This window comes from Chelon labrosus (genome assembly GCF_963514085.1).
Source record: "Chelon labrosus genome assembly, chromosome: 10".
NCBI lineage: Eukaryota > Metazoa > Chordata > Actinopteri > Mugiliformes > Mugilidae > Chelon > Chelon labrosus.
In genome coordinates this window covers 1728187-1800275 of record NC_140360.1, presented here as the reverse complement: position 1 = coordinate 1800275, position 72089 = coordinate 1728187, and the positions used below count along the sequence as shown (strand labels likewise).

At 40.4% G+C, this 72089-nt stretch overlaps 1 protein-coding gene across 2 annotated transcripts; it reads left to right on the top strand.

Annotated features, from left to right (window-relative positions):
• The first annotated feature begins 53279 nt into the window (after window positions 1-53279).
• Window positions 53280-71860, top strand: LOC311495008 (deoxyribonuclease gamma-like). Of its 2 annotated transcripts, XM_084554290.1 has the most exons (10): window positions 53280-53381; window positions 61040-61221; window positions 62407-62495; window positions 62886-62897; window positions 66407-66493; window positions 68914-69011; window positions 69122-69234; window positions 70186-70343; window positions 70584-70680; window positions 71223-71860. In XM_084554290.1, the coding sequence occupies exons 2-10, from the start codon at window positions 61048-61050 to the stop codon at window positions 71352-71354; spliced, it is 960 nt and encodes a 319-aa protein (XP_084410416.1). In that variant the 5' UTR covers window positions 53280-53381; window positions 61040-61047; the 3' UTR covers window positions 71355-71860. The 2 variants fall into 2 exon arrangements, with proteins under 2 accessions (XP_084410416.1, XP_084410417.1); XM_084554291.1 differs by lacking the exon at window positions 62886-62897.
• Window positions 71861-72089: the final 229 nt, after the last annotated feature.

Genomic DNA, 72089 nt, shown 5'->3' with positions numbered 1-72089 from the left:
TAGTTACTGTGTTCCTGTTAATGATATAGATTACTTCAAATGACTGAAGTATCAAAAGTATTGATACTTTGATTTGAGGATCGATTTTTGAGCATAAAGATCTGGTATCGGAGGTATCGATCCGCACATCACTAGTGGGTGGAGTCCACCTGACGGTCACATGACTAGAGTCTGTTAATGACCTGATACTAAAATGCAATTAGAGGAAGTTGGTCAGAGGAACCTTGAGACTCCAGTCAAGGTGTGAATGGTGGGGAAATGTTTTGGGGTCAGATTAGAGTGATTGTAAACTGGTGATAAGTGGTATCTCAGTCCAAGAACCCAGATCTGCAACTTTAAACTATGTGCCTTTAGTGTGTGACAGACAAAAGGTATGCAGATATTGTTAGGATGTACTATGGTTTGTCTATCACTTTGTGTTTTTCCTGGTGTTTTCCCTGTCCATATTTATAAACAGTCTATGCTTGGAACAGCAGCCAACTTGAAATGCATTATGGGATAGCTACCTCCTGATGCTTCCTCGTTAAAATGAGCTGGGCAAGAATGCATCCGGGTATTTGGACTGTTCTTTGTCAGATGGTTCTTTGAACTGGAGCAGAACGTGTACAGAAACTGACAAGAACACACATCTTTCTACCACAATAAATAAATAAATGCAGGCAGAGGAATTACACGACGTCACAAACCTTATCTCACATGATTTATTCAAATTCCTACAAAATAGACAATGGGTCAAAGAAAAATCTCCAGAAATGTTTCAAAATAATCCAAATGAAACTACTGGAAGTATATCTCTACGACAGGTGGCTTCATACGGTATCATTAATGGCCAATCAAATCAAATCATACAGAATATTCAGTGATGATAGTGATAAGGACTGGTCCTAATTATCAGAGTAGGAACCGGGTCACTAAATAAATCTTAAAAAATATAAACAGTGAACCTACAAATAAGGATGCTGGTCCTTCTTACTAAGGAGAAGGGGGTTTAACAGTCAGTCTGACTCAAGGTTCAGGTTTACTTCTGGTTCCTAGCATGGGAGGTAGAAACTTCAGCTACCAGGACCCTCTCCTGTTAAACCAGCTCCTAGTCTGGCTTCAGGAGGCAGATTAAGGTTAGGACTATACTATTACGGTGCGAGAAGACAGAGAGACACGCTGAGACACCTGGAGGCAGAAAACATGATAAAAGTCCACGGAGGGAAATAAACACGGGAGAACAGGTGGACTCTGCTTCTGCTGCTGCTGTTGATGTTGGGCAGCTGTCAGGAAGCAGGAAGTAGACTGTGCGCATGCGTGGGTCGGGGCGCTGACGTGTTTATTAACGTTGCGTCTGATTGGACGCTGCAGACACTCGTCAACGCGGCCGCCATATTACTCTGGGGAATAGAGTTTCTTATATTGCCGCCATTTTACTAAGGTCTGACATTATATTATATTATATTATATTATATTATATTATTATGAATAGATTTGATTTATTTAATATATAATAATTCAATTATTCAGCTTGTATTTTTTAATAATAATAAAGTTAAAATTTAATTAAAAGTAATAATAATAATTATAATAACAATAATAATAATAATAATAACAATAATTGATTTAAAATTCATTTCATACATTAGTGAAGCTACAGGACATTCCTTTGGTCTTAAACCTGAAGAAGTCTCATGGACCCACAGTAAACCTAAAGGGCCAAGGCCAGTGTCGGCTATGTTCAGATGATGTAATGACACAGGTCTGTACATTTGCCTTTATTTAAATTACTGTTATTCAAATTTATGTTCCATTAATAAGCTGGCGCCTCTATGGTTTGTTTGGAGAAGCATTTGCATTGTTGCTGTAGCGCCGTCGTCTCTGAGTAAGATGGCCTTGACTTTAAAATATGTAATCATGTCTGTTTTATATCCACAAAGTCTATCCACGATTAAAACGATCACAAATAATTTAATTTCCAGTCATTTACAGCTTGGTAGACCAGTGAAACCAGTCCTGCTATTCTACGTGAAGGTGTTGGTGTTCAGTGTTAGTTTCTAATAACTGAGAGAGATGTTGATTCATCTGGCTTTCTATTGTAGAGGCTGTGGTTTGTTGTATTGTTGAACTGTAGCTTGTTCCAAAATGTCATGCCACCAATTCAACAGCAGCTCAAACTCCATCCTCCACAGTCATCATCAAGTGAATCACCACCTTTCTGACTCTGGTTCAACATCAGCTCAGCATTAGATCAGTCATGAAGGAGGATTTAGATTAGAATGATTTCACTAATGTACCTAATGATCTGGCCAGTGAGTGTATATGTAAATATGGATATTTTAGATGTATTTATGTGATTAATGTGGAATTTGGAAAACTGAAAAAAGAAACTCATCACTGAAACAGCGTTAGTCAAAGTGTTGCTGATAACCTGGTAAGTCAGTCAGTCCTTATGAAAATTAAGAAGCTCATAAAACAACAAACAGACAAAAACACGCGCCTGTAATTTCTATTAATAAACAGGTCAGGGTGTTAATGTGTAACCTCATGATGCATTGAAGCCGCTGCTTGTCTGTTGTCACAGTCAGAAACGAAGAGCAGACAACGATGGAGAAACTTCTTCTGTTCATCTCAGCTGCATCAGGCAAGAGCTTTAATATCACACACTCATTTACAGTTCTTTTAATCTGACATGTTGTGGTATCCAGCACCGTGACAGATTTAAACAGTGTTATTGTGATTGTAAAATACCTTTCTCTTAACGGCTGTAGTCAGTGTTAGTGTAGTGTAGTCAGTTCAGTCGGCCAGCTGCCTACATTACAAAGACAGTTACTGGAAAAGGATTGTTCTTTTTTAACCTTTGACTTATATATATGTTTTTATACGCAGGTCTGTGTGCTGTCTCCTCTACTGTTGGACACAGTTACCACTTTGTTTATGAACTGAAGAACTGGACTGAAGCTCTGAGTTACTGCAGAGATAAATACACTGACCTGGCCTCTATAGACGACATGGATGCGGTGAAGGTCCTGAACGACATGGCAGACTTAAGCAAAATGGTCTACCCCAGCGACAGCCATGTAAGTTCAGTGTTCTTGTCTTAAAATGTATTTGATCATTTTATAAGCCACGTGGAACAAGATTTCACATGAAAATATAAACTTAGACCACAACATTATGACCACTGACAGGAGAAGTTAATAACATTGACCATCTTGTGACAATTAAACATTCTGCTGGGAAACTTCTGGACCTGGCATTCATTGGTGTGGATGTTACTTAGACATGTAGCACCCACCTAGACCAGACCAGACACCCCCACCCCATAGCAATGACACTCCTTGATGGCAGCAGCCATCCCCAGCAAGATGCAGCCTGACACAGACACACACACAACGACACTTTAGGAACAACTAAAAAATCTTGTGAAAGTGGAAACTTGGATGAAGTGTCTTCAAGATACTCTACTAGTCCAGCTGCCCTCTGTTTTTTGGAGTTGGTGGACACCTTAGTTGCTTAGAGGGTCTTTTCCCCAACACCCAAACGTCTAACCTCTGTGTACATGTTCAAACTGTGTTATTTTGCAAGTTACGTCTGATTTTTAGGCTTGTGGGAGTTTTTTCTGATGCACTGTGTGTCCTGGCTCCTTTCTCTCAGAGCCATATATGGTGGTCAAGAGAGCTCAGTGCACTTTAACTTAAAAAAACACGTGCAAATTAGTAGTGTAAAACACGGATCTTTTGAGGAATTCGGATCAGTCCGAGTCACTCACTTGTATGAGCCAGGTTTTGCGAGTCACTTGAGTCACTTGAGTCACTTGACCCAAAATGGCCCAATTGCGAAATAAAGTGTTTCCAGTACATTCACTTGAGACATAAAAAAGCATAGTAAACACCTAATAAAGGATTATCAGTTACCTGTTATTTCCATTTATCAGTTGTGATACATAACCATTGAAAATCATATCAAGTACCTATATAAGCCTAAACCTAAAGCTCAAAATTAAACTGTACAAAAAATAAAAAATAAAAAATGGGTGAGGACAGGGTCACTACTACGAAAAAATATTTTTTTTTCTTATGGTCTAAAATGTATGTGGAGTGGATACTGAGGCTGTTAATCGTTTCTCTGCCGACCGACTGAATGGCTGTTGACTCCCTGCTCTCGGTATGAGTCCCTGCTGGCTGAGTGCAGGTGCAGAGAAGCAAAATGTACGTATGTAAGATGTGTGAATGTTGCCGTTTATTGATTATATATCAATCAAATGTGGTAGGACTCAACTGAGCCGATTCAGTAGGCGTCTAGATTCTAGAGTCTTCTTTGGTGGCCGGTTCAATGAGCCGGATCCCAAATCTTTTTTCCAACACTAGTGCAAATAGACTCACAACACCAGCAAACAAAAACTGCACTGCAAATTCAGAAATGCGATGCAAACTGAAAAACTCACACAACAGAAATGTTTCCAGAGGACCCTGAAAGTGATGGACCTTGTTTGCTCAAAACAAGCCCATCTGTAACTTGTGTTCAATTTAAACTGTTGCAGAGCTTTGGCTAGTTCTCTACAGCAGCAAAACATTTATTACATAAAATACGTTAGTTGATCAAGATAGTGAAACTAAATTTAGATCTTTACTTTAGTTGAGCAGTTTATTTGGATCACTTGATTATACTTTTGTTAAGTAGTTTTGTTACATTCGATGGTTACTATTTATAGTTCCGACTATAAGCTAATTATTGATAATTGTTTAATTACATAACTGCTCCTATTAAAGATACTAAAGCAAACAGAGCACATATTTAGGATTTTGACTCTAAATCTGCAGGGGAGTTAATACTGTCAGCTGCGTTGACACTTTTATTATTTTGGACATGAGTGAAGGGTGCATTTATTACAAGATGATTCTCTCTTTCGGTAACTGGTTCAGCTCATACCCACCTGTGATGCCTCCTCCATGTCAGCCACACTGTCTGTACCAGTACCTGCTTCAACAATAGATGGCTGGTATTACGTCATCTTAATTATATTTGCACTGAACATCCTCATCATCCTCTGAGGTGGCAGTGACATGCGAGAGGTCAGCCAAATTGAGCTGGTCACCATGACGAAGGAGGACATGCACCCACTTCCACCTCTGCTCTTCTTCATTCCTATAACCCCACCCTTAAGCCCACTGAGACTTGTACAAACCTTGTTTGACTACCTGTTTACTTTTACATTTTATAATCTGAAATACAAACATTTTGGGTTTAATGTCTTGTATTTAAGTTCTATTACAGTCAGAAGTTATAGGTCACATTTCAATAAATTCTCTTTGTATTTACACTCCTCCTTAGGTCTTTTGTGCTGACTGCGAATGTTACATTTTACATTAAAATATCACTGTCAAATGAAAGTACAAGCAAATCATAATAACTGATCATTAATCATAATAATTTGTTTATTAATAACAAAAAATATTACTGCTATTCAAGCAATAGTTTCAGAATTTATACCATAATCTTACATTTAGAAAAACATCAACATTAAAGTTAACACATCCGGGCTGTTACAAGGAATCAGTGATGAAGTGAAGACCTTCAGACTGTTCTCTGCACTGAAGAGAAGTCTGTTAGTCCAGCTCTTCATCTCATGTTGAACATCACAGCAGCCTGTCTGGATCACTTGTAAAATAATGTGCGATATCATAATATAACTCTTACCACTGTGCAACAGGGCATCATTTATTTAAGGAAAAAGTCAACATATTATATTACTATATATTAATATTTTATTGTAACAGAACACAGCTCAACACTTCATATCAAACCGAACCAAGTTTGTCATTAACGTTGTCGTAACATTGGTCATATGGAAAAAGTAACATCAACAAGACATAAACGTTTCCTACTTTACGTGGTGGAATAATATTTTCCAACTTCACACAGATTAATAGTGTCATCCCTCTAAATTCTAAAACTTCAATATTACATTTTAACTTCGGTGCCGGTTTGATAACCGTGACAAGCTCCCGTTAGCCTCCTGTTAGCCTCGCTAACACAACCGGAGCTATGCTAACAGGCTAGCTATGTTGGGCACAGACAATTAACATATAAATAATCCTCGAAATTCACTTACCTAATAAAGTGAAGGAAACATTTCTGAGATGTTCTGGTGGGAGTTGCAGCAAAGCAGCCAGATATAATTTGTATTTAAAATAATCAAAATGGACCAAAACCTCAAACACTGCCGAGAAGTAGTCATCAACTCCTCGTGAGGATCAGGGTTTGAGCAAACAAGGTTCATCACTTTTTAGGGTCCTCTGGAAACATTTCCATTTCTGTACTTGCAGAGCATTTTTGAGTTTGCAGTGCGTTTTTGTGTTTGCTGGTGTTGGAAGTCTATTTATTTTCTGAAGTTGCAGAGCGTTGAGCTCTCTCGGCCACTGTAATATCACGACTTTTCTGTGGGATCAGAACACATGTGGCCACCCTTGAGTCTTGGATGGCCCTCTCACCAGTTCTTTGGTTGTCTTCCCAACAACTTCTCTACCCAACCGGCCTTCGGCAGATAGGTCCCTCCATATGAGCTTATGGTTCTGCTCAAGGTGTCTTCCTGTTAAAAGGGAGCGTCTCCTCCACACCGTCGACTTCAGGCAGCTCTGGGGTTTCAGACCGGATGTTGTAAAGCATCTTGAGACAATTTGTATTGTTATTGATGCTATATAAATAAAATTGAATTGAACTGAAGTCTTGATGTCTCAGCGATACTCTGACCAAGTCATCACAACTTGACCCTAAGAGTCTTACACTTGTCCCTTTTCCTGCCGCCAGTTTCATGGTTATAATGTTGAGTATGATAAAAAAGAGACTAAGGATCTTATGGCTAAAAATAATAATTCATGGCAAGACTTGATTAAAAAGATACTTCATGATTTTTCATATGTTGCGATGCCGAGTCATAAAAGAGGAAGTGATAAAAAAAGAGGATAACAGTTCATTTGTCCTAGGTTAAAAATGTTAAAATGATGATTGATCATTTGTTCTGTGTTTTTGAATGAATTGTTCTTTCAGCGAGCCTGGATTGGGTTGTACAATGATGTGAACAGCTGGAGGTGGTCGATGTCAGACGGAGATTTGTACAAACACGATGAGACCTCGTTTAGAAAGTGGGCGTCTAGAGAACCAAACAACCACCAGGGTATTGAACAATGCACAGTTATGAATGCCAGTGGAAAATGGAACGATTCTTCTTGTAACCTGCCCCTTAAAGCAATCTGCTTTGATGACACAGGTAAGAGTTTTAACTAATGCTGAGACAGGATGTAAAGAAGTTCATGCTCTTAACTTTTACTGCTGGTTTTATGAATATATCTGGATTCATGAATATGATATAGTTCTTCACAGTGCTTCACTCTGGTCTGTCTTCAGAGACAAATGTGTCATATGTCTTCATCAACACTACCATGACATGGCCTGAGGCCCAGACCTACTGCAGAACACATCACACAGACCTGGCCAGTGTGAGAAACATCACAGAGAACCAGAAGGTAGCAGCAAAGGTACCTCCTGGAGATGTAGCCTGGATCGGTCTCTTCAGAGACTCCTGGAAGTGGACAGATGGACGTAACTTCTCATTTAGATACTGGAGCAGTAGCTCGAAGGAACCCAATAACTACTTAGAAAATGAGAATTGTGCAGCAGCATACTTTAAAAATGGGGGAAAATGGGCGGACTGGCCCTGTGATGGGAAGAGAGCATTTATTTGCTACAGTGGTAAGCCATGTTTCAGTTAGCCTTTAGCTTTTCATTTACTTTGTGGAGACGAGGCAGCTCTGTTATGAGCTTCCATTAAAAATAACTTCAGTGGTAGTCTGAACACACCATGAGGAAGAAATGCATTGTGTCTATGGCTGCTGAAGAATATAGATAGATGGACAGTCCGTCTGTCTGTCTGTCTGTCTGTCTGTTCATCCATCCATCCATCCATCCATCCACGGGCGGACTGACAGACAACTTTATAACACACACACACACACACACACACACACACACGAACCATAGCAGTAGCAAATTACAGGTAAACAAGCCGACTGTCGCTATATGGATTTATGTTGATTTAATTATTTCCTAAACGAGTGCAAATGACACAGAAGTTATTTGGGTGAGTAAACGACTGTATTTTATGCTAGAAATTAGGTTCAGGTTGTAAAAAACAGTAGATCCTCTTTAACAGTCGGTGGCCATGCTAGCAACTCTTTAAGAGTACATGGGTAAGCTAAATGCTAACATCTGCGTTTTAGTTTCCTAGATGTCATTTATCTGGTACAATGTTTACAAAGTTCATCTTAATCTTAGTTTACCGTGTTATATTGACATATGCTAATAAGCACAAAACATAAAACACATTAGCATGTACTTGGTCAAATTTAACACGTTGATAAAGTTCATGAAAGGCTTTGGTTCAGTAGTGAAGTTATTATTCAGTTGCAGTCTTCTTCAGATGAAACTCCCACCCAGTAAATACAGACGAGATGGAAAATGTTCATTTTATCAGAAGAATGACATTACTACCCAACCAGGAGTGATGTAAGTGATGAAGCCTGTTTGGTTTTCAAAGCTGTTTCAAAGCAGGTGGTGAAAGTGAAGCTGAACTCCTCTGTGGATCTGAGTGACCCGGGTGTGATGGAAGACATGCTGAAACAGGTAAATCAACAACAACACCAGTGTACGTACAAATACTTGTCAACGTTTAGTGACGCTTAAAAGATTTTGCACCCACGCCAGAAGACTATTGGGACAATGTTTAGTGGACAGAAGTAGAATAGTTTGGTTTAAATGAGAGGCGTCATGTTTGGAGATGAAACAACACTGCATTCCATAGAAATGTTGTGGATGGACCTGAAGCAAGCAGTTGATGTGAGGAAACCCACCAACATCTCAGAACTGAAGTGGTTCGGTTCTGAGGAATGGGCTAAAATTCCTCCAAGCTGCTGTAGACCACTGATCAGCATTTACCAGAAACATTTAGTTACAAGGAGGTCACAGCAGATACTGGAAACAAGGAGACACTGACTTAATCACCTCACTGATATGAACTAATGATTAATTCTGGAATAAATAAATACACAAGTATAAAGTTTAAGGACTTGTGTGAAAATATGATGTTTTGAGTCATTTTCAGGCAGAAATGTAGAACATTCTGAAGGCTGCAAAAACCTTTATGTGGAACTGTATATTTTCCAATTGTTCCAGTTACATCTAAATATAGTTTATGGACTGATGCATGACATTTTATATAGAAACATAACGTTGATTAAATCATTTTGATGTCAAAAATGATGCTGTAGATCTTGCAGATGAGGAAAGAATGCAGGATGCAGCTGAGCAAGATGTTTAGTGGAGAGCAGTGTCGTCCTGTTCCTGTGATGTTCAGGAAAATAAAAACTTTTTGTGTCTCAGCTCAAACAGAGGCTGGAGGACCAGGGGGTGAAGGGAGACATCAAACTGAGCTGGAGGAAGCAACCAGATGGAAAGGTCTTCTACAAGGAGGAGGAGGAGACAAAGAACAGGACCTTAAACTGAAGAACGAAGGATGATCTTTAAATGTTAAGATTTGTTTTTGTAACGTTAGAAACTATCCTTCTGTTGAATTTCTAAAATGAATTTAACTGTATATCTTGTGTGTAGACACAGCAATTACTCAAACTCATGTTAATATGCTTTGGATGTTAATGTTGATGGGTGAGGACCGGGTGGATGGACGGATCCACCAAACACTCTGACATTAGCACAGAAGACTGCTTTTCATTTTCCTGCCACATGACACTGATTCTAATCGTCACCTCACCATAACATAATGATGTTAATAATTACCAAGTTATCGGCTTATGAATCGTCCCTTTATAGGTTTGGGTTTGATTAACAGCAGCAGTAAAATCTATATTTAGGTCATGTGTTGGAATTTTGATGCTCAGATATTTGAATGAATCCTTTGTTCAGTGAGTTCATTTGTTTGTTTGATTGGCGTCGGCCCTGGACAATTTCCGACTTCCTGGTTCCTCCTCCCGGTCATCCTTCATCTACAACCATTGATCCAAGTGTTAAATCTGATTGTTAGTTGTTAGTTGCATGTTTCTGGATAAAGTTCTTGAAGCACTTTGGTCTAGATTAGTTATCTTCTGCTTTGTATTGAATGTTTAAGTTTAGTTTTGTTTTCATCAACTGTTCCATGTGTTGAAACACGAGGTTTATGGGTTCTAGTCCCACCAGAGTTTTTATTGAGAACTTAGTTTTGTTTTAGCATAGACCAGTTATATTTAAAGTTTGATCAATTCACCTGTTATTATTCATGTACCTGTTTGGTCTCATTAAACAACCACCATCCAAGTCAAGAACCTGTTTCCACCTGATTCTTTTTAGGTTCCACACCCTTTACCCCTAGTGAGCCGGGGACGGAACACTTCGGTCGCAAATAAGAAAAAGTCTTGATGAAGTCTTGTTGGACTGTTTGAAAGATGATGCTGAAACAGTGAATGAATGAATGAATGAATGAGTGAGTGTTGCCAGAGTTTGGATCTCCTCATGTGTTGATGACATTTAAGATGATTTATCTAGGCCTGGATTCACTTCTTAATTCAAGATTTTTCAGAACTTGGATGAAGAGTCTCTACAGGTCCAGTAGTCCTTGTTATGTTTTTTATTTTATTTATTTATTTATTTTTTTGGTTAAACCATGACCTGGACGACTGAGAACCTTCACACACCAAACATGATATCTGTTCATGGCCAGGCTTATGTAAATAAGATCGTGAAATCTGTATACAGAAGAGCATTCATCTATAGTCTGACACACAACTAGTTTACATAATTCATTGCATGGAGTTTATGAAAGTTCAACAGGTTATTTGTGCAGAAGAATATCTACAGTCACAGACTAAAGACAAACAGGGAACAGACAAAGATGGAGACTGTCAGGGAAATTCTTTTATCAAGAATTGCAGAGTCACCGGAGTCTCGTTCTAAAGTTTCACTTGCAGCAAAGAGTTGACACATGCACTATAGCAAGTACAGAATGGACTGACAATAGTAAGGTTACATTCACTTTTATACAGTAGGTCCTTCCCTAGACACACTTACAGAGAGACAGCCTTGTTAGGTTTCTCCTCTACATCATAGCTGCATCAGGTAAGTGTTTAAGTTACTAATTTATTCATCTGTCTTTTTGTTGTTCTTACAGTGATAAAACCTCTTACACTACTGTACACATTAAAGTAAAAAAATTAAGTTAAAATAAAAGCTTCATGAAAGGCTTTGGTTCAATACTGAAGTTATTATTCAGTTGCAGTCTTCTTCAGATGGAACTCCCACCCAGTAAATACAGACGAGATCTGTATATCACTGGTATGAGAGTCTTATTCTAACTCATCAGCCTGTTTATCATCATCAAGTCTGTGATGGGATCAAATCCTTGTGCTTCTTTTCAGCTCATCGGCCTCTCACTGTTATTCATGATCATTTCTTTGGCGTTTCTAATGACACTGTGTGGTCAGAGCACATGTGGCTCCTGTGACAGACTAGTGTATGAACAACAGATATTGGAAGAGGAGGAAAATGTTCTGGAGACGCTTCTGAGAGAAGAGGCAAACAAAGAGTTGATGGAAAAAATGAGAATAAATGATGGAAAATGGAACAAATGTTTGGATGTTGCTGAACTTCTGATTGACGCTCGACCAACAACTAGAGATCCCAGGGACCAAGGAAGTGAACTACATGGTCTGAAAGCTACAGAAAATATAATTCACAATGTAAAGATCTTCATGTTTTTTATTGTTTTGTATTAAACCTTCATCTGTTCATCTGTTTGGCTAACCGCTAAAAATGGATAAATGGCTAAAACAGATAGATTTGCCCTTCCAGTGAGACCTCAACTGCTACCACCAGTCAGGCTCACAGACATTTCTTTTTCAAGCTGCTACAAGTGCGTGAGAGTAGGGGGTACACGGCTGGAGGTCAAATGTCCGAAGGGGTACTGGCTGTGAAAAGTTTGGGAACCACTGCACTACAGTAACAAGGTAGCTGAGCAGGAAACTTCACCTTAGACCTGCGAAGGTTCTCAGTCATCCAAATCATGGTATATCCAGAAAGCATTTTAAAAAAGGCAACTGAACTTGTAGAGTTTTTTGACAAGATGTTTCATCTGAGTAGCTTCTTCATTTATAAGGGACTAGTGGGAAATTTGAGGTTTAAATAGGAAACTCTGGGTAACCCATCAGAAACTTACTTGTTTGTGTGAACAACCAGTAACCGGGGCAGCTAATTTCCATTAACAGTTAGATACTTACCTGTCATTGAAGGGGGGCTGTTTTGTCCCTGTCCTCTTTCCCTATGAATGGTGCTCTAACGACTCTTATCCGTCAGAGTCTCCAGTCTCAAGGTGTCAATGAGGTTGAAACTTTGTGGGGACAGAAGTTAAAACTGTATAGTAAAGTGATGGTACATCTATAGATAACTCCATGTTATTTATGTTAATGGACACCATTGCACCTTACTATCATTCCTGTGTATATAATACATATTCTTCCGTCTCTATTTCTTGTGCATTTGCTCATATGCTCCAGCTTCCTCTCACCATCCAAAGACATGCTGGTTAGGTTCATTGGTGATTCTAAATTGGCCGTAGGTGTGAGTGTCTCTCTGTGTTAGCCCTGTGATAGACTGGAGACCTGTCCAGGGTGGACCCCGCCTCTCGCCCCAATGACAGCTGGGATAGGCTCCAGCAGACCCCGCGACCCTTCACGGGAACAAGCAGTTACAGAAGATGAATGAATGAATGAATAGATTTTATTCGACTTATTTTATTATTATTCTACTCGTACGAGTACGAGTACGAGTGGTTGTTAAGAGTGCAACTACGCTACTGTGGCCAAGCAATTTCCCTTGTGGATCAATACAGTTTATCTAAGTCTAAGAGCTGAAATAGCTCCATGACTCCGTTTACGCTCTTCCATTGTGTCTAGATTTAGTGATTGACGCATTATGCACTTACCCAGGCGGAAGGAAAAGTATTAAAGTATCAAAAGTATTGATACTATGTTATGACACAGGTCTGTACATTTGCCTTTATTTAAATTACTGTTATTCAAATTTCTGTCCCATTAAAAAGCTGGCGCCTCTATGGTTTGTTTGGAGAAGCTTTTGCATTGTTGCTGTAGCGCCGTCGTCTCTGAGTAAGATGGCCTTGACTTTGAAATATGTAATTATGTCTGTTTTATATCCACAAAGTCTATCCATGATTAAAATGTCCTACTATGTGAAGGTTCTGGTGTTCAGTGTTAGTTTCTAATAACTAAGAGAGATGCTGAGTCAACTGGCTTTCTATTGTAGAGGCTGTGGTTTGTTGTATTGTTGAACTGTAGCTTGTTCCAAAATGTCATGCCACCAATTCAACAGCAGCTCAAACTCCATCCTCCACAGTGATCATCAGGTGAATCACCACCTTTCTGACTCTGGTTCAACATCAGCTCAGCATTAGATCAGTCATGAAGGAGGGTTTAGATTAGGATGATTTGTACCTAATGATCTGGCCAGTGCGTGTATATGTAAATATGAATATTTTAGATGTATTTATGGGATTAATTTTGAATTTGGAAAACTGAAAACAAACTCACCACTGCAACAGCGTTAGTCAAAGGGTTGCTGATAACCTGGTAAGTCAGTCAGTCCTTATGAAAATTAAGAAGCTCATAAAACAACAAACAGGCAAAAACATGCGCCAGTAATTTCTATAAACAAACTGGTCAGGGTGTTAATGTATAACCTCATGATTCATTTAAGCAGCTGCATGTCTGTCATCACAGTCAGAAACGAAGAGCAGACAACGATGGAGAAACTTCTTCTGTTCATCTCAGCTGCATCAGGCAAGAGCTTTAATATCACACACTCATTTACAGTGACAGATTCAAACAGTGTTATTGTGATTGTAAAATACCTTTCCCTTAACGGCTGTAGTCAGTGTTAGTGTAGTGTAGTCAGTTCAGTCGGCCAGCTGCCTACATTACAAAGACAGTTACTGCAAAAGGATTGTTCTTTTTTAACCTTTGACTTATATATATGTTTTTATACGCAGGTCTGTGTGCTGTCTCCTCTACTGCTGGGCACAGTTACCACTTTGTTTATGAACTGAAGAACTGGACTGAAGCTCTGAGTTACTGCAGAGATAAATACACTGACCTGGCCTCTATAGACAACATGGACGAGGTGAAGGTCCTGAACGACATGGCAGACTTAAGCAAAATGGTCTACCCCAGCGACAGCCATGTAAGTTCAGTGTTCTTGTCTTAAAGTGTCTGATCATTTTATAAGCCACGTGGAACAAGATTTCACATGAAAATATAAACTTAGACCACAACATTATAACCACTGACAGGAGAAGTGAATAACATTGACCATCTTGTGACAGTTCAGTGTTCTGCTGGGAAACTTCTGGACCTGGCATTCATTGGTGTGGATGTTACTTAGACATGTAGCACCCACCTAGACCAGACCAGGCACCCCCGCCCCATAGCAATGACACTCCTTGATGGCAGCAGCCATCCCCAGCAAGATGCAGCCTGACACAGACACACACAAAAAAATACTTTAGGAACAACTAAAAAAACTCTTGTAAAAGTAGAAACTTGGATGAAACGTCTTCAAGAAACTCTACTAGTTCAGCTGCCCTCTGTTTTTTGGAGTTGGTGGACACCTTAGTTGCTTAGAGGGTCTTTTCCCCAACACCCAAACGTCTAACCTCTGTGTACATGTACAAACTGTGTTATTTTGTAAGTTACGTCTGATTTTTAGGCTTGTGGGAGTTTTCTTTTCTTTCTTTTCCTGGCTCCTTTCTCTCAGAGCCATATCCTATGGTGGTCAAGAGAGCTCAACGCACTTTAACTTCAGAAAACACATGCAAATTAGTAGTGTAAAACCCGGATACTTTGAGGGATTCGGATCAGTCTGAGTCACTCACTTGTATGAGCAGGGGCGCCGCTAGGGATTTTGGGCCCCATGAAAAGAATCTTTTCAGGGCCCCCCAACACAGTGGCGAATTTTTTTTATGCTATTTTACATACAATTATGCATTTTAATGGTATTTTTGACTATCATTACCATATTTGTGAAAGAAGAACAACATGACAGTTGACATGTACAGTAGGAGAAGAACTGAGCACTCTGAATACAATGGAATTCATTTCGATTCATTTATTTGCTGCAACACTGATTCTTAAATTGGAAATAAACTCTTCCATGAAAAAATAGCAATTATAATCAGTGGAGAGAAAAAAATCTCAGCAAAAACAAAAACACCATCAAAATACAAAATGGCCATATATGATTTCTCATCATTTAAGTAGAACTTATATATGAAAGAATGGCAAATATATAACGTTGCCGACTGAGTCAAGTTTCCTTTTGCAACCTTTCAATCACTGGTCCTTGCTCAACTTTTCTCACCAAAAGCCCAATGCCGAGCCTTCTCACGTGCAAAATCACTTATCAGACAGGGCTGACAGACAGCTGCTGCTGCTGGTGCACTTGACTCTGTTCAGAATGAGGCATCATTTTGACAGAGGGGAGATAAACTATTATTGAATAAGAACAGCTTGATAAATGTTTGACTGGATTGATTATTTAACTAATATAGCAGTAAAATGTAAAAATCCAGAGTTTTCTTGAGCTAACATGGTGAGAAAAGGGAGCTAGCTTATAGACCACAGACAGGGACAAAGTTAATATTCCATAACTTTCCACCACAACTAACAAACCCACCTTTTTTTTTTTTTTGAAATACTGGGTGACATATTGTCGACCCTTCAACTCCTTCTCCTCTCTTAATTTCTTTTCTTTTCTTTTTTGGCTGCCTGATTTTTGAGGCATACTGCCGTCTCCTCCTCCTTGCCCGCTGTGGCCATGTGTGACAAACCGCCGGTGCTCTACCTGCAGCTGATCCAGTCGGACTGAACCATTTTACATAAGTAGACATAAGTCACACAAGTGACTCGCAAAACCCGGCGGGTCACTTGAGTCACTTGAGTCACTTGACCCAAAATGGCCCGATTGCGAAATAAAGTGTTTCCAGTACATTCACATAAAAAAGCATAGCCTAATAAAGGATTATCAGTTACCTGTTATTTCCATTTATCAGTTGTGATACATAGCCACTGAAAATCATATCAAGTATCTATATAAGCCTAAACCTAAAGCTCAAAATTAAACTGTACAAAAAAAACAAAACAGGACAGGGTCACTACTACGAAAAAATACTTTTATTTTCTTATGGTCTAAAATGTGGAGTGGATGCTGAGGCTATAGAGTGCCGAAGTCCCGCCCCTCTACTTCCGGGTTATGGGACCTATCTTTCGAAAAAATATGAACGGCAGTCTATGGAGAGATCATAATTATTTTTTGGTCCCGATCGAATTGTGGCATGAATTTCACATATGATGTATGTGAATTTAAAAGATAATTTTTCACGTCAAGAGATAAATTATTTGACGTAAATAAGCTGAACAACATTAGGTTTTGTATGAGATCGCTCAGTGAACTACATCTCTCGTCTCGAACAATGTACGTCACTAGAGAACTACGGCTGTCTCCTTGTTGAGCTTTACCGTCTTCTTCCAGGACGAAGGCAGAAGCATCAAACGAGGTGAAAATCATTATAAATCGGGTCATGTCGAGAGCTGTAGTTACACGAAGGGAGTTTTGGTCGGTAGAGGGGGCGGGACTTCGGCTCTCTATAGAGAGGTGAAGTCCCGCCCCCTCTACTTCCGGGTTATGGGACCTATCGTTCGAAAAAATATGAACGGCAGTCTATGGCGAAAGATAAATTATTTTCTGGTCCCGATCGACTTGTGCCTTGGATTATACATATGTTGTTTTTCAGAATAAAAAATGATTTTACATGTCAAGAATGTCACAGTTTGTCGCAAGATAGTTCAGTAAAACGCTATGGAAAATACGTAATTAAACGAACTACAAGTCCCGCATGCTGGCGCGTACAGAACCGACCAAAACTCCCTTCGTGTAACTACAGCTCTCGACATGACCCGATTTATAATGACTTTCACCTCGTTTGATGCTTCTGCCTTCGTCCTGGAAGAAGACGGTAAAGCTCAACAAGGAGACAGCCATAGTTCTCAGACGAGAGATGTAGTTCACTAAGCGATCTCATACAAAACCTAATGTTGTTCAGCTTATTTACGTCAAATAATTTATCTCTTGACGTGAAAAATTATCTTTTAAATCCACACACATCATATGTGAAATTCATGCCACAATTCAATCGGGACCAGAAAATAATTATGATCTCGCCATAGACTGCCGTTCATATTTTTTCGAAAGATAGGTCCCATAACCCGGAAGTAGAGGGGCGGGACTTCGGCTCTCTATTAATTCACTCACAACGTCACAACGTTAAGTTTCGTTTCTCTGCCGACCGACTGAATGGCTGTTGACTGCTGGCTGAGTGCAGGTGCAGAGAAGCAAAATGTACGTATGTAAGATGTGTGAATGGTGCCGTTTATTGATTATATATCAATCAAATGTGGTAGGACTCAACTGAGCCGATTCAATAGACGTCTAGATTCATGATTCTTGAGTCTTCTTTGGTGGCCGGTTCAATGAGCCGGATCCCAAATCTTTTTTCCAACACTAGTGCAAATAGACTCACAACACCAAACAAAAAACGCACTGCAAATTCAGAAACGCGATGCAAACTGAAAAACTCACACAACAGAAATGTTTCCAGAGGACCCTGAAAGTGATGGACCTTGTTTGCTCAAAACCATGGATTGCTCAAAACAAACCCATCTGCTAGCAGCCGGCTAACTCGGTGGCCTCACTACTTGCTCCTGGTATGATGCTACTAGTAGCACGTCACGCTACTTGAGGTGAGTTAACCTAAACTATACCACACTCTATATGATAATTTGTTTTATTGAAATTATACTACACAAATTTGTTTAACGTTTTTTTTTAAAAAATGGTAGTGTCGTAACTTGTGTTCAATTTAAACTGTTGCAGAGCTTTGGCTAGTTCTCTACAGCAGCAAAACATTTATTACATAAAATACGTTAGTTGATCAAGATAGTTAAGCAGTTTATTTGGATCACTTGATTATACTATTATTAAGTGGTTCTTAAGTTTTGTTACATTCGATGGTTGCTATTTATAGTTCCTACTATAAGCTAATTATTGATAATTGTTTAATTACATAACTGCTCTTATTAAAGATACTAAAGCAAACAGAGCACATATTTAGGATTTTGACTCTAAATCTGCAGGGGAGTTAATACTGTCAGCTGTGTTGACACTTTTATTATTTTGGACATGAGTGAAGGGTGCATTTATGTTTATTACAAGATGATTCTCTCTTTCGGTAACTGGTTCAGCTCATACCCACCTGTGATGCCTCCTCCATGTCAGCCACACTGTCTGTACCAGTACCTGCTTCAACAATAGATGGCTGGTATTACGTCATCTTAATTATATTTGAAAAATGTCACCTATATTTAAGGTCTTGTTTTCTTTTATCCCACAGATGTGACAGAATACTGTTGTCTTTATATTTTTCATTGCTGTAAGTATTTACACTTGTATTTTCCGCCATACTTACTGTGTGGATCATTGGTGACATGTTTGTCCAGCGTGGTGCCTAGAGAGCTACAGAGACCTTCAGTAGGAGCCTCTGCTGGCTGGACGTATGTGTCTGATGTTTGGCTGGTGTGAACTTTGATGGAAAGCGTTCTCCTCTTCTTTTCCTACTCCCTGTGAGGAAGGGCAGCACTGAACATCCTCATCATCCTCTGAGGTGGCAGTGACATGCGAGAGGTCAGCCAAATTGAGCTGGTCACCATGACGAAGGAGGACATGCACCCACTTCCACCTCTGCTCTTCTTCATTCCTATAACCCCACCCTTAAGCCCACTGAGACTTGTACAAACCTTGTTTGACTACCTGTTTACTTTTACATTTTATAATCTGAAATACAAACATTTTGGGTTTAATGTCTTGTATTTAAGTTCTATTACAGTCAGAAGTTATAAGTCACATTTCAATAAATTCTCTTTGTATTTACACTCCTCCTCAGGTCTTTTGTGCTGACTGCGAATGTTACATTTTACATTAAAATATCACTGTCAAATGAAAGTACAAGCAAATCATAATAACTGATCATTAATCATAATAATTTGTTTATTAATAACAAAAAATATTACTGCTATTCAAGCAATAGTTTCAGAATTTATACCATAATCTTACATTTAGAAAAACATCAATATTAAAGTTAACACATCCGGGCTGTTACAAGGAATCAGTGATGAAGTGAAGACCTTCAGACTGTTCTCTGCACTGAAGAGAAGTCTGTTAGTCCAGCTCTTCATCTCATGTTGAACATCACAGCAGCCTGTCTGGATCACTTGTAAAATAATGTGTGATATCATAATATAACTCTTACCACTGTGCAACAGGGCATCATTTATTTAAGGAAAAAGTCAACATATTATATTACTATATATTAATATTTTATTGTAACAGAACACAGCTCAACACTTCATATCAAACCGAACCAAGTTTGTCATTAACGTTGTCGTAACATTGATCGTATGGAAAAAGTAACATCAACAAGACATAAACGTTTCCTACTTTACTTGGTGGAATAATATTTTCCAACTTCACACAGATTAATAGTGTCATCGCTCTAAATTCTAAAACTTCAATATTACATTTTAACTTCGGTGCCGGTTTGATAACCGTGACAAGCTCCCGTTAGCCTCCTGTTAGCCTCGCTAACACAACCGGAGCTATGCTAACAGGCTAGCTATGTTGGGCACAGACAGTTAACATATTAATAATCCTCGAAATTCACTTACCTAATAAAGTGAAGGAAACATTTCTGAGATGTTCTGGTGGGAGTTGCAGCAAAGCAGCCAGATATAATTTGTATTTAAAATGATCAAAATGGACCAAAACCTCAAACACTGCCGAGAAGTAGTCATCAACTCCTCGTGAGGATCAGGGTTTGAGCAAACAAGGTTCATCACTTTTTAGGGTCCTCTGGAAACATTTCCATTTCTGTACTTGCAGAGCATTTTTGAGTTTGCAGTGCGTTTTTGTATTTGCTGGTGTTGGAAGTCTATTTGTTTTCTGAAGTTGCAGAGCGTTGAGCTCTCTCGGCCACTGTAATATCACGACTTTTCTGTGGGATCAGAACACATGTGGCCACCCTTGAGTCTTGGATGTCCCTCTCACCAGTTCTTTGGTTGTCTTCCCAACAACTTCTCTACCCAACCGGCCTTCGGCAGATAGGTCCCTCCATATGAGCTTTTGGTTCTGCTCAAGGTGTCTTTCTGTTAAAAGGGAGCGTCTCCTCCACACCGTCGACTTCAGGCGGCTCTGGGGTTTCAGACGTTAGGGTTAGCATCTTGAGACAATTTGTATTGTTATTGATGCTATATAAATAAAATTGAATTGAACTGAAGTCTTGATGTCTCAGCGATACTCTGACCAAGTCATCACAACTTGACCCTAAGAGTCTTACACTTGTCCCTTTTCCTGCCGCCAGTTTCATGGTTATAATGTTGAGTATGATAAAAAAGAGACCAAGGATCTTATGGCTAAAAATAATAATTCATGGCAAGACTTGATTAAAAAGATACTTCATGATTTTTCATATGTTGCAATGCCGAGTCATAAAAGAGGAAGTGATAAAAAAAGAGGATAACAGTTCATTTGTCCTAGGTTAAAAATGTCAAAATGATGATTGATCATTTGTTCTGTGTTTTTGAATGAATTGCTCTTTCAGCGAGCCTGGATTGGGTTGTACAATGATGTGAACAGCTGGAGGTGGTCGATGTTGGACGGAGATTTGTACAAACACGATGAGACCACGTTTAGAAATTGGGCATCTGGAGAACCAAACAACAAACGGGGTATTGAACAATGCACAGTTATGAATGCCAATGGAAAATGGAACGATTCTTCTTGTAACCTGCCCCTTAAAGCAATCTGCTTTGATGACACAGGTAAGAGTTTTAACTAATGCTGAGACAGGATGTAAAGAAGTTCATGCTCTTGACTTTTACTGCTGGTTTTATGAATATATCTGGATTCATGAATATGATATAGTTCTTCACAGTGCTTCACTCTGGTCTGTCCTCAGGGACAAATGTGTCATATGTCTTCATCAACACTAACATGAAATGGCCTGAGGCCCAGACCTACTGCAGAACACACCACACAGACCTGGCCAGTGTGAGAAACATCACAGAGAACCAGAAGGTAGCAGCAAAGGTACCTCCTGGAGATGAAGCCTGGATCGGTCTCTTCAGAGACTCCTGGAAGTGGGCAGATGGACGTAACTCCTCATTTAGATACTGGAGCCATAGCTCGAAGGAACCCAATAACAACTTTAAAAATGAGAATTGTGCAGCAGCATACTTTAAAGATGCTGGAAAATGGGAGGACTGGCCCTGTGATTGGAAGAGAGCATTTATTTGCTACAGTGGTAAGCCATGTTTCAGTTAGCCTTAAGCTTTTTATTTACTTTGTTTGTGGAAACGAGGCAGCATTGTGTCTATGGCTGCTAAAGAATATAAACCAAGCATTAAGAGTTGGTGGCCATGCTAGCAACTCTTTAAGAGTACATGGGTAAGCTAAATGCTAACATGTTCATGCTAGTTTCCTAGATGTAATTTATCTGGTACAATGTTTACAAAGTTCACCTTAGTCTGAGTTTACCGTGTTATATTGACATATGCTAATAAGCACAAGACATAAAACACATTAGCATGTACTTGGTCAAATTCAGTACTTTGATAAAGTTCATGAAAGGCTTTGGTTCAGTAGTGTAGTTATTATTCAGTTGCAGTCTTCTTCAGATGAAACTCCCACCCAGTAAATACAGACGAGATGGAAAATGTTCATTTTATCAGAAGAATGACATTACTACCCAACCAGGAGTGATGTAAGTGATGAAGTCTGTTTGGTTTTCAAAGCTGTTTCAAAGCAGGTGGTGAAAGTGAAGCTGAACTCCTCTGTGGATCTGAGTGACCCGGGCGTGATGGAAGACCTGCTGCAACAGGTAAATCAACAACAACACCAGTATACGTACAAATACTTGTCAACGTTTATTTCTCTCTGTTGTTCCGTTAAACTCTCCTGTTGATATGCATTTAAAGCAACTGAATGTATGTATTCAAACAAACACCAATGTAACATGGAGTGTTGCATTATGTGTTGTTCATAGCCTTAATGTTGCTAAGCTAACAGTAGTTCTTTCTAAAGGCTCCATTAACATGATTTGCTGCCACGGAGGAAATAAATGAATGGAAACTCAAAACGAGTTCATCGCGACTCACAACAGCTTTACCAGATAAATAGAGCAGGAAGACAAATATCAAAGAAACATGACAGAAGATGGACTTAAAATAACTGTGGAGCAATGCTAACTGTTACTGGTGGTCGCATCTCATGAAAAAGTGTTTTCTGTCTTTAGACAGTCCCAACGTATATTACTTTCTTAGTTCATTGCTTTGAACTTTAGCCCACTTCTTTTCTTCTTGAGTTTTTAGTGACGCTTAAAAGATTTTGCACCCACGCCAGAAGACTACTGGGGCAATGTTTAGTGGACAGATGAGACCAACTTAGAATAGTCTGGTTTAAATGAGAGGCGCCATGTTTGGAGATGAAACAACACTGCATTCCATAGAAATGTTGTGGAAGGACCTGAAGCAAGCAGTTGATGTGAGGAAACCCACCAACATCTCAGAACTGAAGTGGTTCTGTTCTGAGGAATGGGCTAAAATTCCTCCAAGCTGCTGTAGACCACTGATCAGCATTTACCAGAAACATTTAGGTACAAGGAGGTCACAGCAGAGACTGGAAACAAGGAGGCAACACCTCACTGACATGAACAAATGATTTATTCTGGAATAAATAAATACATAAGTATAAAGTTTAAGGAATCTGATGTTTTGAGTCATTTTCAGGCAGAAATGTAGAACATTCTGAAGGCTGCAAAAATCTTCATGTGGAACTGTATATTTTCCAATTGTATTACATCTAAATGTAGTTCATAGACTGATGCATGACATTTTATATAGAAAGATAACGTTGATTGAATAATTTTGATGTCAAAAATGATGCTGTAGATCTTGCAGATGAGGAAAGAATGCAGGATGCAGCTGAGCAAGATGTTTAGTGGAGAGCAGTGTCGTCCTGTTCCTGTGACGTTCAAGAAAGTCAAAACTTTTTGTGTCACAGCTCAAACAGAGGCTGGAGGAGCATGGCATGGAGGGAGACATCAAACTGAGCTGGAGTAAGCAGTCAGATGGAAAGGTCTTCCACAAGGAGGAGGAGGAGACAAAGAAGAGGACCTTAAACTGAAGAAAGAAGGATGATCTTTAAATGTTAAGATTTGTTTTGTATCGTTAGAAACTATCCTTCTGTTTACCCTAAACCTAACCCTTCACCTACAACCATTGATCCAAGTGTTAATTAAATCTGATTGTTCGTTGTTAGTTGCATGTTTCTGGATAAAGTTCTTGAAGCACTTTGGTCTAGATTAGTTATCTTCTGCTTTGTATTGAATGTTTAAGTTTAGTTTTGTTTTCATCAACTGTTCCATGTGTTGAAACACAAGGTTTATGGGTTCTAGTCCCACCAGAGTTTTTATCGAGAACTTAGTTTTGTTGTAGCATAGACCAGTTATATTTAAGGTTTGATCAATTCACCTGTTATTATTCATGTACCTGTTTGGTCTCATTAAACAACCACCATCCAAACAAAGAACCTGTTTCCACCTGGTTCTTTTTAGGTTCCACGCCCTTTACCCCTAGTGAGCTGGGGACGGAACAGTTCTGTCACTTATAAGAAAAAGTCTTGATGAAGTCTTGTTGGACTGTTTTGAAAGATGATGCTGAAACAGTGAATGAATGAATGAATGAGTGAGTGTTGCCAGAGTTTGGATCTCCTCATGTGTTGATGACATTTAAGATGATTTATGCAGACCTGGATTCACTTCTTAATTCAAGTTTTTTCAGAACTTGGATGAAGAGTCTCTTTCAGTCCAGTAGTCCTTGTTACGGGTTTTTTTTTTTTTTTGGTTAAACCATGACCTGGACGACTGAGAACCTTCACACTCCAAACATGATATCTGTTCATGACCAGGCTTATGTAAATAAAGTCATTTTTCTTCATTTAACTTGATGTCTGTATACAGAAGAGCATTCATCTATAATCTGACACAACTAGTTTACATAATTGATTTGCATGGAGTTGATGAAAGTTCGATAAGTTATTTCTGCAAAAGAATTTCTACAGTCACAGACTAAAGGAGACAAACAGGGAACAGACAAAGATGGAGACTGTCAGGGAAATTCTTCTATCAAGAATTGCAGAGACACCGGAGTCTCGTTCTAAAGTTTTACTTGCAGCAAAGAGTCGACACATACAGTATACTATAGCAAGTACAGAATGGACTGACAATAGTTGGGTTACATTCAGTCTCCATCTTTGCACATTGCATGTTGTATGTCCTCACAGCATTATTTCTAAAATATGTGGAGTTTGTAAACATTCAGAGCTTTGGAAACAGTCCTGTAAAGAAGAACAAAGCCATCAGTCATTAAGTCAGTTTCCCTCTACAGCCTACGTTTGTGTTCCACTGATGAGGATCGTTGCTGTCGTCTCTGGAGGAGGAAGCATGACGATACGCATCACAAACGACCTATTTCTCAGCAGACGCAGACTAAACACCAGCGATGCCGGACTTCTTGAAATGGTTTCCTTTTCAGAAATTCAGCATCTTCGTCACCATCATTGTGAGTTTCACCTTCAATGTTCTGCTTGACAGAGATGTGGGGTACACTTGTAAAGGTGAAGCTCATGGCTGCTACTTATACATGGGTCTACCATTTGGATCAATATTTCTTGTTCTACTGTGGACGGACAAGATGTTTCTGAGAGTCTGCAAATATACGTGTGCATGCACGTGTACACGTAAATATTCATGGAGATGCTGCACAACGTGTTGCAGCCCATGTTGCACTGATAAGTGTTGTGGAATATTTGGAGTTTTATTCAGTCACATTTTGAAGGCAACACTTGTTGGTCTGCTCTGGGTTGTTTCTGTGTTGATCGACGGAGACTGGTGGGTCTGTTGTTGGAGCGATGATTCTGAGAAACAGTCTCAGTTAGCCTGCAAAGATAAAAACACCATCACAGCTGAGGAACAAGTGATCATCACTGAACTGAAGAATGATTCACGGGTGAGCGTTTCCTTGTTTTATTCATATGTACAAACTGTATATCACTGGTATGAGAGTCTTATTCTAACTCATCAGCCTGTTTATCATCAGCAAGTCTGTGATGGGATCAAATCCTTGTGCTTCTTTTCAGCTCATCGGCCTCTCACTGTTATTCATGATCATTTCTTTGGCTTTTCTAATGACACTGTGTGGTCAGAGCACATGTGGCTGCTGTGACAGACTAGTGTATGAACAACAGATACTGGAAGAGGAGGAAAATGTTCTGGAGACGCTTTTGAGAGAAGAGGCAAACAAAGAGTTGACGGAAAAAATGAGACAAAGAATAAACGATGGAAAATGGAACGAATGTCTGGATGTTGCTGAAGTTCTGATTGACGCTGGACCAACAACTAGAGATCCCAGGGACCAAGGAACTGAACTACACGGTCTGAAAGGTACAGAAAATATAATTCACTAAATATATTGTAAATATAATGTAAAGACCTTCATGTTTTATATTGTTTTGAATTAAACCTTCATCTGTTCAATGTAATGAACAAGTTAATCATCTGAAATGTTACACATGTGCAAAATGAAATAAATCTCCTCAGCTTTACTAGACTTTGTGGGAAGATTTAAATAAAAACAACATTATTCTGAGAATAAAGTCACTGCAGCTGAGAATGACATCACTCTGAGAGATTCATGTGTTCATGAAGTGATCAGTATGATGATGGAGTCATGACAGGAATATGATTTATTGAGTAAAGTATGTGGACAGTCTTGTTGATTTGCAGTTGTTGGTTTGTCTCTTCCTGATTCTTTCTAGAGAGCTGGTGATAAACTGGTCTTAACACATCTTTAGGGGTGTGTCTGACTGTGATGAATGCACTACTGTAACAAGGTAGCTGGGCTGGAATCTACACCTTAGACCTGTGAAGGTTCTCAGTCATCCAAATCATGGTATATCCAAAAGGCATTTAAAAAAAGGCAACTGAACTTGTAGAGTTTTTTGAGAAGACATTTCATCCGAGTAGCTTCTTCGTTTACAAGGGACTGGTGGGAAGTTTGAGGTTTAAATAGGAAACTCTGTGGGTAACCCATCACAAAGTTGCTTGTTTGTGTGAACAACCAGTAACCGGGGCAGCTAATTCCCATACTTACCTGTCTTTGATGGGGGACTGTTTTGTTCCTGTCCTCTTTTCCTATGCATGGTGCTCTAACGACCTTTGTCCGTCAGAGTCTCCAGTCTCATGGTGTGAACAGGGTTGAAACTTCTTGGGGACAGAAGTTAAAACTGTATTGTAAATTGATGGCAGATTAAATCTCAGTCCACCCCCTCTGTTTAGAGAAGGTTTTTCTAATCTGACATAGATTACTCCTCTTTCAAACCATCTGTCTTCTCTGGCTAAGATTTGGACGATGTTATCTTCAAAGGAGTGTCCTTTGTCCTTCAGGTGTAGGTGGACCGCTGAATCGTTTCCTGATGAGCTGGCTCTCCTGTGTTGGTACATGCGTTTGTGGATGGGTTGTTTGGTTTCTCCAGTGTACAAGTCTGTACACTCCTTCCCACCAGTCCCTTAGAACTCAAGAAGCTACTCGGATGAAACGTCGTCAAGAAACTCAACAGGTCCGGTTGCCTTATTTACGCTCTTTTTGTATACATCTTAGGCATAAATACATACTCAAAGCGTAAATCTGCCTTTCGAACAATATTATTGATTGGTTGATTGTTGCCCAAAACAAATTCTGGTAACCAGGCCCTATGTGATGTGAATTAAGAGTCGATTCAGGCTCACCTTACTTGTGTTGGTCATAATGTGCATGGTTTGTTGAAGATGTTGAGAAATGTTTTATGTCAAAAGAAGGCTGAGTTTGACAAGAAAGCAGTTTTACAACAATTAAACTCCTAATAGTAATGAAGTTGATCTCGTTGATCCTCCTTAGTTTGATCAGCTTACTTAGTTTCAGTGCCAATATGGAGTGTATGTAATGTTCTTATGTAGTGACAGAGGAGTAGATAATATGACGGCTGACGCTCTGTCAGAGGCAGACTATGAAAACAAAGCATAAACAGTTACAACAGAACTTGTTGTGTCTGTAGAAGATGTTTCCTCCAAGTGTTCAGCTCTAAATGACTGACACTAAAATGCAATTAGAGGAACTTGTTCAGAGGAACTTTTATGGAATCCTCTTTTTCCATGATTTGTTGTTGCTAACGACTCATTAATGTCCAGAGACTCCAGTCTCAAACTGTGAATGGTGGGGAAACGTTTTGGGGTCAGATTAGATTGATTGTAAACTGGTGATAAGTGGTATCTCAGTCCAAGAAACCAGATCTGCAACTTTAAACTATGTGCCTTTAGTGTGTGACAGATGAAAGGTATGCAGATATGAACTGGAATGTTTACTGTTATGGGAATATATAGTCAGCATAAAGACTCCACATCTGCACAGATGCAAGATGGAGAGCTTCAGAAAGGCAGTGATAGGGTTTTACAACAACATTTCTACAACAGTTAATGTCTATCTCAACATTTTTAGTTTTGTCTACCATTTTGTTTTAGACGAAGAGTTTGAGTGTACTTATAAACTACAAGTGATTTGTACAGGGCTCTGACATTTTTTGTCTTAACTATTATAAGAATTTTGACGGACAAGTCATTTCAGCGAGAGTGGAGATATTAAAACAGTGTTTTGCAAAACTAAATGTAAAAGGTTTGGATGGAGTGTATCACGACACTTCGTTATGGCAGCTCCGATCCCTGTGGCCCCTGGAGATCCAAGTCGAAGCACTCAGGGTTTTAATAACCAAGACCAAGCAGACGACCAACAGCAACGTGGTCAGATGATTACAAGGTAATCACGTTGGCTCTTTGTATTAAACTATATATAAAGTACAGCTAGTCCATATCATGTAAACATATAAATATAAACTCTGCAACTTCTCACTTTCATGTTTTATCCACATTTTGTCCACACTGATTCAAACCTGTCATGATAAAACAAACTGAAGTGTCCAACCGTAAAGATGATTAATGGGGACAGTGAATACATTTTGAGCTCATACTGCATGATGCTTACTGCACTAAACTATAACTGGAACACTTTATACCTGGATGCTGTCTGTATGACACATGCATTATGAGTTGTATCTGTCCATTGATGCTTCATACAATGCTTCATGATGCCACTGATCTGTGTGTTACACTTTAGGACACCAAACCATGTGCTTGTGTTCAGCTGATGAGAAACAGAGGAGAGGAGGGGGAGAGATCGACACACAGCAGCTAACATGCTATACAGTAGTAGCACAGACTTGCATGAGTAGTGTTCAAGAAGAAATTAGATAAGAAATTAGAGGACAGGAGCATGGTGCCAGAAAAAAGACATTAGAGGATAACAGCTTGGTACCAGAAAAAAGACATTAGAGGATGGGAACTCTGTGCCTGATAAAAGAAATTTGATGACAGGACCATGAGGGTAATAATGGGGGCAACAACAGTGGTAATGAGTGCAACAGTGGGGGCAACAACAATGGCAATGGGGGCAATGGGTGCCACAATGGGAGTAACAGTGGTGACGTTGGGGGCAATAGTGTGGGCAATAAAGATGGCAATGGGGACAACAATGGGGACAGCAATAGAGGAAACGCAGAGAGCCACATCAGCAGCAACAGCCAGTTGGAGGGTTCCATCTTTGTCACCATCGTTGTGAGCTTCACCTACAATGTTCTGCTTGACAAAGATTTGGGGTGTACTTGCAAAAATGGAATCTGTGACTGTGCCGTCTACATGACTCTGCCAGCTGGAATAATTTTCTTTTTAACCCTCTGGATGGATAAAATGTTACAGAGAACCTGTACTTATGCATGTTGCACATTCTCTGACACGGGCTGCAGAATGTATAGAAGTGTTGTAGATTTTTTTTTGTTTTATTCAGTCACATTCTGAAGGCAACTCGTTGGTCTGCTCTGGATTGTTTCTGTGTTGATCGATGGAGACTGGTGGGTCTGTTGTTGGAACGACCATTCTGAGAAACAGTCTCAGTTAACCTGCAAAGATAATAAAAACATCACCACAGCTGAGGAATGAGTGGTCATCACTGAACTGAAGAATGATTCACGGGTAAGTGTTTTCTTGTTTCATAGTCTTCATACACATTAGCCACAACATTCACTGACAGGAGAAGTAAATAATATTGACCATCTTGATAATTCAGTGTTCAGCTGGGAAACTTTTGGACCTGGCATTCATTGGTGTGGATTTTACTTAGACATGTAGCACCCACCTAGACCAGATGAGGCACCCCCACCCCATAGCAATGACACTCCTTGATGGCAGCAGCCATCCCCAGCAGGATGCAGCCTGACACAGACACACACACAAAAACACTTTAGGAACAGCTAAAAAAAAAACATGAAGAACAGCACAAGGTGTTGACCTGGCCTCCACATTCACTAAATCTCAAACTGATCAAGTATCTGTAGGATGATCCACAGAGGTCCTTCCCCTCAAAGGCCCCCCACTAACAACATTCTGTTGCCAGACACTACAGGACGCCGTCAGAATGCCCATGTCCATTCTCTGATGAGTCACCACAAGGGACACCTGCACAATATTAGGAAGGTGGTCATAATGTTGTGGTTGATCGGTGTATATCACCATTGCAACAGGTTGATTTCAGCCTGCATCATCGTGAAATGACGTTAATTTGAATGATGTGTTCAAGTTCTCTTCGTTCTGCTTCCTTTCAGCTCATTGGCTTCATCGGACTTCTTGTCATCATCACCCTGGCTGCTCTAATGTCACCTTGTGATTGTAGGAAATGCTGTAAAGGACTGCCAGATTGCTATTGTGATGGACAGATTCATTTTGACAAACTGATTCTGGAAGAGGGAAGAAATGTACGGAGAGAGACTCTGAGAGAAAGAGCAAAAGAAGCACTGAAAAAATCCATCCTTGACAAAATAAATGACACACCAGATGTAAATAACTGGAAACAATGTCTTGATGATGAAGATGAAATGATCGACAAGCCAACGGGACCAGAACTAACTACAGAACAAAACAACCTGGGTAATAATTGGGGTAGCAATGGGAGCGGCAATGGGGGCAACAATGGGTGTAGCAATGGGTGCGGCAATGGGGGCAACAATGGGGGAAGCAATGGGAGTGGCAATGGGGGCAACAATGGGAGCAATAATGGGGGCAACAATGGGGGCAGCATGTGGGTAACAATGGGGGCAGCAATGGGTGCAACAAAGGGGGCAGCAATGAAGGCAACAATGGGGGGAACAATGGGTGCAGCAATGGGGGCCATGGCAACGAGAGCAACAATGTGGGTAACAATAAGGTCAGAACAATAATTCTGACCTGGTGATTTTACTGGTCATCAACAACTTCTTTGAGAGTTTTTTATGTTTCACTGATCTTTACTACATAATCACATTTGTGTTATTTAATAATCTAATATTTCAGTTTTGTTGTACACTATAAAAAATAGCAAAATAAATAATTGTCTAAACTTATGACAAAAATAAGAAACGTTTTCTTTTTGTAAGTAACACTGCCACAACAGGAACAAAAAAGAAAACCAGAAAATATACAGATACCAACTGACAAGATCCAAAATGAAGCATGGTAGTATTTGACAAGATGGCAGCAGGTAATGTTGGAGTGAGAGGAACTGGAACCATTAGGACACCTGGTGGATGGAGGTAGAGTGACAGGAGGCAGAGCTACAACAGTGAAACTGAAACAGGAAGCCCTTAAAGTCAAGGCTGTCTGATGTGAATCATCACTGAGTTATGTTGCTATAGGCCTAGATTGTTGGGGGACTTCCCATGATAAACAGGGAGGTAGACGTCAGTCCACCCTGAGTCTGGATCTTACTTTGTAAAATGAAACGATTTGATCAGGGCAGTGATAAAATAAAAACTCAGGAAGCTTCAAGATGAAAATGATTTCAACTCGCTGTTCCATCACAAATCATTTTAAAGCATATGAATCACAGACAGCATCAACTGTTAGAACAGATAGTTGATAAGATCCTGGAAAACAGTTGATCTGAAGCATGAAATGATAAAATCAGGAACTATCTGAGATGTTCTGACTGCCTTCAACGTCTCAGTGAAAAATGGTGAAAGTCGACACATGAGAACAGAACATGATGAGATCTATTCAGTCACATGAAGAAGGACAACATCAAGAGTTCAGCTTAGCAAAGATTTGACCTCATCTTTATTAATGCACCGCCCAGCAGGAACGCTAAGTGACACAAATCAAACACACCCACAGGTGCAGGCCACAGGTGCATTGTGGGTGGGGGAGAGTCATCCAGCCATGTGTTCCATCTTCACTGAGCTGATTTCTGAGAGTTTGACTCAGTTGGAGGATGTGAGCAGATCCATCAGATGATCTCTGAGGACGGACACTGAAACCATGAGCTCAGTCTGTCTCCATGTTCTACAGTTTGGACATCTGTGGCTGTCCAAACTAAATATTAAATGTAGTGGCTCCTTAAGACTTGGAGTTGAACACTTTCAGCCTCATCTTCCTACACTCATGGACAGATCACGAGACAACGGGCTCCTGAGGCCCCTCCTACTGAGGTAAGACAGTTACAAACCTCATCTGCATGTCTTTCACTAGGTTTTCTGTTTCTGTTAGAGACGGGATTTATGGCTCTTTGAAGGGAGTCGGATCTTGTGGATCTGTTCTTTTCAAAGAGCCGATCAAAAGACTGGCTCATTGTGATATTTATTTATTTATCAGATGCCAGCCTGGGGGGTAACTCATTTTATCATGGAAATCATCACTGGGAGGAATGATGGGGTAAGATCATTCAAACTTAGACATCCCACCAACATATATTCTACTGGTGGGATATCTGAGGTTGAATCATTCTGAAATATTGATTCTAGATAAATATTTGTTCATCCTGTTGGAAATTTGGTAAAAACCTTCGAGCTAACCCACACGGAAAGAACCTATATAAACATATAGGTTTTAATATAGGTTCTAATATAGGTTTTGAATATATGTGACATACATAAAATTGGCCGTTTTCATATATACGCATATATGCTATATATATGTGGCATATATATTATCATATAGGTGCATATATAACGTATATATGCAGCATATATGCACAGATAAACTGCATATAGGTTTCATATATGCGCATATATCCTCATATAGGTTCCGTGTGGGAACTGAGAATCAAACCCAGATCTGCTGCTTTAAAGGCAGCTATGCTCACCACTGTACAACCAACGCTGCACTGAGATGCTGCTGCTTCATTTTCTTTGGGTCGTTTTGTCTTTCTGAGTTGCCAGCCACTCACTTCAGCCATGACTTGGTTCCCATCATTTGTTTTAAAGAGCTGGTCAGTAGATCCAGTTCATTGGCCAATGTCACAACTCTAGTTTCTCTCTTTTGTGTCAATTCTTCACCTTTTAATTGATGAATAAATAATGAAGGAACATCCCACATCTTTCCATGATGCAGCTTTTGAGTCAAGTATCCAAATAGTTTAAAAGAACAGAAGATGGTGTCTGATGGTTGTTGTGAATTCCACCAAATGAAATCTGAGAGTCTGCACTTTAAGCCCTCGTTCCTCATAGAACTGTAACGTGAATATATTTGATGTTTCAACTCAAGTGACGAAACAAAAGACACAACTTTATTCAGCAGATCTGCTTCAGTTTTTATAAGTTCACCTTCAAACCTGATGTGTGTCTGAGCTACGTCTTTTACAACCTGGACCTTATTTCTGGCATAAAATACGGTCATTTACTCACCCATATAACTTTGGTGTCATTCGGAGTCATTCGGACAATATTTACATCCGTGTATATCCATATAGTGGGAGTGTCTGGGGCACCGAAACTCAGCCTCTAAATAACACATTATCTGATGTGAAACTCATTCATTTCACCAATATTTTGTCTTCGTATGCTAGTGCTATTCTCCGTTGAGTCCGTTTGGATCTAGATGCACTTCTTAATACATGAAACGTCTTCAAGAAACTACAAGTTATGGCTTGTAAACCTTGACCTGAGAACCTTCACACACCAAACATGATGTCTGTTTATGTGTCATTGGTTTAAGTGGAATGAGAAAATATCTGAAACATGTCATTATATCCATCACTCCTCTTTCGTTCTTGCATGACTTGATCGTCTGATGAAGCCGTACAGATCATGAAGCATCGTGAGGCAAATTTCTTTTTAGTGTCGAGACTGAATTATGTAAGTAAAGTTGTTCTTCTCCATTTAAGTTGACGTCTGTATACAGAAGAGCATTCATTTACTGCCTGACATACAGACTAGTTTACATGATTCATTTGCATGGATTTAAGGAAAGAAGAAGAATATCTACAGTCACAGACTAAAGGAGACAAACAGGGAACAGACAGAGATGGAGACGTTTCTTTTCTACATCATAGCTGCATCAGGTAAGTGTTTAAGTTACTGATTTATTTTTCTGTCTTTGTACTTTGTTGTTACAGTAATAAATCCTCTTACACTACTTTACACATTAAAGCTTCTTTATGTGATATAAATGATTTTATATCAGTTTTTATTCCAGGTCTAATCTGTATTCTTGTCTGTCGCTGCAGGTCTGTGTGCTGTCTCTTCTAAACCTGAAGATCGTTACCACTTTGTTCATGAACGGCAGACCTGGACTGAAGCACTGAGATACTGCAGAGATAAATACACTGACCTGGCCTCTATAGACAACATGGATGATGTGAATGTCTTAAAGGACATGGCATATTTAAGCAAAGAGATCTACGCAACATCCAAATGTGTAAGTTCACTTTTACAGTGTATCAGCCACACCTGGCAGTAAAATCTTGATGTACGTCTCTTGTATCCGTAGAAGGTTCTCAGTCATCCAGGTCATGGTGTAGCCAGAAACGAAGCTAAGATAAAGGCAACTGGACTTGTTGGGCTTTCTTGAAGATATTTAGAACTAGAGCTGCTCGATATCTCCTATTATGGAATTAACACATTATGCCTAATTTTATTGTGATACCCCACTGGATGCATACATAATGCAACATGGCTTTCCAAATGTACACACTGTCTGTGCAAAATAAGAACACAACTTCAACTTTTCCCCATGTCCTCATGTGCGAGAGGTAGATTTTTCTGTGTGAAAACAAGCATCTCGGCATTGTCGCAACATATGCGATTTCTCTTCTCATCAATGACGTGGGCAACAGTGCTGAACAGCTGTTCGCTGTCGACACTGGTGCAGGGTGCAGTCAGGTACTTGCATGCAACACGAGCAACAGCAGGGAAGCGGGCCTGGTTAAGCCTCCAGTACTCCAAAGGGCATCAGGGCTCTCAAGTGTCACGCATTGAGCGTGACAGTCACTCATTTCGGTCTTTTGTCACGCACTCCCGCCACACATTGAATTTCTCACGCAGAAAAAATATTTATAATATATTTAATATGCCGCAGCGCCCAAAATTTCTCTGGTCGCGCCTCTCTCACTATGGAACCGGCAGAAAGTGTGTGCAGTGAGAGATCGTCAGGTGTGCCGTGGCAAATTATCCAGTTTCACCTAATTGATCTAAAAATATTGGCCTGTATTCCATTAGCGGCCGGTCTCGCTGTCAGCGGAGGTAAATAAAGGCCGGTCTCTAATAGCGGCCTGGGCTATTATTAGAACCATCTCGGCGGGTCAGGGTTTCAGCGGCACGGTGTGGGAGGATCCCCTCAGCGGGACCTCTCCCCGGCGTCGGCCGGCCCCCGCCGGGCGCATTTCCTCCGTGGCGGTGCGCGGCCTGTAAGTGCTCGGGGCGAAGGTGGCTCGACGGCTCCGGCCGCGAGCTTTACAGCGACCCCCCGCATCTCACCTCACCGCTTCCCTGGGGTCGTGGAATCAGTGCTCACTGCGCCCTCTCTCCCTGCGGGGAGGGACGGGGCCCACTCGCTCCCGGCGCGACTGCCGACCTGCAGCGGACTCACTGTCCTCAGTGCGCTCCGACCGCGTCGCGCCGCTCATTTGTTGTTAATGTTCTGTATGCATACCATGTTATGGTAACTGTACGTTTTTAATAAATGAACCTAGTATTTTATAGGTTCAAATAGACACAAAATCTTGTTTTTATTCATTCTACTCGTAGTTCGTTTTGCTCAAATAGAAATTAAGGCCTGCCTCTAATTCTGGCCTCCTTCCAATAAAGGCCTGGACCGCGATGCGCTTGAGTAAAATAAAGTATTAGAGGAAATACGGTATAAGACTTTTTTCTTTGTGTTTATTTGATTCATATTCAAGACACTTTGACAAGAATGACTTTATATTGTTACTTTAGGCTACAGAGCTGTGGGGGGGGGGGGGGGGGGGGTTGGTGGATGTCACTCTTGCCTGTCTTCAAAACTTGAGAGCCCTGGGGCATCCTTTGTGGAGGATGGCCTCTCCCAGGTATGCATGCACCTAAAGAAAGAGTAAAAAAAAATAAAGAAAGGCAATAATTATATAATAGAATTCTTTAACAGAATTCTTCCTTTTCTTTAATAGAATGTATGTACATTTTCATGTGAAGCTCTCAGCAGATTAAATTAGTTTGATAATAAAGTTTATTAATTACTCACCTGTGCTGTCTCGCCTGTAGGTGTTTGATCGGCGACTTCATTCTCTGCAAGGATTTCTTGGTACATGTCCCGCAGGTTCAAGCTTTCCAGTTCGGGCCCTCTTAGGTGGGCAGTCCTGGTCCTCCTGGGCTGGGTCATCTGCACTGACACCAGCAGCCTCTCCATTGCTAACATGGGTCCTTTCATTCACCACTTTCAGAAGCATATTGCGAGCTCCCTCCTTCTTATCCATGTCAAAGAAACAATCTTTGTAACGAGCATCAACCATGGTTGCAATGGCATAAAGAGGTTCAGATTGCACACAATTAAAGTGATCACTCAGCTTCCAGTAGAGCACGTTTGAGGTGGGTGATCAAATTTGATGTTTTAAAGGAAGACGCCTTGTTTCCTCCTCTCATAACCAACGCTTTGCAGTCATTGCAAATTGCAAATTTTTTGCAAAGTTAGTAGGTGACACTTGGAAATACTTCCAAACCAAGGACATCTCATGCACTGGGTGAGCAAGCTTGTTAGCCACGGTTAGCAACCCACGACTCCAGCATGTTGTTGTTGTTATACATCATCAAGCATGTGCCTGTAATGCAGACTCGGAAATGCTGAAGCCTACAGAACCCGCCTATAATTCCCGATATTACATTTTTAAGTCAATATCAGCCGATAAAATCGGCCCTCTGATATCAGACATCCCTATTTAGAGCTGAAGAAGCTACTTGGATGAGCATGTAGTTGCCTTTATCTTTGTTTTTGTGTATTGTGTTACAAGTTTCAGAGATATTGTTCAAGAGGAAACTAAGGGTTTGGTTATCTACCACATTTAACTTCAGTGTTTGGCTAGCTGTTTTCATTAAATCAAGGCTTACATTTGTGCAGAATCCAGGGCTGACTCTAAAGGTTTAGTCAGGACTGTCTTGTACCCCTTGCATGAAGGGGTGACCCCTTCAAAGGTCCAGGCAGTGTCTTGCCAACAGTGATGCATCCATAAAGCTAATGAACAAGTGAACGTTTCAGAACTGACCAACAGCAAAGCAGAAAATCATCCCCAAAACATTTTTAAACAGGAAATAAATTCTCTTCTTTTAAAGGTGCACACTATAAAGAAAACCATGAAAAAACCTATGTAAGCAAAAAGATGGCCATATTTATGAATGTTGATCAAACAAGCGCCAGCATACACTCAATCAAATTACACCTTGGTAATGGACACAGTTGGCTTCATGACATCCAGGCTGCAATAAACTCAGTTAAAACTGATGTTCTCTGATATAAAATGTTCTCATTATCAAAGTTGTTTCCAATTACACTGAATGAAATTATTTGCCAATGAAATGAGATCAGTTAAAATCCAAACAATATCCAACACAAGTTATCGTTATAAACATGTTTCAAGATAACATGGTTGGTATGTGTACACCAAGAAGAAAATATGTGTCCAGACCTCTTCAGGAAATGCTTTGGTTATAGCCTACCAACAGTTCATCACATTATAACATTAAATAACAACTATTAAACCTTGAGTCTGATCCTGCATTGGGAAGAATTTGCTGCTGTTCAGTTGAGACTTGAGTAGGATGTTTGAGGATGAATCCATCAGTCATTTATCTGCAGATTAACACAAGTCTATTAACCAGCTAGAAGACAGGTTTAGTCCATGTAGGAGCTGCTTGGTGTTCGTGGTAATGAGGCGTATTTCTGGTTGTTATTTTCCAGCGAGCCTGGATCGGGTTGTACGATGATGTGAACAGCTGGAGGTGGTCGTTGTTGGACAGAGATTTCTACAATGATGGCCAGGCTGAGTTCAGGAACTGGGCGTCTTCACAGCCAAGCAATTCAAAAGGTGTTGAACATTGCGTAGAGATATTTAGTGATGGAACGTGGAACGATGCAAACTGTACCTTACCTCGAAAGGCAATCTGCTCTGAAGTCAAAGGTGAGGATTTGAAATTTAAAACAAGCAGTTTATGTTGCTGAGTTGATAAAAGATATCAGCACTTTGAGGGGATGTCAAAGCATCTGAATTCAGAGTTAGTTGTGTTAATTGCATCCAGTTGTAGAATTCTAATTGTGTGTATTTGATTTTGGGATGAGTGATCACTGCCTAGTGATCTGTATCGGGACAATTGTTACAGTCATTTAAAAATGATCTTACTTTAGAAATACAGAGATAAAGAACTGGCTTTGGATTCATTTATCAAGACCTTTCTTTTACTCATAAACAAGAATGAACATTTTAAAAAGTTCAAAACTGGATGAACCCCCCGAGTTCACCGTTGATACACACACACACACACACACACACACACACATATATACATATAACAAAACAAGACAATTATGAGAACTTCTCAAACCTAAACCTACTGAACAGTAGCATTTAGAGGGGTTGAAGGAAAAACTTCTCACTGTCAAGTTGTATCATATGCAGCGCTTCACTCTGGTCTGTTTCAGGGTCTAATGTCAACTTTATCTTAACCAACACATTAATGACATGGACTGAGGCCCAGACCTACTGCAGAACACATCACACAGACCTGGCCAGTGTGAGAAACATCACAGAAAACCAGAAGGTGACGGAACTGATACCTTATGGAGATGAAGCCTGGATCGGTCTCTTCAGAGACTCCTGGAAGTGGACAGATGGACGTAACTCCTCATTTAAGTACTGGATAAATGGGGAGCCTAAGAACACTGATGGGAATGAGAACTGTGCACTAGCAAACTTTGACGACTCTGGACAATGGGAGGACTGGGCCTGTGATTGGAAGATGGGATTCATTTGTTACAGTGGTAAGCTATGTTTCAGTTAGCCTTTAGGTTTCTATGAGGATGTGATTGAGCACAGCAGTTCATTGAGCTACATGCTAACATTAGCATTTTAACATGAGATTTATTTTGCAGGTGTAATGTTTACATTATTCCCAATTTAAATTTAGCTTATTAGCTTGCTCAAGTTGCCAGTTAGTACACAGCAAAATACATATGCAGCAGAGATCAGTGTTCAGGTCAATGCTAAGCTAAGCTAAGGTTTTCTAGCAACAACAAACACCAAGCTACAAGGCTGAATGAAAAAGTGACATTTTCCTTTCTTTACATAAATAGTGAAATCCAGAAGGATGCTTTAAACATCCAACCAGAGACCATATAACTGATCAACTGATCTTTCTGTCTGTTTATTTAAAGCTGTAACTTCACGAGTGATTAAAGTGAGGCTGGTGAAAAACTCATCTCTAGATCTGAATGACCCTGAAGTGATGGAACGCATACTGCCGCAGGTAAATCATATCCCATGATGTCTTTTATTTACTTTCTGTCTGAAAATCTTTAGTGGATTTCTGGGAAACGTGAGTCTAGATTGTGGAGGTGGTGAATTATTAAAGTCATGAAACTGGAAATTCAGCCTTTTGATCCCAGTTAGTTTGACAGTGGATGTAATAAACAAGTGCTACACTGATGTTGTCAAAAATGTTTTTCTTTTTTTTTCGGCAGTTAAAGTTCTTGACCATACATCCCATTATAAGCACATCATGACCAAATTATTATCAATAACTCAATGTTTTTTTAAGCAGCTGTAAGAATATAGAATGTTGATTGTATATCACGATATATGTGTGATGCAACATGCTCCTATCAACTGCAGTTTGAAATAATGAATGAGAAAATATCTGAAAGGCCTTTTACTGAATTATTTCTCTGTGAGTGACACTCAGGAAACTTATTATTTTTATTTTTTTGCATCTCAGATCAAACAGAAGCAGAACGACCCGGAAGTGAAGGGATTCATCAAACTGAGCTGGAGGAAGCAACCAGATGGAAAGGTCCTTCACAAGGACGAGGAGGAGACAAAGAAGAGGAACTCCAAAACTGATGAGCTCTAAATGTTGTTAGGAAGTTTCACTCCATGAAACTTTTGCTTCGCCTTTGTCCTTTGAAGGACAAACTGTTTTCTATGCACTGTTATATTTAGGAATGCTAATCTTCAATGCTAATTAGAAGCAAAAAGAAAGTATAGAAGAGGCGAGGTGGTTTATGGTGGATGGACGGGTCAACACAGTAATCCAGCACAAGAGACGGCTGTTTGACACAACTTTCTAACCTCAGCTCAATATACAATACTTTTTAAAACCATGAACACAGCTGTTGACCTGACCTTTCATTTACTGTTTACTACTGAAAACAAATGTTAACCTGTGTCTGTTTTTGCCTCCAGCTGCTTGTCGGTTAAAGTAAATACAAATTAAACATTTAATCACAGGGTCTAAACCGTGTGTCCACAAATGTTTGACTCAAAGTTAACTAGCTGACATGCTGAGAGATGTTCAACTTGCTGTTGAGCCGTTGTCTAAGTTCCAATAATATACTGTAGATATACAATTAATGTCTTCATTAGTCTCTGCCAGGTTTAACAACTGAATTGTAAATAATTTTTTCCCATTGATATGTAAGGTATCAATGAAATAATGACTTGCCTGTCACAAGTCATGCTTATCTAGGAAAAACTGAAGTGAAACAATTTTTTAATTATTGTCATGATTTCACCATGTGTATATTGTGTGTACAAAAGCTGCAAAGCAATTGAACACATGATGAGCAACAATAAAAACATGAGAACCAAACTCAGGGTTTCTACAGGTTTGAACAAGTGAAATTTGAGACTTTTTCAGACCATTATGTACATACATTATTCATTAGACTGAAAATCCTTTCACATTCAGCAGTGCTGCAAGGGATGGTCTGCATGCATCGTACGAGTGGTTTTAGTCTTAGTTCAGACAGTACATCACACATGAGTCCAAGGTCACACAGAAATTCCTTGCTTTGCATATGATGTGCCTGGCAGCTCCATCTATAGAGACTTTCACATAGACAATCATGGCAGATTTGTGGCTGAGAGATGTAGCCTCATCAATGAGAACAGACAATTTGCTTGAAGAAGACGCCCTTTTCCCTGTGAGAACACCAGTTTATTTTGTGGTACTGTAGATAGCACAACCTGGAGGTGAACAAAAACATCAGTAATTAACATTATAATAAAAGTTGTCTTTTTGTATATATATATATTAGCATTAAGACAGATGAACAGGGTCAAAACCTATTAAAGGGGAGCTACTGTTTTCTACAACCTGGACCTTATTTCTGGCATAAAATACAATCGTTTAATCACCCATATAACTTTGGTGTCATTTGGAGTCCTTCGGCAGACATTTAGATCCGCGTATATCCATATAGTGGGAGTGAATGGGGCACCGAAACACAGCCTCTAAATAATGCATTATCTGCCACAAAACTTGTTTCACCAATATTTTGTTATGATACACTAGTGCTATTCCCCGTTGAGTCCGGAGTTACCTGTTATCATCATCTGGGGTCTGTAGATTGACCTACTAACCTCTGACCTGAATGATGTCATCTCCGAGCGCTGCACGACTTGTTTACCTGTAATTTGCTACTGCTAGTTTTTTGCAACATGGCTGAATATTTTTCCAATTCTGAGGCTGTGGACTACAACTTTGTTTATGTCCTTACCGTTTTGAGCCAGCGTATACGGATGAGGAGCTCATTGAAAGGAGGATGTGGAGGCAGAGAGAGGAACAGCTCGTTGTGTTATTATTATAATAACGAGGCAGGAGTGAGGTTATCGTGAACTTTACTTCTTTTTCCAGCTCAGGTAACATCCGGGGTCTCTGCCATTCAACAACAAACACTATCATTGTTTGCTAATTTACATGTCAGGTAACCCCTTACACAACACAGCTGGCCAAAGAACAGCAAACCACTGCACGTCTGCGAACAGATAACAGGTAACTCCGGACTCAACGGGCAATAGCACTAGCGTATCATAACAAAATATTGGTGAAACGAATGAGTTTTGCAGCAGATAAAGCGTTATTTAGAGGCTGCGTTGCCGTGCCAAAGTCACTCCCACTATATGGATATACGCAGATCTAAATATCTGACAAACGACTCCAAATGACACCAAAGTTATATGGGTGGGTAAACGATCGTATTTTATGCCAGAAATAAGGTCTAGGTTGTAAAAAACAATAGTTCCTGACACGCCTGGACGAAAGGGAGGACTCAGTCGCAGAGGTAGTAGAAATAAAAGGTCTTTAATAATTCCAAAAGTAAAACTCCAACAAGGTGGTAAACAAAATACTAACAAAAAATCACTCCGAGGAGGCAAAAACTACACAAAAGTTCAAAGGTACAAAACTTAGCTATGGCTTGAAATACACTGGCTGGTATGCACGACAAAGTAAACGAAACGTAACACACTGGCGCAAGACAGGGGAAAACGCAGACCATATATACACAGGAGGGTAATGGGGAACAGGTGGAAACAATCAGGTATGGAGAAGAAAATCAGACCGGTGACACAAGAGGAAGGGCAAGTGACCTGAAACGAGAGGAGAGTTAGTATTTTCAAAATAAAACAGGAAATCACGAGACAATAACGAAACAATTCACAGCGGTGTGACAGTTCCACTTTAATGAACTGTTTACAATCTTCAGCCATGGCATGAAAAATAGACAAAAGGAGGCAAAAATTCTGCTCTTTCAACATCTCGAATTGTGAAAAGTGACAACTATATCTAACATATCAGTTAGCCATTTAATGGCATACACAGTGTTAATTAATGGACCTTTAAGATGACAATGAATTCATTACATTTTTTATTTTTATTAATTGTGTGAATGAACTATATTAACTATATTAACTATATTGATAGTGTCAGCAGGCTCCCTACCATCAGGTAAAGCTGCTGTGGCCTCTTCACAATCAGCAGGCTCCCTTTCCGAAACGCTAGCCTTAGTAGCTGTGTTGTCCCCCGAAGCGGCAGCAGTAGCAGCAGGCTTAGTGAAACACTGAAATAGTGTCATCTGGCTGTGTTGTCTTTTCATTGTTTTATTTTCCACAATCCTTCTCCACTGACTTGCGTTGGACCATTTCAAGTTGTCGTTTCGTTCCCGCCGTACAACTTCACTGCTTCATTAGTAGTTAACGTCGGGTCTACGTCACGCTTGACGGAAGCTCCTATTGTCCAAAAGTGCCTGCTTCGTAACACAGAAAAGGCAAATTTATGAACGGGAAAGTGAAAGTTATGTCACAACACCATGCTAATATGTATCTTTGTGCATTTTCCAGTGATTATACAGATATTCGGGACCTTTTCTACTGGGTATATGGCGTATACCAGCGTACCGCTTAGTCGTTTCCTGATGAGCTGGCTCTCCTGTGTTGGTACATGCGTTTGTGGATGGGTTGTTTGGTTTCTAAAATGTATAAGTCTGTACACTCCTTCCCACCAGTCCCTTAGAACTCAAGAAGCTACTTGGATGAAACATCTTCAAGAAACATAATGTGCATGGTTTGTTGAAGATGTTAGTAACTGGTTCTTCTTCAGAAATGAAGGTAGTGAGTTTTATGTCAACAGAAAGCAGTTTTACAACAGTTAAAATCCTGGTAATGAAGTTGATCTCCTTGATCTTCCTTAGTTTGATCATCTTAATTAGTTTCAATGGTAATACTGCCTGTTTTTGTAGGTTCTTACATAGTGATAGAGAGGAGTAGATGATATGATGGCTGATGCTCTGTCAGAGGTAGACTATGAAAACAAAGTTTAAACAGATGCAACAGAACTTGTTGTGTTTGTAGAAGATGTTTCCTCCAAGTGTTCAGCTCTAAATGACTGTTGGGAAGTTTAGGTTTTTATCAGGAACATCTGTGGGTGGAGTCCACCTGATGGTCACATGACTAGAGTCTGTTAATGACCAGGTACTATAATGCAGTTAGAGGAAGTTGTTCAGAGGAATCTTGAGACTCTAGTCTCAAGGTGTGAATGATGGGGAAACGTTTTGGGGTCAGATTAGAGTGATTGTAAACTGGTGATAAGTGGTATCTCAGTCCAAGAAACCAGATCTTCAACTTTAAACTATGTGCCTTTAGTGTGTGACAGACAAAACGTATGCAGATATTGTTAGGATGTACTATGGTTTGTCTATCACTTTGTGTTTTTCCTGGTGTTTCTGAGCCGCTCTTGTTCTGTGTCTGTCTTCCTTGTCTCTGCAGGCTGGGCTTGGCTGATGTAATTCTCCAACCACTCCCCCATTGATCCTCACCTGCTCTACTCTCACACCTGAGAGTAGGTGTGAGAGTCCATGTGGAGCCTATGCCATAAGGGGCTACGCCAGTGAAAGTATTTATACCAGTGGTTCCCAACCTTTTTTGGGTTGTGACCCCATTTTAACATCACAAATTTCTGGCGACCCCAGAGACATTTTTTTCTCTAGAATTAGTTTTTGATCATCTGTGTTGCAAATACAGAGTAGCCAGATTACTGCACAGTGACAATTTATTTTCCCTGATAACATGTACGGTTAGGCGAGCTTGTTTTTACAACTGTGTTTCTGTTATCCGGTAATTACCGGACTTTGGCCGGTAAAATCTGCCGATGTCACGTATTTCTAACCCCACCGGTCAAAATGTAATTATTCCCTCAAAGCAAATTTTTAATTTTATTAAAATAGGCAATTTTATTGGTCATTCTGGCAAATAAATTTCAAGTGAGGACGAGACGGCTCCTGCTACAGCCCCAAGTTAATTAGGATTCCATCAAGTGCGCAAGGAGACGCCACCGCTGCAATGGAGCCGGAATGATCTGAATCCCTCGAAAGTTCCGTGTTTTACACTACTACTGCAGAACCGAATCAAAACAGCGCTGCAGCAAAAATTCAGCTGCTGCACACTTCACAAAATGCGTAAAAAGTTAAAAAAAAACGGCACTTTCAATAAAACCATTATAAATTGACATGCTTTAATATCAAACTTATATAGCTTGCATATCATTTAGCATTTTAAGCTCAATAAATTCAGATAATATTTTACCGGAGTTTCAAACATTTGTCCGGTAAATTGAAAACCTGCCGGTCACATTGTCCGGTGCCACTTTTTTCTAGCGGAAACCCTGCACTAAATCCAGCTTCACACAGATATGTGCTTGCAAAAGGAACCAACCGTTTTAGATCACACAGTGAGATCTCTGGGTGCTCACCTCTTGCTCCAAACCAGAATTCCTCCACTGGCACTCGCGAATGTAATCGCTGATGCGCTTTGTCATATGACAGATAGCTGTCGCTTGTGCAGTCACGTGATCGCAGCTGTCAATCAAGATGTGCCAGCGCAGATATTTTATTTTGAACTCGATTTATATTCATGAAAATTGAAAGAATACAGTTGTTTAAGATTGTGTGTGGTGTTTTAAATCATAATTTTAAAAAGAATAATAATTAGTTGAAAAAATATTTCTATCAGTAATTTTTTTTATCAATTACTAGACATTTCAGGCGACCCCACGTGTGCTTAGGGCCCCTAACCACCAGGGGGCTCCAAAGCTACATGTTCATCCTCATCTGAGGAGAATTAAAAATGTCCAGTCTGTTGATATCAGCCTGTTTGTTACATGCGTAAAAATAAACGTAGGATAGAAATAAAATAAACTCCTTTTTGTGGCATTATTGCGTCATATTCGTTGGACCGCACTGTCGCACAGTGAGTGACGTAGCGGGCCGCCGACCGGTATGATGGGAATGATTGACAGCTACCCATCATTCCCGTTAGCGAGAATATTAAACTAAACAAACACAGTAATGGATCAAAGAGATGTTAAATCAGTGGCGAAGAAAAGAAAACGGAGGAAGAAAAACGTTTAAAAGATAAAAGTAAGGCATTTGTTGGTGATGTGTGCTGGATAGGTGGAGGTGAGACACTGTTAGCCGGCTAGCTAGCTCTGGATAAATGTTAGCTAACCGGCTAGCTAGCCCTGGATAAATGTTAGCTAGCTAGCCCTGGATAAATGTTAGCTAGCTAGCCCTGGATAAATGTTAGCTAGCTAGCCCTGGATAAATGTTAGCTAGCTAGCCCTGGATAAATGTTAGCTAACCGGCTAGCTAGCCCTGGATAAATGTTAGCTAGCTAGCCCTGGATAAATGTTAGCTAACCGGCTAGCATTCGTTTGTCATAAAGCTTTAGTGTTTGTTTCATGAAAGTTGACTAATATAAAATAAATATCTCATGTGAATGGACAGTCTGTCCTGACATAGTCATTATTATTATTATTATTATTATTATTATTACAGAGAGGGAGGACATATGCTGGTAAGTATGAGACTGTGATGTTAAATAGGAATAATTATATACACTAAATATTCATTGTCATCATTGTTGCACTTTAAAATAGATGTTGGTTTGTTGTATTTTCTTATTTAAACATTTTTATATTTTATTGACGTATGCAGGATTGTTGTTTTCCTTGTATTATATTATTTTTATCAGATTAACTTGCCTGACTGGCTCAACTTAAGATGTGTAGTTTGTTTTGCTCATGAAGAGTAATAGACTGTGGCGTCTTAGTGGACCATCTAAGGGTTAGGAATCTCTTCATCGTAGTTTGATAAACTCGGGGCCCCCAAACAGCATCTTGCTTAGGGCCCCCACGAAGCTAGAAACAGCCCTGTTTCCTAACAACTGGACCTTGACACACGCTGGTCTGTGATTCCCAAAGATCCCTCAAGACGTCAGATGTGGATTACTGCAACAAAACGCTCAAGAAGCAGGAAGGAGAAAACGGAGCGGTGGGATCCCTCAAGAAACAGGTTTGTCTTGTGTAGCGATCACTTTCTATCAGGTACAGAATCCAGCGTTCTCCAAGTGTAATGTTTATTTAGCATGTTTTTTTTTACAACATGTCCAACAGATTTCTTTTCATAAAGGCAAGTTAGGCTAATGTTTATAACGTGGATTACAAAGGGCTGTTGATCATTCAGCACTAAAACTACTCACAGTGAGAAAGGAATGAAACAGTTACTTGTTATTGTAGTTGTGTTACTGTCATGAACCTCCTCAGATAAATTCTTCAATGTTTGCTTTCAGTGACTCTGGAGTAGGACCAAGGAAAGTTAATGAGGTAGTTCTATATATCTGATACTACAGGTCAGGAACATTGTTCCTGTTTCACTGCTAGAAGAAAGCACACCTGGGACATGATAAGGGTCTGTGATATATAATCTGTGGAGTTTATCTTGTACTGGTCAGTTTCTATCTGTTTAAAGTGCTCAGTAAACTCTGACGGCCTGAAATCAGCTCTGGCTCCATTCATTTTAACTCAGAGTTTTCCTGCCAATATGGAGGTGTCAACAAAAAAAGTCACTAATGTTCCACGGCCAAGTTAGTTTGTATTGTAAACGCAGGTAAAATTAGCTAACATCCTTACCACTAGTGGCTGTGTCTAAGACGTTGTGTTTACTGACTGGATGAGAAAATAATTCTAGGTTCGTACTGTTATGTCTTCCGTCCTAAACTAAATAGTCTTGAATGTGAGAACACTTTTTAAAACCACCATTCACCAACAACACAGTCAGTCAGCGTGCAGCATTCTGATGTCATTATTGGACTATTACTGTTTGTGGGGTGAGTTGTAGGCTAGCCCAATGCTAAGCTACTTTTTGACCCTGTACAAAATACCCAGTAGTGCAAAGGGTATTGACCAAAACAGATGAATGGTGCTTTAAGATCCATTACTGTGATGGAGAGGTGGAGTATACACTTTGTTAATAAATGACACTTGTTGGACGTATTTAATGTGTCCACTCTCACTGATTCCCCTTGCATCTCATTGCATGGCTTAAGGTACGTGGTTTTAAAGAGTTGCACAGTTGGTTTACACATTCAAGAGACCAAAAAGACCCAAAAGGTTGGCGCTGTCGAATGTGGTGGGCCGGTCTGGTCCAGAATGCCAGGGCCAGTTTTTTTGTCCCAGTCCGCCCCTGGTGACAGCTTGTATTTGAGTTCTGCAAACCGTCTCTTAAATATGAAAACATTCAAGTGCACCAGCAGAGTTGTCACTAAAACCATCTGTTACAGGTGTGTTTGTGCCAAAATACCATCTGAACCAGAGGATATATGCTTCATAGACATTGAGTTTCTTCACTTACCTTTTCACTTCATGTTCAAGGTTATAAGGAGACTAGCTGCAAAATCCACCAGTTTTTACTGTAACATAAATGACGTTTTAACTGAACGCACTGAACGCACACAAAACTGACCGTACAAACTTTTATTATCTGAGAGATTGTTGTACTAAAGTACCATAGAGCTCTTTTATGTCATACAGCACCATGCACTATAGAGCATTCATTCATTCATCTTCTCTAACCGCTTGTTCCTGTTAAGGGTCGCGGGGTCTGCTGGAGCCTATCCCAGGTGTCATCGGGTGAGAGGGGGGGGTCCACCCTGGACAGGTCTCCAGTCTATCACAGGGCTAACACAGAGAGACACTCACACCTACGGCCAATCTAGAATCACCAGTGAACCTAACCAGCATGTCTTTGGACGGTGGGAGGAAGCTGGAGTACCTGGAGAGAACCCATGCAGACTACACACAGAAAGAAAGGAACCAGTCGGCCATGATGGATTCGTCTATAGAGCAATGTTATTTAAATACAAACATCCATGTAAAAATTGAACTAACTTACATTAATAGTGAGCAACTTATATATTTAGTGTATTTGTCTCAGCTGGTACAGAAGGTTTGTACGCTGGTGTTGGGGCCTTCCTGGGCCGTAGAACCATCGTAGCTGCCCTCCTGAATAAGGACCCTGGTGTTCACAGAAGGTACGTGGGGTCAAGACCCAGAGCCGGCCATCACTTCCAGTTTTCTGTCTGGTTTCTCCAAGTCATCAGCACCTCCTCCACATATCCGCAAGAATCTTATTAAAGATGAGGTCGACACAGCATCGCTGCTCATTTTTCCACTTTATAGTATTTATATTATTTTCATTAGTAGTAGCTGTTTTGTTTTTGTTTTTTTTCAAAGGTCATTTAAATTAAAAGCGTATTTACGTTCTGCTTGCATGGTTTACATTGAATTTTGTGAATCTCACCGAGGGTTGGATCTGCTTCACTTTAGAGGTCGCTGTCATCATGGCGTCCATTTTTTTATTTTATTTTTCTCCGCAGTCTATGATCCATAGTGAGTCGTCATTTTGTTTACATCCGTTGCCCGGTGAGGTCACATGGGGTGATGCTTTGAAGATTCTAGAATGTTGTGGCATGCAGGCGAGATTCGCCTGCTTAGCAACAGTAACCAAGGGGGCGTGGCCAAGATCAAAGGCAACGTGATGTCATCAAAGCTTGGCTCTTTGATCTATTTATATAGGGACCTGCATACAGACTATTAGTGAAGTCATACCAGGTAGACCTACACAGTCATTGGCTATATTGTGACATTAACACAACTGCATTAATACCGCATTAATACGACAACTCATTTAATACAAACACGCTCATTTTATCTGAAATGCCTCTGTCAAAGGAGTTTTCCACGGCTGACTGCAATAGAATCCAGTCTGACGTAAACGGGCCAGGGCTGAAAATGTACACCAGGCAGGAAGTTGTAGACCTCAATGTTCAGGTCCAGTTTTCAAAGGCGCAAGACAAAATGTTTCTGAACCAAATGAGAAGTAACCAACTGAGGAGAGCATCAGAGGACAAAGACAAGGAGAAATATTTAAACACGATCGCTGCAGAGGAGGTGGAATGCCAGAGACAGGACCACCAGAAAGTTTTGGACAGTGGCAACAGTTTGAGGTTGCGCCAGGATTACCCTGTTTCAAACTTCAACCGTATGCTCCGTGTGGCACTGGTGGAAAGGAAAAATGAGGACCTCATAAATTTGAAAAGGGAAAGAGAAATGGCAGCAAAAGAAAGGACCAGACAGTCTGACGAGGACATGAGGCGCAGACTGGCTGAAGCCAATAAGCAAGAGGAGGAGAAGGCTCATCAGCGCCGGCTTAAAGAACAGGCTATCGCCGAGTACCGTCGCGAACAGGAAAGTAAGGAAAAACAACGTAGAGACAGGGAAAGGCAAGAGGAAAAGGAAGAACGCCAAAAACTAAAGGGCCTGGATGATGCGAATGCACAGGACCTGCGAGACCAGGCATTGCGTAAGGCTCGGCTTAAAAAAGAGACCGTGAAAAACAACTTTGACTTGATCTCTTCAAGAAAACTCCAGAGAGAAAAGGAGGCAGAGGAAATGAAAAAGGAGGAGGAACAAAAGCAGAGAGAGCGGTGTCAAATGGATGAACAGCGGCGGCAGAAAAAGGCTGACCTCGCCGAACAATTAAGAACACGGCAGATGAAAATTAAGTTGACGTCGGACAAATTGGCTCTTGCAAAGGATGAGGAGGCGGCCGCGAAAGCTCTGAAGGAGAAGAGGGAGTATACATGGATAGCTAGGCAAAAAGCTAAAATGGAAAACGAAGAGAAAGAGAAGGAAGAGAAAAGAGGGGCAATGCTTAAGGCCATCCGTGAATACAGAGAGGACCAAATGAGTAAAAAGGAGGAGGAAAATAGGGCAAGGGAACAGAGCAGGCTGGACCAAAAAGAGGCTCTAGAAAGATCATACGCCTTGCATGTTCGCCAACAAGAGGAAAATGCTCAGTGGAAACGAGAGAGAAACCTCCAGATCCATGAAGCCAATGTTGCCCTGGCAGCACAAAAACGTGCCCGTGAACAACAGCTGAAGAGGGACGAAGAAGAGGCCGAAAGGAGGATGGCACAACGGATTGCTGAGAAGGAGGAACGGCTCAGGAATCATGTCGAGGGCGTAATTCTCAAAGCCGCAGAGCTGGGAAGAAATGCTCCAAATAGGTCAGCCGCCGCTGCACAAAAATGTGTTGTAAGACGGAATGAGCCGAAGTACTCATCAGCAAAGAGTGTTGACCCACTACCCAGGTTTGCTACTGCCCAGACAAATTTGACCAAACTCTGCCTGGAGCGCAACAGCCTGCAGCTTTCAAATGTGGACATGGACGCCAGCCGTCTGCCACAAATTCAGACATCATTTAAGCGGAGGTTTGTTGTGAAGGACTTACCAGACGGTAACGAGTACCAACAGTCTGCCATGCCTGTCATTTCCAGCAGCAGACCACAACAGAGAACAACTGTTCTTCCTCCAATATTTGGCCATAAACGATAACCAGCAAGCTCCAGATTCCGTACAGACACGGCGATATTTTAGGGAGGTAAGTATTTAGATTTAAGAGGGTTTACACCGGGCACTCCAGTTTTTCCCAGACCAAAAAAATTACCTTGCTATGGATTTCTAACAATTCCAACACCAACACAACCAACACCAACACAACCAACACCAACACCTATTAACACACACCAAACCATTTTAGGTAACCTGAGGGTTTACACCGGGCGCTCCGGTTTCCCCCACACACAGTTAAGATTTTTTTAGGGTTAATTCATAAATGATTTTTTAATAAAAATGAAAAATTATAAAAAGTAAAAAAAAAAAAAGTATTAATTTCCTGAAAAGAATCAACAACTAATTTTGCTGATCAACCTTTAAGTAAAAACTGTATAAATATGTCAGTGTCACTGTAGATACGTTGATTTCTGTGAAATATATTGATGCTTCACGACTGACTTTGATCTGCTATCTTTCTGGTAGAGAAAGTTGTTGGTATCGACTTGTCTTCTCTCGTCTCGTCTTATCTGGTTTGTCTTGTCTTATGTTGTTAGTCTCGACTAGTCTTATTTGTCTCTTCTTGTCTTGTTTATCTCATTGCGTCTTATCTGGTCTATCTTATCTCGTCTTATCTGGTTTGTCTTATCTTATGTTGTTAGTCTCGACTTGTCTTATTTGTCTCTTCTTGTCTTGTTTATCTCATTGCGTCTTTTTTGGGTTATGTTGTACCTTCTTATCTCGTCTTATCTGGTTTATCTTGTCTTACGTTGTTAGTCTCGACTCGCCTTCTCTTATTTGTCTTTTCTTGTCTTGTTTATCTCATTACGTCTCATCTGGTGTATCTTGTCTCGTCTTATCTGGTTTATGTTGTCTCATCTTATCTCGTCTTGTCTCATTTATCTCGTCTTGTCTCATCTCGTTTATCTCGTCTTATCTTGTCTCGTTAGTCTCGACCTGTCTTATCTGATTTATCTCATCTTATCTGGGCTATCTTGTCTGTCTCGACTTGTATCTTCTTTATCTCGTTAGTCTCCCTTAGTTAGTCTCTCTCTTTTCCGGTGTTTCTTGTCTCATTTATCTCGTCTTGTCTCATCTCGTTTATCTCGTCTTATCTAGACTTGTCTTGTCTCGTTAGTCTCGGCTTGTCTCATCTGATTTATCTCATCTTATCTGGTCTATCTTGTCTGTCTTGACTTGTATCTTCTTTATCTCGTTAGTCTCTCTTAGTTAGTCACTCTCTTTTCTGGTGTTTCTTGTCTCATCTCATTTATCTCGTCCTGTCTCATCTCGTTTATCTTGTCTTATCTTGACTTGTTAGTCTTGACTTGTCTTATTTGGTTTATCTCATCTTGTGTTATCTCATTTATCTCATCTCTGGACAGACATATTTATTACAACTGAACACTTGATATAAAATGAAGAAGGAAACATCTGCAATCTCGTAAAATAAAATTCTACATAAACTTTCAGAAAATATAACTATAACTAATATGTACACTGGTCTGTTTATTGATGTGCAGGAGTGAGTGTTGCCAGCCTTTACTATAGTTTAGAATATTTAAAGTTTAGTATATTTTAAGAGGCTGATCTGAACTGATTTAATCAGCGCGAGAACAACGCATGATAACGTTGTGTTCATTTCTGCTGCTCACCAACCAGCCGTGTTCATTCTTGTGAACTCGACGTCTCACAAACGTGGACTCAAAGATGAACTGATTAGAATTTGATCATCAAAGGTCACGGTAGCCTGGACATGTGATCGACTCATTATGAACCTTTCACACAACTGTTAATCAGTTAAGAGAGATGATGACATTTTCTATTTAAAAGGTCAGAGGTGAAACCAGACCATAGTGAAGTCACAGTGACTCAGTTTAATGCTGAATAACGTAAACATTAATAACGTTGATGGCCTCCACATCAGACCGTTAGGAAAATAAATAACATATTCCAACAGTCAGTCATTTCAAGACAAATGATGATATTTGCAGATTTCAGAATCTCAAAAGAATGATTATTAATATTATTATTATTTTGTCATTTATCATTTTAAATAAAATATTGCAATTCCAAAGTTAGCAGACATACATTACTAAATAAAAATATCTGCATGAAAGCGTAGAACTTTAAAGACACTAAGAAAAAATCATTTTTTCTTAGCATATTGTTTCAGGAGTTTTTAAACACCTTTAAACGACCTTTACCGTGAATGTGATACGATCAGTTGTAATAAAATAACTGAGGGTTTCAAAAATGCTTCTGATAATTAGAAAGTATCTGCGTTACTAAGTGCACACCAGCTTTCCCACAGGCCCTGAATGCAGCACTATCCGAGGGCGTGGCCAACTTCAGACAAGCAGGAAGAGGAGGCAGGGTGGGAGGAGGTTAAAGTGAGCCTGCAGGAGTAGGTGGAAAGCCTCCACCTAGCAGGAAACATTCAGTGGACGTTCAACAACAGAGACTCACCGTTGACCCTCAGCTCACCTGAACAGGTAAGAAAACCAGCGTCACCAGCAGCCTGGACCGAACCCGGACCAGTCTGAGCTGCTGGGTCTGTACTGGGTGTGTGTTCAGAGTTTTAAGTGAGTGTTCAAAGTTTGAAAAAGAAGCTTTTGAAGAGGTGTGTGTGTGTGTGACCCAGGTTAAGGTGTGTGTCTAAAGCTTTCCTGAATGTTTGTTTCTGTGGCAACGGTCTTACTTTTTAAATTTCCTTAAAAGAATCAACAACTTTTTTTACAGTGTGTGATCTTAGGTGTTCTGTATATGAGCTCCTTGTTTTATTGCAGAACAAATATTCAAACCCAGGCCCAGACAGCTTAAATGGATTCCCTCAGAATTTAGAGAGTATTTGGCAACTTTGAGAATTTCAGGATTTCTATTTCCTCTAAAATATTTAAAGTTTGTTGTTTTTAAAGTTTATAGTTCTTGGACTAGAACTATTCGAGGGTTCAACCTTATTTAAATGTTTTAAAGGTGACATACGTACAGCAGCAGGGTCAGTATATGTGAGTCACTGAAACCTTCACATTGCAAAATATCTTCTAATAAAGAATATGATTGAAGGTCAATTTCAAGCTTGCATTGTGAAATGTGTAACGTTAAGCTTTGTTGAAGTTTAATTGCTGATTCAGACCTCAGCCGCAGACACATTCAGAGCAGACTTAGAGCAGATTCAGCACATATACAAACTAATGGTCAGTGACACATTTCCTGTTAAATACAGGAAGTGACAAGAGGAGGTCAATAGATGACCCATGAGGTTGGGGTGGATAGATTCATTCATTCATCTTCTGTAACTGATTGTCCCGTGAAGAGTCAAGGCGGGGGGGCTGGAGCCTATTCAATTTTCAATTCAATTTTATTTATATAGCGTCAATAACAATACAAATCGTCTCAAGACGCTTGAGAGCTGTCATCCCAGCTGTCATTGGTCTGGAGGTGGGGTCCACCCTGGACAGGTCTCCAGTCTATCACAGGGCTAACACAGAGAGACACTCACACCTACGACCAATCTAGAATCACCAATGAACTTAACCAGCATGTCTTTGGACGGTGGGAGGAAGCTGGAGAACCTGGAGAGAACCCACGCAGACACAGGGAGAACATGCAAACTCCACACAGGAAGGAACCAGCCGGCTCATGGCTAGACAGATGTGTAGACAAAACATTTGACTTCAGCAGTAGTTTGTTTTTCTGTTTCAAAGAAAAGAGGAAGCGTTATTTAATCTATAAATAATGGCAACTCAGAATGTTTCCCTTTGCTTTAGTGCAAAGTAGAACATTATGAAATGTTTATATTTAATGAACTGCACTGATACAAAACATGTAATGAACAACTGGACATATCTTAACAAAAAGAACTGCAATTTCTAGTTTAGTTCTTGGTCTCACTGTTGTTTTATGTCCACAACTAAAACGCACTTTTATTGTGTGTCTAAAGGTTGTGTGTCTAAAGGTTCTCAGTCATGCAGGTCATGGTATTGTAGAGAACTCTACAAGTCCAGTTGTGCTTTTTAAACTCTTATTGGATAGTCACTTTCAATTTTTGCACTTTGCAAATTCATCCCGCGGGTCAGATTAGACCCTGTGGCGGCCACTTTTGGCCCCGGTGCTGTATGTTTGACACCTGTGCGTTAGACAAATAGACATGACTGTTAACTTCGTGTCATTCAGTGGTGGTTGTGTTCTGTTATATTTTAGTGATTAAATCAGTGACTCAACAACGACCACATCACCAGGCGTTCCTGATCGGTGTTTGACTGAAAGCTTGTTTGTAACTCCTTCAGTAATCCTGTAGTTGAATCATCTTTCCTTCTCCCTTTGCTGCAGTGATTGTCCCGAGGAACAAACCAACCACAGTTAAATCATTATAAATCTGCTCTGAACGTCTCACTGTTTGTCTCAAATGTTGTGTCCAATTAGTAAAACTCAAAGATAATTAGTTTAGAAAACTATAAAACAACAAGTCCCTGCAGCGTTCCTGATGGTTTGCGTTGAACCAATGAACAGGTTAGTTGTTGTTTTCACATGACCGGCTATAGCATGGAAGTGAGATTCCAAGAACTGGATGTTACGTCACCGCAGATGTTACCACAACACAGAAGATTAAAATCTAAACTCCTCAGAAATCTGAATGAGATTCTTAAAAGATTGAATCTGGATTAGGTCTTTGTTGACCATGCGTTGCTGTTGTTGCATTCAAATATGGGACAGTGGTTCAGTATCTGGTTGTGGTTTTGAGGAGTCAGGTGTGTCTGTGTGATGAGGTCGCACTCTTAGAGGGAGTGTTTGACAGAAGTCACTCTACCGGTCCGTCCACCTCCAGACGGGGACGAGCTGAAACAGACACAAGCCTGATCTTTGTAAATAACAGCTGCAGTCTAACAGTAGCTCAACGCACCGTCTTTGGTTCTTATGCTTCGGTTTTTGCCTCTTCTTGAGTAACTCTCTGTTTTAAAAGCTAAACTGAGCACTTGTTTTCATCTTTGTTCAACTCGCAGTGAATTTAACACCGGCTAAGTTTACATGGATCAGTGTTAGTTCAACCAATGATCAAGCAGCTTCTAAGCAGCTAAAGGCCTCTCTCACATTGGCAAATGTTAATGTTGATGAATCCACTGAACAACCATGGTGTGATGGACAAAGACACTGCTCTCCAAAAAGAACATTTCTAAACATCATGTGGACAAGACAGAAGACTATTGGGACAATGTTTAGTGGTCAGATGAGACCAAAGTAGAATAGTTTGGTTTAAATGAGATGAAACAACACTGCATCATTCCAGCATCAGAACCTCATCCCTCCATCAAACATGGGGGTGCTAATGTCCTGGTTTGGGCCTGTTCTGCTGCATCTGGACTAGGACGGCTTGTCATCATTGATGGACCAATGAATTCTGAATTCTACCAGTGAACTCTAAAAGAAAATGTCAGGACATCTGTCCATGAGCTGAATGTGAAGAGAAACTGGGTCATGCAGCAAGACAACGAGAACCAAGAAGACAAGTGGTTCTACAAAAGAACGGTTAAAGAAGAACAAGATGAATGTTTAGGAACGGCCAAGTCAAAGTCCTGACCTTAATCCAATAGAAATGTTGTGGAAGGACCTGAAGCAAGCAGTTGATGTGAGGAAACCCACCAAAATCTCAGAACTGAAGTGGTTCTGTTCTGAGGAATGGGCTAAAATTCCTCCAAGCTGCTTCCTCCTAGTGTGTTTGATTGGGTTCTCTTTGTCTTCTTTCAGGACTTGCTTTAAAATCTGCTGTTTTTACTCATTTTATGGACAAATGTAGAGAATTCTGAAGGAATAGTCGTGTCCTAAACTGCGTCCACATTGTGTGTCATATTTCCAGGACTCATTGTGTGTTCACACTACCAAAGGAACCAGGTCAAATGTGTCCCAGACCACCTCTACATGTGGACTGATACCAGATCATTTAAATACGTTTACACCTGGACTTTAACCGATCTGATGTTAATACGAGTTCTGAACAGTTTGTAACTCTGAGAAGTTCTCAGACACGCTGTGAACCATGTGTCGGTACCAGTTCATTTAAACTACAGACCGACTCATTCCACCAATCGCTATCTGACGCTTCCTCTGTCATTCCTTCACACCTGCTTCTCTTTGCTCAGACAATTCCTTGAATGCCTCTCATTGAATCGGCTCCTGAAGCAGAGATGAGGTTGTTGTCAGAGGCTGTATATTGATGGAGGCAGCATCCAGCTGTTTGCGTCTGGAATAACAGCTGTAACATTCTGCTCCATTAAAACTGATCAGCCCTGCAGGTGGTTTGAAATCATGTTTGTCATTAGTTACACTTCAGGTCAAGAGACAAGATATAATTTAAACCGTTTGATAAAAATTCTCACTGTACAGTCGTCATGAATAGAGATATTAGCTATAGAGGCCTGAACTGTTCTTTTTGTACCAGGCTATAAACGTGTGTGTTTTCTGTAAAGTTTAACTCATTGTTGGAGCCTCTACAGCAGGGGTGTCAAACTCATTTTAGTTCAGGGGCCACATACAGCCCAGTTTGATGTCAAGGGGGCCGGACCAATAACACAAAAGCGTATTTACCTATAAATAACGACATCTCCAAATGTTTCCCTAAACCCCACATTTCTTAAGAAAAAGAATTGCAATTTCTGTTTAGTTCTATGTCTCAGTTGTTATGTCCACAAATATGTGTGAACCCCTGGAACAGCAGTTACTTTTATTGGAAAAATTGCAGTTAATGTCTTCAATGTAATTTTTGCACTTCAAAAATTCATCCCGCGGGCCAGATTAGACCCTCTGGTGGGCCGGTTTTGGCCCCCCGGCCGCATGTTTGACACATATGCTGTAGAGGAAGGGCTTGGATAAAGTTTCTCTAGACATGACATTAGCATAAATGGAAGCTGCTACTAGCTAGCTAGTCGGCTAAAACTGAGCTAAATCCGAATATTTGCCAAAATTGTTCCACTTAGCTGCAGCACCTTGAAGTCTTTTCACTTGTTTTTCACTCGGCTTCGTTCTTTTTATTGCTCTGAGGTTATTTAGAGATTTAGATTCTACTGCTAGTCCTTCTTTAGCAACATGTTTTAATTTCTTGTTGATATAATTCAAGCAGTTTGATGAAAAAAATCTCCCCGCAGAGTCATCATTGAATGAAGAAATGAACTACTTACGCCAAAACTGTTCTTTGTGTTTTTGTAGCAGGCTGTTAACAGCTCGCTGACTCTTTGGAGCCTCTAGTGGAAATTAGAGGAAGTGCGAATGTTTGGCACAGTCGCATCTGTTTCTCTAGACATAACACTAGCATAAACTGAAGCTGCTGCTGCTGCTAGCTCACTGTGACAACTGTGAGCTAGCTAGTCGGCTGAAACTCCGCTAAATCCAAGAATTAGCCAACTGTTGTTTCCACCTTAACGCCTCTTCGCGGTTCGGCCTCTAATCCTTCCTCAGCAACATGTTTTTATCCGTCATTGGAGACAAACAGGAGCACAGTGGAAGGAGTAAACAGGTTTGTGTTGATGAGCTGCTGCAGAGCTTCAGGTCTCAACATGTTCTCCATCAGACCAGTCAGACCACTCACACATTCTCACTGCTGTCTGTGTGGACGTTAGCAGCTGTTAACGTTCAACTGCTCTGACCGAGTTAATGTTTGAAACCCTGCTTTGTTGTAAAAACCTGTGAGGCTGTTAAACATTTCCCTTGTTTTCTGTGAAGGGTCACTGAGGAAGGACTCGCCCTGTTCAGTCAGATTTCCTTTCACACTGTGCTCCATCTGTTCCTGGAATAAAACAAACATTTGCTGTTAGAGAATCTCTTCAGCTCTACTGTTTCTATTATTTTGTCCATCCCATTCAAAGAAGGCAGGCTCATACTTCTTCTTAGTGCTGTCACGTCTGTACATACAGGCCTCTTATTTACACAGTGACACAATGAATCTGAATCTAATGTGATCTCTATAACAGGATCACTATGACGTGTTTACAGCTCGTCTCGCTGCCGCCTGGTGGTTCAGTCTGAAACGTCTGCAGAAACCGTTTTAGTCGCTTTTACAACCAGAATAAATCTGAAGTCTGAACATATTTCATCCTGGTGTTCACTGTAGGATGAAACTGAACAGATAACATGGAGAGACATGTGGACTGGGACCCATGTGACCTCCTTCCTTTGGTAGTGTGAACACACAATGAGTCCTGGGTCACATTAAAGACCACCTACTCAACAGGGCTGATCTGTGGAAGAGGAGTTTAACTCATTCATTCAACCACTAGTAGATATGATCACATGAATTCAGTGATGTCTGTTCATTAGTTATGAGAGACTTTTAAAAGATTCTGGCCTTGGAGCTGAGAACCAAACTAAACCAGAAACTAATCTGAACTAGAATCAACTCAGGAAATGATTCAATATGAGGAGGAGGAGTTTGAAAACGTATCAGTGTGTTGTTCCCTCCTTCCATCCTCCCTACTTTTCCTCCTTCTTTCCTTCTTTCCTTTCTTACCTCCTTCCCTCCTTCCTTCCTTCTTTCTTTCTCTGCCTACTTCTCTCAGCCCTTCCTTATTTCCTTCCTACCTTCCTCCCTTCCCTCCTTCTATCCTTTATCCTTCCTACTTTTCCTCCTTCCTTCCCTTTTTACTTTCCCTCATTTCTTTCCTTCCCCTTTTCCTCCCTCACTTCCTTTCTTCCTTCCTTTTTATGATTACCTTTCTAATTGTGAATGGACATGGGCCTTCTGAGGGTGTCCTGTGGTGTCTGGTAACAGAATGTTGTTAGTGGGGGGGGCTTTGAGGGGAGGGGCCTCTGTGGATCATCCCACAGATACTTGATCAGTTTGGGATCTAGTGAATTTGGAGGCCAGGGGCCTCATGTACTAAGAGTTGCGTAGATTTCCTTCTAAATCGTGACGTAAGTTCAGATTTAGAAGCATTTCGAAGCACATTTCCTTTGTACATCCCAATCGAGCGTACCCGACTCCTCCCTGTCCACGCCCCTTTTAAATATGCAACTCCCCGTCCACGCCCCTTTTAAATATGCAAATTATATTTAAATTGACCCTGCACCTGAGATTCCCCTCTCTGTGCGATCAGAAAACGAAAACATAAGAATGAGTAAGACGGGAAAGAAGAAGAACTTCACAGAAAGCGAATTGGAGACGCTACTCACTGGAGTGGAGATGCGCAAAAATGTGCTCTTTGGCACGCTGCCACTATGGTTACTTGCATTTGCGCATCACGTATGATCTGTACACTGATCGAATGAAAATGTTTCCTGTTGACATTTACAAATTCATGCGATGGGGCTTTTATAGCAATGTATGTGCAGTCCATAGCTCCGATTACATTCAGAAAACCTCTGTCTCTCGCTGCAGATTGCTCTTTAATGTTGACCTGTTCAGATGCATTGTATGGGAATCTGATATACCTGGCTGACATGCGGATAATTCCGTCCCACACGGCTTGCATGGATCTGCTCAGGGTCGACCGGCACAGTCCCGATCGGTCGGAGTAATAGTTTTCACATTTATGACAGTTTCCCAGCATCACCTCTAAGTGTCGCCAAAGGATCGACATCTGTAGAATCCTACTTACGCCAGCAACGTCGTTGGCGTTGGAACGTACAAAGTTCCCGGACATTTCACTCTTGATACATCTGAACTTTTACGTGAGCGAGTACGTACGTAACGTTTTTGTACGCACGCAATGTTCGTACATGAGGCCCCAGGTAAACACCTTGTGCTGTTCTTCATGTTTTTTTTTTTTAGTTGTTCCTAAAGTGTTTTTGTGTATGTGTCTGTGTCAGGCTGCATCCTGCTGGGGATGGCTGCTGCCATCAAGGAGTGTCATTGCTATGGGGTGGGGGTGCCTGGTCTGGTCTAGGTGGGTGCTACATGTCTAAGTAACATCCACACCAATGAATGCCAGGTCCAGAAGTTTCCCAGCAGAACATTGAACTGTCACAAGATGGTTGATGTTATTCACTTCTCCTGTCAGTGGTCATAATTGTTGTGGCTGATCGGTGTATGTGTATGTATGCATTTTGTTTTTCATAGATCTGATTCTGACAATAAAAAAAAACTATAACATTTAACTCAACATGTTCCCGTTGTGTTCACCCTGCACCTCCCTTCAGTGACATGGTTCATCTTTTATCTCCACAGATCCAACCATGAGGGGGTGCTCTTCTTCTTCGTGTCCTCCCCTCCTCCTCCTCCTCCTCCTCCTCTCGTTCCTCACACTCTTCGTCGGGAGCGTTTCTGGATTCAGGATCTGTTCGTACAATGTGCAGAAGTTTAACTCAAAAAAAGCTGCAAACTACAGAGTGATGCACACTTTGACACGGGTACCACACACACTTCCTGTTTGTTTGTTTGTTGTGATTCCATTCCCTCTTCCATCTTTTTAGTTTTGGGACTTTCTATTTATCCGTAACGGCTAGTGAGTACAACCACTGCTGGAGCAAACTGAGAGTAACAAACACGTCGTTCATGAATTATCTGCAGACGATAAGCAGCCGTGAGTGAGTAAATCAAAGTGAAGGGTTCAAAACCTCTTATCAGAATCAGCGTCTGGTGGCACTAATTATTTTATTCTGAGTCACATTTACACAGAGGAAAAAATACCTCTGCATTGATTGGACGGTCCTCCAGCTAATCAGAGCAAAGAAAGTATGTGACGTTGAGCGATTAAGGTGTTATCTTCAAATGCCTGTTAATGGTTCTGGTCAATCACATGATGTGTTGGCAGTTTTCACTGAAATAAACAGAAACCAAGGACCACAAAACAAGAAATCAGTTTTTTATTTTGAATGTCTTTATGGTCATTGTACAGGTACAACGAAATTAAGGTGACCTGAGGTCCCCCTTAGGTGCCGTATTATTGGAATAAATAAATAAATAAAGGAAAGGAAATGTAAAAAATATGTACAAAACTATAAAAACTAACATGACAACCCCATTCACACATAATAAGAAGTCACTGTTATTGCACATCACATGAAATTATTGCACTTGTTTGCACATATGAAGTTATTGCATGGATGTATTGCACATTATGAGAATTATTGTATGAATTATTGCACAGTTCACATTATTATTTCTTTAATGTTTGAGTTGTTCAGTGTGATTATTGCTCTTCCATAGAAGCCATTCCTCAGTCTGTTGGTTCTGGCCTTCAGTGTCTCTGAACCGTCTACCAGATGGTAGCAGTTCAGAAAGTGAATGTCCAGGGTGGGTTGTGTCCTTAAGTATCACCTGGACCTTCCTCAGGCAGCGGGAGTTGTACGGTTCCTGTTTAACTATGTCTGTCTTTGACCTGGTTCCTCTGAGGATGGAAGAAGCTTCCAGGGTTCATTTCTAATCTGAGTCTTTGTCTCTAAAATAAATCAGATCTTAACATGTGAGAGTCTTTCCATCTTGTTCCAAAATCTGGATCATGTCTCCAAGTCAACAACCAGCTATTGATGGTTCTTTATTTAACCTTCAGGAACTATTGGTACAGTCGTTTAACTCTGTCTGTCTCTCTGCAGATCGTGTCTCGCTGTGACATCTGTCTCCTGCAGAACGTGGTGGACACGGACGGTAAAGTCATCCGAGCTCTGGTGTCTTCTCTCAACAGGTAACTCCCCTAAATGTTCTGTAAAACTATCAGCACCACATCCTCGAGTAGTTTCACAGTGAGCTCCCAGCTCCGTTCAGACACAGTTTAATTCCTAAGTAGAAAAAATAAACGAGCAGTATCAATCCACAGAAAGAAAAACACATGTTCCTCGGTTCCTCATTGTCAGATTTAACGATGACTTCTTCAGACGTTCTCAGGAGACGTCAGGAAACTTTTCAGAAAATACGTCATAATAATGTGAATAATAGTAATAATGTCTCTTGTTCTAATGAAAGACGGAGGAATGATGAGGAAGCACATGTTATATTTTGCCAACAGTGATTCTAAACCATGCACATTCATTAACCATGTGGTGATCATTATGTGTCTGCTGTCTGCCTCCAACAGGGGATCTGACAGGTACAGTGGATTTTATGAGCATGTCGAACATCATCTAATCACAATCAATCATCCTAATCACCTTTATTTGTCCTCTTTACTAATCCTCATCATAATAATAAGTAACACTTTATTTTGGATAGTTGCTGAGAAGCTGTTGTGGTGGATCAGACTGGAGGAAATTAAGGGATTTAAAGTTTAACCTTAGGGTTAAAGGCTATTAGAGGCACAGAATATAACTTGGAAACTGCTATCCTAGATCCATCAAACGTTTAAATACACACCTTCCAACAACTCAGTACCTCCGCACACAATTGGCTATTCCTTAAAACCAATCAGAGCGTGAGTTATGTGACTTATCTCTTTCTCTTTATGTTTCTCAAGACATCCCTTAATCATGGCTAATCGTCATCCTTTAAAGACATTTCGTCGTAAACTAATTCAGCTCCATGAAGCTCAGATGGCGCATACGACTACTGTTACTCTTCTGTCCATCACCACATTAAGCCCCGCCCCCAAATGATCTGATTTTTGTTACTGTTTAAAAAGAAGAATTTGGATTTAGTAGATGTTAGGTTGGAGCTATTGCCGAGAAATGCTACATGCTATGGACCTAGCTTTGAAGTTGTTCTTAAAGTCTTTTGTCTTTGATGGAAGTAGGCTAGCAGTTCCGCTCTTTATGCTAAGCTAGGCCTAGCTAACTGACTCGAACACATAGATGTTGGTCAGAACATAACCACTGTATTTAGAACAACTGGACAACACAGGATTGTCCAAACTGCCCTATATGAGGGTTAGCTGAGTAGACATGACAGAATAAAGTGTTATTTATTATTATATACAAGGGTTAAAGTGTGTTTTGTAATGTCAGCACTGATGTGGCAGGTACAAAACCTTTTAAACAACAGCAGTCACTTATAAAACAGGCATCGTATAATACATGTTCATCTTGATTTATTGATTGGTTTGACCGTTTAAGAAATACCACTTCTCTATAGAGAATCAGTTACTCAGTTATATTGTGTAAATGTTGCTCTCCTTTTCATCCAAATGCATTATTATTCCACATTATTCCAAAGCTGTCAGGGTCAGTGGCTGGAAAACGTGCACGCTAAAAATGTAAAAAAAATAAAATAAAATAGGACGAGTAGTAGGCCCTGTGGATCACCACGTCCAGGAAAATGGATGGTTTGTAGTCGGGTACCGTCCTCTATTAATTTAGCTCGAGGTGAAGTTCAAGAATAAAAATGATATATTTTAAAGAGACAATGGAAATAGAGTGGCTCTTAAATCGCCATGACTTTTAAGAGTATTGTTTTAAAAGCAAGCAATCTCTGAGTAGAGTGATATTTATTTAATAAGTTAAAGCAGGATTATTGCTAATATTCAGATAAACAAGTGATCCAATAAAAACACAATAAAGAAATAAAAGTAGTTAAACATGTTTTGTTCCTCAGACTCTGTGCTTCAGTAAAGAACAAGTCTTAGTCATGTGAGGTTTTAGTCCTCACATTAACATCCTGATCTCACCTGTCCATCTCTAAGTCCCTGTGTCTCCACCTGGTCTTAATATAAATGTGTCTCCACATGCGTCCCCAGCCAGCACTTGAGATCTGATCTCAGTTTGTGTGTCTGTAAATAAGCAGCGCCATCATGTGGTCAGTAGAATATTGTACCAGAAAACCAGAATAAAACCCAGAGAGACATCCAGGTGCTCACAGGAAAACTAGACAGTGGATTGTCATCTGGAAAAAAAGAAAAATCATTTTAAAACTTCCAAGAGAGGTTTGATCAAAATTATGAACTCTTTGTTCGTAAAATATTTTTTATTTTGATGTAAAGCTCCTCAGAGCCTTGGTACTTTAATGTAGTATCTATTATCAAAGTAATGAAGCACAGAGCCTGAAGGACAAAGTTTAACTCTCCAAACTGGTATCGTCTGAGGTTCATCCCTGATTACATCAGTGAGTCGAGGCTTTGCTGCAACCAGCTGTCAGCTGATTTCTTTCTGGCGATGTCTAACGGTGAATCATCTGATTTCCTTCATCTTGATTTGATTGTTGGTGAATGAATAATGAACAATCTCTGGTGGTTGGTGTCCAGTAATTATTTAGGTTAGCTGTTAGCTATCTGGCGATGCTAACGGGATAACTTGGGTTGTGACTCAACAAAAGCATGTCCCTCTGATAATTCTGGGTATCAAACACTATGATGATTGGATATGGCATTACTGTGTGATTAAAGTCTAAATCAATGTTGTTGTGCATGCGTGGATGTATGGGAAACAAGCAGGGATGCTAACTGAGGTACAAGTAAGGGTTTGTGGATGCGGAACATATATATGGGCTCGGGGAAGGTGTATGTCGACATGCAATGACAATAAAAGCATTCTGATTCGGATTCTGATTCTGCAATGCCAAAAAAGGAAAACAAAATGTAAAAATACCCAATTACAAGTAAAGCTTCTGTGTTTCAAATTATACTGGAGTAAAAGGACACAAGTTTTATCTGATAAATCTACTGTAACCATGAACAATATCTGTAAAAAAAAAAAATTCCAAATTTCAAGATTTCAAAGCTGATTAATGCATGCGTCAACAGCTAACACTAACAACTGTTCAACCAGATAACTCTAACCCAGATACACAAATTCAAAACGAACAGGTGGATAGAAACACATTGTTTAATAATATTATCTTTAGCTTCAGTGTTGCTATCAAATTTAGCAACATGTCAGCTCAATATCTTACTCAAGTACTTCAGTAAATATCACTACTTAAATTACTTTCCACTACTGGGCTGTCCCAATGTTTAGCTATAGCGTCATTAGCATGTAATTTAGCATTTATTGGGGCTGCATACACTTTTAATAAATGGTTTCTAAGAGTTTTTGTTTGCATTTATAGCCAAACATACTGTGTTTACATTACTAACAATGAGTTTTAGCATTTGGTTATTTCTTAATAAAGCTTCCTACAGCTGCATTATACTGTTATAAACCATTTCTTCAGTGTCTGGATGCTTTAAATGGGGTTTAGCGGCATTGCTAACTTCTGCGTTGTTAGCCAAAATGGTTTTCTAATCACGATCAGGTGAAGGGCAGCTGGTGAAAGCAAAGTTATCGTAATTTGACTCATTTAACATTTACCTGTAGGAAGCTTTGATAAACACTCATATTTACACTTTTTGTCCACAAATACACACAATAATTAATTTTTATGGGAATATTAAATATTTAAAGTTCTGTTTTGTTGGTCATAGTAAATTGGACTGATGTATAAGTCAAAAGATCAGAAAACTTAACCTAAATCAAGAAGTTTCTGTGGCATCACATTTGTTTTGACTCCAAAACTCTCTCATACTTACCTGGCTGGTTTAAAAACAAGAATTAATCATATTACTAAACATGTAATTGTCTGAATCCTTGAGGGCCTACGTTCAAATCCAGGGTTCTGGTGGTCGCAGTGGGACGTTGTGCATCTGTTTCTCTGCTTTTCAACGGTTTCTCTTTGTCTGTGTGTTGTGTTGAGGTATGACGAGTACACCTACAAGTCAGTGTCCAGCAAGAGTCTGGGAAAATCACCCAGCGACATGCAGCAGTACGTTTTCATCTACAGGTAAGACACAGCTGTGATCCTTGAGTAGCGCACACCTGGGGCATGGGCTTTAGTTTTGGAATTTTCCTCAGATATGACAACGACTTAGGCTTCGTGACAAGTGTTAGGGCGCTACCAACTTTTTTTTAACGTACATTTAATGCACGCACAGCAGTGGCGGTTCTACATTGAATTGCGCCCCGGGCGAGACCACCTGCGAGCGCCCCCCCCCCCCCACCCCCGCACGCGAAGAGAAAAGAACATCCATGAATTACAAATTTAAATAAACATGCCCTTACACGCTAAGTGTCTGTCATTAGACGCTATACTAATCTATCTTTCAGGGAGGAACAATTAGCTCCTTGGTTACTGCCTCGAATTCTATGCTTGCCACACTTTTAGTTATGACTGGTTAAACTACGTTTTGACACGAAATACAGTTGTAGTAAATGGGAAATGTTCATCTTTGAAACTACCTACAGATATGAAAATTCCGTTGGCTAATTACAGGACCCAACGTGATGGAAATATATAATAACTGAACTTGGAACAGTTTGTTGCAAAGCACAATCTTAAGGTGAAATTAGATCTGGTGTTTGTTAAGACGAATTACTGTTGTATAAGCATTGCAAGCATCGTAGCAAAAAGTCTAACAAACGTATACCACCAGTTAACATTAGCCCTTGATTCATGACATGATAATGTAATCACACAGAGAGAACATAGCATACCTTTATCTTTTCTTTTTCTGTCCATCTCTGCGTTTATTTGACACTCGACAATCAACAGATTTCCATCCTCCAACGTTGTCACTCACGACCAGAAGTCAAGGCTAAACCAATTCACCTTGGTGACCACATAATCGTTTTGTATTCCCTATTTTTATTTTTTATTTGGCCATTTCACACAATTCATGAAAACAAAAACATGCAGGAATTATAGGCTTGTATTTATAATATTATGAATGAAATGTGCGTTATATGGAAGAAAGTCAAGGTGTGACTGACTTTAGCCCTTTATACAGTGGACCCCCGTCCGTTGGGAGAGACCCAGAGGTGAACTGTCTCCACCCCCTTCTCACACACAGGTTCTGTGCACGGCACCTTATCAGGAAGCAGGGGCGCCTGCAGCTGCAGGGGGCGCCAATTTGCCAGTTCCCCACACAGATATGACAGATAATAGAAAACCATGTAGCGGTGCAGATTTATTTATTTATTTTTTTCTCCAAGTGCTCGTGCCGCCCCCCTTGTGTCATGAAAAAATGCCACCCCGGGCGGCTGCCCGGTTCGCCCGTGCCTAAAACCGCTACTGACGCACAGAGTTTGACAAATCGGGAAGTGATCAAAGCAACAGTAACTCAGTGGAAAGCAAGCAGATCCTGAAGTGTGCTCGTAGTAAATCATTCCCAGAGCAGATCTCAAAAGCAAACGTCAGCTACTGTAACGTTGAGATCTTAAACATGATTTGACGACAACGTTAGTTTCTCTGTGTCTTCGTAGACCAACACTGTTGTTTTAAAACTGCTTAAGGCAAGCAAGCAAACGAGCAGAAGTGGATAAAGAATCAGGTTTTATCTGCGTTTACTGTGGATGTGAACCAGTTTTAATTTCGTTGACGAAAAATCTTTGTCAACAACCATTTTTTTCCCAAGACGAGACGTTGACGAACTAAAACTGTAGCTGGTGATGAAATCTATGAAGACATTTGTGCCTTTATCTGTTAATGAGACGAGTCTAGAACGTTATTTGATGCGAAGAGACATTTGAATATCGGATCTATCTAATCTCAGGAAGCCGACGGTTCCTTCCAGCGTCACGAAAATGGATTTCGCTCAAACGAAGCATTTAATAAGTTCACAAAGAAGAAGGAAATGGCCTTAATCGACTTAATGACTTTACTTCCTGCATCACCTCATGTAGTTTGTAAAGTCACAACACATCCACGTGTTTCAAAATAAGACATTTCCTGGTAATACCCTTCAAAATAAAGTAATTCTCTCAACATAAATAGCATGCTCTGTTTAACTGGACTGCATTACCGTGCCTAGTAAATTTAAACCAAATAATTCACAACAGCCATAAAATGAGGTGAAGTTAGGATTTAAATGTCTAAAGAGAACTAATGTTGTTAGCTGCAGTTTGACTAAATGTAATAATTAAAAGTTGACAGAAACTCAGTGACTCTACGTCGACTGAAACTACGAAAGAATAAATCAAAACTGGCCGTCAGCTCTAACACTGATGTGAACGGAACAAGCTGCTGGACACTTTACACAACATTATTCTAGTTTGTTGTGTTATTAATTAACATACATTTGCAGAAAACAACATATTTGTCAACTCATAAATATCTGTTTTCAAGTTTTGCATTGATCTTGGGTTAAAGATCCAATCGGCTCCAGATTTAACAGCACTGAATGGCTTTGTCTCCTCCATGAACAGGAAAGAGACGGTGAATGTGACAGGTCAACACCAGTACCAGAAAACCCAGTCCTTCGTCAGAGAGCCGTTCGCCGTTTGCTTCCACAGCGAGAAAACCAGTCAGTAGACACAAAACACGACTTTTCATCTGTTCTCAAGTAGTTTTTATTAGAGTCAGCTGATGTCGATCCTCTTCATCTCTCTCCGTCCCGTTTGTCCCGCCCTGCAGGGATCAAGGATTTCATTCTGGTTCCTCTCCACTCGGAACCCAATCAGGCCGTTCAGGAGATCGACCGCCTCTACGACGTCTTCAAGGAAGTCAGCGAGAAGTGGAACAACCAGGTGAGGAAGTGGGACGCCTGTAGAAATGTTAGATGGGGGCTGTCGACGGCTACATGGATGCTGAAGATTTATCTGTTTTTACTTCTACTACTGGGTTATAGGAAGTACACAAAGATGTGTCATGAAAGGAGATTCGTTTTATTTGTCATCAGTTATTCACATAATTATTCACAGCTGGTCAGAAGTATGTCACTGAAAACGTTGTTGCTGACGTACACTAAAGTGTCGTCTACATATCGAGTGATTCTCTAGCCGTCCATCTCTCTGTGGCTGACAGTTGCTCTCTAGTGGACATCCCAGGCTTTGGTTGCCTAGGTAACCCTCATGTATATTTCTGAGTGATGCATACATAAAAATATTGTTAGTGGTTTGGTTGAAATTAGTTCAGTTTCACCCCAATGAGTCCTGGGTCACATTAAAGATCACCTAAAATAACTTTATTTCCATCTTGTTCCAACATCTGGATCATGTCTCCAAGTCAACAACCAGCTGTTCTTGGTTCTGATCCAGCGGTAGGTAGAGATCCATTAGAGGCAGCAGCTGCTACAATATTCTACTGACCACATGATGGCGCTGCTGATTTACAGACACACAAACTGAGATCAGATCTCAAGTGCTGGCTGGGGACGCATTTATATTTAACACCAGGTGGAGACACAGGGACTAACACACAGACTAGCGTGTTAGCGGCGTAATTAGATGACGCTGCCGACTCAGTCGAGCGCGAGCGTAGAAGCTAAAAAATAAAAAGCAGCTGCAGCACGAAGCCGTCTCGGCCTCAGTGGATCAGGTGGAAATAGGAACGGCACCGAGGAAACAGGTAGGCAGCAGCTGTTTCTAGAGGGGAACGAAAAGACACAAAAAGACACAAAGAGGAAGTAGAGGTTCCAGCTGTCTCTCCAGATATGAACGTATGAATGTGACGTTTTATATTTTCCTCCGTTTGTGTAGAATGTGATGTTTCTGGGAGATTTTCACGCCAGCTGTGCCTACGTGACCCGAAACGACAGGAAAAACATCCGACTGTACACAAACTCTAGTTTCTCCTGGCTGATCGGAGACAGAGCGGACACCACGGTCAAGGACGACACCAACTGTGCCTACGACAGGTGTGTGATTTTGTTTTCATTCATTTGGGGGAGAGGGGGACGGTTAAATCCTGTTAAGGTAATTAGGAAGAGACGTGTCTCCACCAATAGCTGGGAAGTACTCAAATGTTTTCACCAATAATAATTGTGATCAAAATTTAAATATAAGGTCAACTTGACGTTTTAAATGTGTTATTATTACACACGTAATGCTTCATGTCCTCACAAAGATATAAACACCAGTTTGTGTGTGTTTGTCAGGATCGTGGTGCATGGACAATCCTTCCTCAAGGAGATCAAACCGTTCTCCGGAAAAGTCTACAACTTCGGCAAAGACCTCCGAATCAGCAGGTCCAAGGTACGACCACCCGACCACCCACCGGACCAGACGATAGCTTAGTACATTTATATTAGTCACATGGTACGTGTCATGTGATCAGTACCGTACCGTGACGTTAGCGTGTCCTGCTAACTAGCTCACTGTCCTGTAAAAAAAAACAAAGACTGTAGAAAAAAATGGCCGACACGTCTCCTCTTCCTCCCATTGGTCAAACCGAGGCTAGTAACTGACAACCAGGTATGCTGGCGTTCCCACGGGAACAATGGCAACTGTCAATCATCATGATGTCACATCCTGTTTTCATAGCGTCAATTAAAACTTATAAAAAAATAATGGACTCTTGAACAAACAACAGTATTATACCAACTAAATAAAAGGTGACATGTAATTTAGTCCCACCCACTAACATAAAGAGGGCGGAGCTTATATGACCTATACTGCAGCCAGCCACCAGGGGGAGCTCCCCATGCTTTGGCTTCACTTTAGAGGAGCTGTCATGGCGTCCACTTTTCTTACAGCCTGTGGTAAAACCAATGTGATATTCTCTGTTTCTCCACCAGGTGGTGGAGGTGAGCGACCACTATCCCGTGGAGGTCAAGCTAAAGAGCTCCGGTCTCCTCCTTCAGGCCACGTCCCTCCTGACGCTGCTCGGCGTCTCTGTGATCGTCCAGTCCTTCCTGTCTGCTCTGTGATGGTCTGGTTGAGTCCTGGGCTGTTCGTCCTCTCTGGTTATTTTAAAACATGATGTTTTTAAATGTCTTGTTTCTGCGCCGGACGATCAAAGTAAAACCGAACTGAGTTAGAGATTTTTCTGTTCGTCCAAGTATAGTTTACAAAGTGCTGCTGGAGTGGACCTGATTCATCCTCCAACAGTAATAATGGAAGGGTGACGACAGTAGTGCAGATTGTTATCCTTCAGTGCAGGGAATTGAACCACCAACCTGTCGACACACAGACAGCTGAAGGAGCTCTTTACTAATGAACATTAGAAATACTGTGTTTCTTTCTGGTGAATCAGGATCTGATCATTTTTAGGGCTCTTCTTCTTCTTCTTCTTCTTCTTCTTCTTCTTCTTCTGCTTTTTCTTCTTCGTCTCCTCCTCCTGTACAGAAACTGATGTATATATTTGGACATATGACAGGAAATGTTATTGATCGTGTATTTTCTAATATTCAGTAAAGTTTTTTTCATGTTGGAATTAAAACGTGTAGTCATCTGTTGACCTCCGAGGCTGTAAAAAGTTTTTTGTCAGGACAAAATGTCTACAGGGGAGACACAAGAGTCGAGGAGGGACACAAAGGGACTGGAAAGAGATAGAAGTGGCTCAAAAGAAGCAATCTAATAAGAAAAATGATCATAAAATCATGTGAATTGTCTCTAGAGGGGGACGGAGTAGGAACTTTCAACTTTTATCCACAATTTAAAGT

Coding starts and splice junctions, on each gene's coding strand:
- LOC311495008 (XM_084554290.1), top strand. CDS start 61,048: ATGAGGGGGTGCTCTTCTTCTTCGTGTCCTCCCCTCCTCCTCCTCCTC. Junction 61,222..62,406: donor TGATGCACACTTTGACACGG/GTACCACACACA, acceptor GTCTCTCTGCAG/ATCGTGTCTCGCTGTGACAT. Junction 70,681..71,222: donor TCCGAATCAGCAGGTCCAAG/GTACGACCACCC, acceptor TTTCTCCACCAG/GTGGTGGAGGTGAGCGACCA.